We start from the raw sequence: 72,089 nt of genomic DNA, 5'->3' as shown, positions 1-72,089 counted from the left end.
AATAAATAAGAAGACAAGTATTTTCCTTGGGAAAAATAAAAAGTAAAAAGGAAATATAATCAAATACACTACAGTGCTCAGTTTATGAATAATCTTCCATAAGAATACTTTGTAAACACCACCAGTATGATATAAACAAAATATTTAACAATGGTATTAGAACAATGAGAGAGGGGAAGCAGAAAGGATGGCAATTCTAAGAGACATCAATTCACATGTACTTTAACAGGAATTCAAGAGGTAACTTTTAAAGTACATGGATCAAAATAAAGCAGTGTAAGTACATTATTTTAAAAGAGCTTGCCTTTGGGAGGGATTATCAGGGTAATAGGGAGAAGAGGGTTAGAAAACAACTGGGTTTTGTTATAATCCTAATGTTCATATGATTTGTTAAATATAGTACTTATGTTAGTCTTTTTAAATTAAAGCTAGTTTTAATGCAACTTGATCTGAAATTTATGTAACCATTTAGATAGGAGCAAGATGGCTGATGGGTAGGAGACTTAAATTTCGTCTGGTCCCAGGAATTCAGCTAGATAGGGATCAAACCATTCTGAACACATACAAACTCAACAGGAGATCAAAGAAAAGAATAGTAGCAACTCTCTGAACAGAAAAGCGACCACTTTTTGGAAGGTAGGACGTATGGAGAAGTGATTCCGAAGCGATATTTGGGAAGATAGACCAAGCGGGGAGGGAGCCTCCATCAGCAGCTACTGGCAAGTGTAGAGCAGTGGAGCCCCGAATCGGAACTTTTAGAAGTCTTCTCTGCTGAGGGACATCATTCCAGTGGCTAAGTGGGGGGTGGAACCCTCGCTGGGACAGTGTGGTCTCAGGACCCTCAGGGTCACAGAAATACCAGGGGTGCCTGAGTGCAGCAGAGCTCCCAGGTATGGGAATGGGGATGCCGGCTGCAGAGAAGGGGCTGAGGAGTGGGCTCTCAGCTTGGGGTGCCATAAACCATGACCTGTGGCACAGTCAGGCCACTGCTCCTCCAGTAGGACCCAACAAGCTGCAGATCCGGGGGACTCCCGTTCCTCCCCAGGGAGGAGCAGTGCGGGAACACACCACAGGAATCTGCTGGGTTTGGAGACTCCAAACGGGGTCGTGTGCCAGAGATAGAAACACTCAGTCACAGGCTGGGTGAGCATGGAGTGAAGCTGGAGACCAGGAAGAGGGGAGTGATTGACTGCTTTTCTCAGGGGGCTCACTGAGGAGTGGGGCCCTGAGTTCTTGGCTCCTCTGGGGGCAGAGATTGGGAGGCCACCATTTTCATTCTCTTCCTCCAAAGCTGTACGGAAAGCTTGCAGGGAACAAAAGATATAGAAAGCAAACTCAAGCAGATCACTTAGCCTGCCCTGGCAAGGATGGGGCAATTCCGCCTCGGGGAAAGACATTTGAGAACAATTGTAACAGGCCCCTCCCCCAGAAGATCAGTAAAAACAGCCAGCCAAGACCAAGTTTACCAATCAGTGAGAATGGCAGAACACCAGCACTAGGGGAATATAGCACACAGAATTCATGGTTTTTTTCCCCATGATTCTTTAGTCTTTCAAAGTTAATTTTTAAAATTTTTTTTGAATTTTTCTTTTTCCCTTTTTCAACCAACATCTTATCAATTTTTTAAAAAAATTCTTTTTTATTTTTCATTTTTAGAGTTATATTCTATCCCCTCAGAGTAGTTAACCTTATTTTTGGTAAATATATATATATATATATATAAGTTGTTCTCTCCTTAAATTTTTGGGATACAGTTTCTTCTAACAGACCAAAATATACCCTAAATCTCTAATGTATGGCTCTGTTCTAGTCTCCTGCCTGATCACATTATCTCCTTTTTTTTTTAATTCCTGTTCTTTCTTTTTTAAACCAACTTCTTATCAATTCCTTTTATAAAATCTTTTATAATTTTCAGCTTTATAGTCATAATCCATCTCTTCATCAAATTTACTTTTATTTTTATACATATATAAGTTTTTCTTTCTTTAAAATTTTGGGAGGCAGATTCTTCTAACAGACCAAAATACACCCAAAATCTAGTGTGTGACACTGATCTATGCACCAGCCTGATCATATTTGATCATATTCTATTTTTTTATCTTTTTCTTTTCCTTTTTCTTTTCTTTTTTCTTTCTTTCCCCTTCTTTTCCCCCGGTTTCAGGTCTCTTCTGATTTGTTTAGTGTATATTTTTCTGGGGTTGTTATTACTCTGTTAGCATTTTGAACCCTAATTCATCTATTCTTCTCTGGACAAAATGACAAGAGGGAAAAAAATCACCTCAAAAAAAAAAAAAAAGAACAAGATTCAGTACCGACTGCCAGGGACCTAATCAATATGGACATTCATAAGATTTCGGAACTAGAGTTCAGAATGACAATTTTAAAGATACTACCTGGTCTTGCGAAAAGGATGGAAAATATTAGAGAATCCTCCCTGGAGAAATTAAAGAACTAAAATCTAACCAGGTCAAAATCAAAAAGGCTATTAATGAAGTGCAATAAAAAATGGAGGCTCAAACTGCTAGGATAAATGAGGCAGAAGAGAGAATTAGTGATATAGAAGACCAAACGATGGAAAATAAAGATCTGAGAAAAAGAGAGATTAAAACTTACTGGGTCATTGGGGAGGAATTCAAGAGATAAGTGATACCATTAGACGAAACAATATTAGAATAATTGGGATCCCAGCAGAAGAAAAAAGAGAGAGAGGGGAAGAAGGTTTATTGGAGCAAATTATAGCAGAGAACTTCCCTAATTTGGGAATGGAAACAGGCATCAAAATCCAGGAGGCACAGAGAATCCCTCTCAAAATGAATAAAAATAGGTTAACTCCCCAACATCTACTAGTAAAACTTATGAGTCTCAGAGACAAAGAGAAAATCCTGAAAGCAGCTCAGGACAAGAGATCTGTAAACAACAATGGTAGAAACATTAGATTGGCAACAGCCTATCCACAGAGACCTGGCAGGCTAGAAAGAACAGGCATGATATATTCAGAGCACTAAATCAGAAAAATATGCAGCCAAGAATACTATATCCAAGTAGGCTATCATTGAAAATAAGAGAGATAAAAACCTTCCAGGACAAACAAAAACTAAAGGAATTTGCAAACACGAACCAGCCCTACAAGAAATATTGAAAGGGGTCCTCTAAGCAAAGAGAGAGCCTAAAAGTAACATAGACCAGAAAGGAACAGAGACAGTATAGAGTAACAGTCACCTTACAGGCAATACAATGGCACTAAATTCATATCTTTCAAAAGATACTCTGAATGTAAATGGGCTAAATTCCCCAGTCCAAAGACACAGGCTAACAGATTGGAAAAAAAACAAGACCCATTGATATGCTATCTGTAAGAGATTCATTTTAGACCCAAAGACACCTCCAGATTGAAAATGAGGGGGTGGAAAACAATTTACCATGCTAATGGACACCAAAAGAAAGCTGGGGTGGCAATCCTTACATCAGACAAATTAGATTTTAAGCCAAAGACTATAATAAGAGATGAGGAAGAACACTATATCATACTTAAAGGGTCTATCCAACAAGAAGATCTAACAATTGTAAATATGCCTCTACATGGGAGCAGCCAATTATATAAGCCAATTAATAACAAAATCAAAGTAGGGGACTTTAACACCCCTCTTACTGAAATTGACAGATCATCTAAGCAAAAGAGTAACAAGGAAATAAAGGCTTTAAATGACACACAAGACCAGATGGACTTCACAGATGTATTCAGAACATTCCATCCCCAAACAAAAGAATACACGTTCTTCTCTATAGCACATGGAACATTCTCCAGAATAGATCACATCCTGGGTCACAAATCAGGTCTCAACTGGTTCCAAAAGATTGGGATCATTCCCTGCATATTTTCTGACCACAAAGCTTTGAAACTAGAACTCAATCACAAGATGAAAGTTGGAAAGAACTCAAATACATCGAGGCTAAATAGCATCCTACTAAAGAATGAATGGGTCAACCAGGAAATTAAAGAATTAAAAATTGATGGAAACAAATGAAAACACAACTGTTCAAAATCTTTGGGATGCATCAAAAGCAGTCCTAAGAGCAAAGTATACAGCAATACAAGACTTTCTCAAGAAACAACTTAACCCTGCACCTAAAGGAGCTGGAGAAAGAACAGCAAGAAAGCCTAAACCCAGCAGAGAAGAGAAATAATAAAGATCAGAGCAGAAATCAATGAAATAGAAACCAAAAGAAGGGTAGAACAGATCAATGAAACTAGGAGCTGGTTCTTTGGAAGAATTAACAAGATTGATAAACCCCTGGCCAGACTTATCAAAAAGAAAAGACAAAGGACCCAAATCAACAAAATCATGAATGAAAGAGGAGAGATCACAACCAACACCAAAGAAATACAAACAATTATAAGAACATATTATGAGCAACTCTATGCCAGCAAATTAGATAATCTGGAAGAAATGGATGCATTCCTAGACATGTATCAACTACCAAAACTGAACCAAGAAGAAATAGAAAACCTGAACAGACGTATAACCACTAAGGAAATTGAAGCAGTAATAATCTCCCAACAAACAAGAGCCCAGGGCCAGATGGCTTCCCAGGGGAATTCTACCAAACATTTAAAGAAGAATTAATACTGATGCTTCTGAAACTGTTCCAAAAAATAGAAATGGAAGGAAAACTTCCAAACTCGTTTTATGAGGCCACCATTACCTTGATCCCAAAACCAGACAAAGACCACATCAAAAAGGAGAATGACAGACCAATATCCTTGATGAACATGGATGCAAAAATTCTCACCAAAATACTAGCCAATAGGATCCAACAGTACATTAAAAGGATTATTCACCACGACCAAGTGGGATTTATCCCTGGGCTGCAAGGTTGGTTCAACATCCACAAATCAATCAATGTGATACAATACATCAATAAAAGAAAGAACAAGAGCCATATGATCCTCTCAATAGATGCAGAAAAAGCATTTGACAAAGTACAGCATTCTTTCTTGATCAAAACTCTTCAGAGTATAGGGATAGAGGGTACATACCTCAATATCATAAAAGCTATCTATGAAAAACTCACAGTGAATATCTTTCTCAATGGGGAAAAACTGACAGATTTCCCCTTAAAGTCAGGAACGCAGCAGGGATGTCCACTATCACCACTGCTATTTAACATAGTATTAGAAGTCCTAGCCACAGCAATCAGACAACAAAAAGAAATCAAAGGCACCCACATCAGCAAAGAAGTAGTCAAACTCTCACTCTTTGTAGATGATATGATACTTTATGTGGAAAACCCAAAAGACTGTGCACCAAAACTGCTAGAACTCATACAGGAATTCAGTCAAGTAGCAGGATATAAAATCAATGCACAGAAATCAGTGGCATTCCTATACGCCAACAAGACAGAAGAAAGAGAAATTAAGAAGTCAATCCCATTTACAATTGCACCCAAAACCATAAGATACCTAGGAATAAATGTAACCAAAGAGGCAAAGAATCTGTACTCAGAAAAGTATAAAATACTCATGAAAGAAAATGAGGAAGACACAAAGAAATGGAAAAACGTTCCATGCTCATGGATTAGAAGAACAAATATTGTGACGATGTCAGTTCTATCTAGAGCAATCTACATATTCAATGCAATTCCCATCAAAATACCATCCACTTTTTTCAAAGAAATCAAACAAATAATCCTAAAATTTGTATGGAATCAGAAAAGACCCCGAATAGCCAGAGAAGTGTTGAGAAAGAAAAGCAAAACTGGCAGCATCACAATTCCGGACTTCCAGGTCTATTACAAAGCTGACAGCTTTGTCATCATCAAGACAGTATGGTACTGGCACAAAAACAGACCCCTAGATCAATGGAACAGAATAGAGAGCCCAGAAATGGACCTTTAACTCTATGGTCAACTAATTTTCGACAAAGTAGGACAGTATGTCCAATGGAATAAAGACAGACTCTTCAACAAATGGTGTTGGGAAAATTGGACAACCACATGCAGAAAAATGAAACCGGACCATTTCCTTACACCACATATAAGAATAGACTTAACGTGGTTGAAAGACCTAAATGAGAGACAAAAGTCCTTCAAAATCCTAAAGGAGAACACAAGCAGGAAGCTCTTTTACCTCAGCCACAGCAACTTCTTCCTAGAAGCATCGCCAAAGGCAAGGAAGCAAGGGCAAAAATGAACTATTGGGACTTCATCAAGATTAAAAGCTTTTGCACAGCAAAAGAAACAGTTAACAAAACCAAAAGACAACCGACACAATGGGAGAAGATATTTGCAAATGACATATCAGATAAAGGGCTAGTATCCAAAATCTATAAAGAACTTATCAAACTCAACACCCAAAGAACAAATGATCTAATCAAGAAATGGGCAGAAAACATGAACAGACATTTTTCCAAAGACAATCAAATGGCTAACAGACACACGAAAAAGTGCTCAACATCGCTTGGAATCAGGCAAATCCAAATCAAAACCTCAATGAGATAACACCTCACACAAGTCAGAATGGCTAAAATTAACAAGTCTGTAAATGAGAGATAATGGTGGGGATGCTGAGAAAGGGGAACCCTCTTACACTGTTGGTGGGAATGCAAGCTGTTGCAGCCACTCCGGAAAACAGTATGGAGGTTCCTCAAAAAGTTGAAAATAGAGCTACCATATGATCAAGCAATTGCACTACTGGGTATTTACCCCAAAGATACAAATGTAGGTATCCTAAGGGGTATGTGCCCCCCGATGTTTATAGCAGCAATGTCCACAATAGCCAAACTATGGAAAGAGCCAATGTGTTCATTGACAGACGAATGGATAAAGAAGAAGTGGTATATATATACAATGGAATATTTTGCAGCCATCAAAAGGAATGGAAATCTTGCCATTTGCAATGACATGGACAGACAAGGAGGGTATTATGTGAGTGAAAGAAGTCAATCAGAGAAAGAGAAGTATCATATGATCTCAGTGACATGAGGAATTCTTAATCTCAGGAAACAATCTGAGGGTTGCTGGAGTGGTGGGGGGTGGGAGGTATGGGGTGCCCAGGTGATAGACATTGGGGAGGGTATGTGCTATGGTCAGCACTGTATACTGTGTAAGACTGTTGAATGGCAGACCTGTACCTCTGAAACAAATACATGTTAAAAAAAAAAAAGAAGATAGTAGGAAGGGAAAAATGAAGGTTGGAAATTGGAGGGGGAGATGAACCATGAGAGACTATGGACTCTGAGAAACAAACTGAGGGTTCTAGAGGGAGGGCTGTGGGGGATGTGTTAGACTGGTGATGGGTATTAAAAAGGGCATGTACTGAATGGAGCACTGGTTGGTATATGGAAACAATGAATCATGGAACACTACATCAAAAACTAATAATGTAATGTATGGTGATTAATATTACATAATAAAATTTTTTAAAAAAGTAAAAAAAGTGAAATTCATGTAACCATTTAAATTATAAATTATTTTTTAAAGTTATAAAATTTATATATAACAGAATTTGCTAAAGTTATATTTGTAGTAATGAATTCAATAAATTCAAATGTTCTCATCAAAATTGAAAAATATTGAGGTTTGAAATATTTAATATTCTGTATTTTACTTTCCATTTCATATTTATATAATATAAATTTATTAGTTAAAAAAATCCAGCTCCATGTAAGTGCTATCAAACTCTGCAGTTTTTTTCAAATGTGTTATACAAATATTATCTTTTTTTTCTATATGACATGATGTGAACATATTTGGGAAACACAGTTCTAAACCATCCCTCCTTCCAATTCTTATGATCATAAAATGAAAAAAAAAAGGAGTTAAATTATTTGCCACAGTTAATAAATGGTATTTTCCTAGTTCTTTCCTCTCCTTCTGAAAGGTTACATGAAACTTGAAGGATATGAAACCTGAGATGTTGCTTTTGTGACCTGGCCTGGAAGTTTAATTATTTCTTCAATCATCAACTTCTTTCTGTATGACTGGCATATATTTTTACAGTTCTCCTTACTTCACTATTAATAGAAGCAAATGAAACATATCTATCTTCAAGAGCTTGAGTTAACAGTCAAGTTATTTAACAGCTAGTACATTGTGGACATAATCCAATTTGAATGGCTGCCTGGTTGATGAATATTAAATGATTAAATTATTTAAGAGATTAAAATAGTACAAGTAGTGCACATAGCCTAGACCAAGGCATATTATATGCACTCAATCAGTGCTAATTTTATTTCTCTTTCTTGGAGAAAATTGTGTTTTAATCTTTAAGCTATCACCTTATAAAAATATTACAGATAAAACTTATTCATAAGTCTGAGTATTCTTGCATAAGAATGTGAATTTCCTGTTCAAAAATGAATTCTTCTAAAAGGCTTAGTCTCTCTGAACAAGTCATAGTTTTCTGAGCTACTGAATCAGCAAAAAGAAAGAGCACATTCAGTAGCATTAATGCAGTGTTTGATGTGTCTTATCACTGTTGAGTGAAGAGGCAGGAAATTACAGACCCAGATAAAATGATGGGGTGTTTGGAATTTTATCAAATCCTCTTATTCACTTTAGTGATGGCTGTAATCTTAGTTCACTGTCATTGCGCTCATCAGTTGTACATTCTTAACTGAATGCTGAATCTGTACTTCTATCATTCTATATTTACAGAGAAAGATAAATGACTCAGTCACTTTCTTTGGTTCTATACCTGGTTCCAGTTCAACTATCTCAACACCTCTCCCAATTCTCCCTCATTAAAGTTCCACCCCAGTATCATATCAAATCATCCCCAACACAACCACTTTCTTCTTCACCTTCACTCTGGATTGTCCCACCACTATTACTCCATTATCAACACATTATTGCATTTGTCCTCTACCATTCAGCTTTTACCATCACCATATTGTGCCATAAAATAAACACATGGCTAATGTAATGCAGGCCTGAGCTAATAGGAAGCCTGCTCCCAGACTATATTTATGAAAAGCAATAATGAAATGTTGACATCCTACCCAGATATGTTCCCCCTATCATCCACTAAATGACATCCACTTTTGGTTCTCTGCGACCTCTTTTTTTTTTTTTTAAGATTTTATTTATTTATTTGAGGGAGAAAAGAAAGCATAAGTGTGGGGCTGTCGGGCAGAGGGAAAGGGAGAAATAGACTCCCTGCTGAGCAGGGAACCTGATGTGGGGCTGAATCCCAGGACCCTGAGATTATGAGTTGAGCTGAAGGCAGACACTTAACTGACTGAGCTACCCAGGTGCCCCTCTATGCCACCTTTCTTATGTTAAGATACCTTGTATCTTAACTTTGTCAAGGTCCCTGATTTAATTTCTGATCCTTTCCTGCTTCCAAACTTGATTTTAATTTTACCATTTCCTTCCCTGATGACAGCCTTTGGTAATTCAGGATAATCTTTGTCATCATTGTTGTCATAATTATCTTCATTATCTATTGTTTGCATAACAATTTTAGTTTTCAAAGTGATTTCATCTAAGTCACATTTTCTGGCCCCTGGTTATGCATTCATACACGGACTTTCCTCTCCCTACCCAGTTCATTAAATTCTGTACTTTCTTCAATTTGGATACCTTTTCCATGAAACCATCTGTTTCAGGAAATGTTCCAATAAGAAACAGATGGCCCATTTGAAATTGGATTAAGAAGAGTTTATTTAAAAAGAGGTTATATACAGAAGTTGAATGTTGAAGAAATGCAAAGGTACTGTAGGACAAAAGATTTATCAACTCCAGGACTAAAGGGATAAGTGGAACATGTTGGTACCAATATCCAGCAAGAGTCATGTAGAGTCATGTGTTTAGATAAATGCAACTTGAAGGCAGAAAAACTTGGAGTAGACAACAATATGAGAAGAGATGAGAGTGGGTCTTGAGAGCCAAATACAAGATGTTTGGTACTCTAGTCTTATTTCAATAAGGGATATCTACACATTCTTTTCTCTTTCTCTTAGATAATGTGACTATTGATTTGACAATTCAGACCTGTTTGTGGTAATGAGATGAAATTCATTTATTTACACTTCCTGGGTTTTGTATCTTCCCTTACATTCCTGATAACCATGTAAAGGGTGTCAAAATATATCCTCCATGTCACTTTCTCCATAAAGACTTTCTCAAAAGCTTTCACCTAATTTGATCTCTTCTTCTTGAGACCAACTTGCAGTCTCACCATTCTTTCATGTTACATTCATATTGTCATAATTATAATAACTTTTGGGTTATTATTTCTCCTCTGACTGTAACATCTTCAGCAAGTCATTAAAAATATTTTGAAATCAGAAAGATATGAATTAGAACCCAGTCTCTTCCATTCATTATCTACCAGATCTTGAAAAAATTATTTCACTGATCTTTATTTTTCTCTACTGTTAAATTTAGGTTTCTCTGAGGATTAAATGAAAAAAAATATAGTGTGGCTAAATACTCCCTGATACAGGATAATTATATATTCATCGGACTTTACTCATGTTTATATTATTCAAAGATAATGTCATTATGATGACAGTAGGCACTGCATACGTGTCTCCCCTGCCCCCCCCAAAATACCCAAAACCAAATTTGTGAAGTGAAAGTGCTTTGATCTCAGTGCTTCCAAAATTAAGAAAGTTCTCTTACTTTCTACAGTAATCATAATTCCTTATCATTTTTCTCTTCTCAGGGCACTATCATTTTCTCACTTATCTTCAATTAAAAATATAAAATTAACTTGGGCTTGGCAATCTGATTTGTTGAATACCTATGGAGTTAAAGTTATGCTGAAATTTACTTTCATGCTGTCCCTCAACTCTGTCCTATTTATTCCTCATTTTATCAGAATCATTCCACACAACAATGTTATTTTCATTTTCTCATGAATAGCAGAAAAAAAAAGCAAAAATGAAAAAAAAGGTAGGTGACCACAGAGGAAATTGGAGATGGATTAAAAGTTATTTTCTGTTTCATTTATTAATATTATTCATCACTGGAATGCAGATCATCTCAAATTGTCAAATTCAATTTATTTTGTAGCTATGTCTTCATGTTATAACATAAGTGCTTTCCTAGTTTTTTCTAGTGAATTCCATAGCCCTGAAACTAAACATTTCTAGAATGAAAATGTAGATATTTTTTAAATATCAGCAAAATTGACAAGTGTGACTTTTGAATGCCAAAATATGTGACCTTTCCTAATAAAAAATAGCAATCTTTGATATTGTGTAGAATTCTTTATAATTTATATAACATTTCTAGGTCCATGCATTATTTGATATCCCCAGCGGTACTGGAAGTTTGGTGATATTATCCATATTTTTCAGAAAATAAAACTAAGTTTGAGAGAATTTTAACAACTTGTTTAATTTGTAAATGAGAGGCAGAATTGAAAACCTGGTATTTTGACAGTCATTTCCGCTACAACTTGCTACTAAAACATATCCAGAGATATTTGCAAAAATTAAAATTTTATTTTCCTTTTTGTTCCATGAAAGTAATTAAATGGATTATATTTTTAAATTGCCTTTCCTTGAAGGATATAAGCAGATAAGTCTTGCTATTCTAAAATATTAGAGACTTGGAAGGGTGATAAACTTGTGTACAAGCTTAAGTAACCATAAATATTTCATAAGGAAAAATAGTACAGTATTTACAAGCAATTCCTTTAGAAACATTTAGAACTCTATTTAAATGCTAGTTTATAATCACTGGCTTTGTGACCTGGCAGAGGTAATAACTTTTCTGAATATCAGTTTCTTCACTAATAAATATAGATGATAATTACTTAAAGGGGTTGTTTGGGAGATCAGATAAAATTTTACATGTAAACCATCTAATCTACGAAATCTACTATCTGGCATATAAGTGCTCAGTATAATGTAACTGTTATTAAGTATATCATTGTTCTAAACCAGATGAATGTACATGTCTTTATGTATATCCATACTTTTTTTCTGGACTGAAGTCTTTTATTCTTTCATAAACTGCATTGCAATACACTAATCCCATTTGCCTTATTAAATACAGGTTTAAAAACATTTTTTGGATGGAAATGTTTTTATTATTTTTTTAATTTTTCAGATAAATTTGACATTATAATTTATAAATTTAAGATGCAAAATCTGTTACTTTGATGTATAAATGTTTAATATGATTATGCATTTAATATGGTTGCCATTGAAGCAATATTTATCCCATTACATCATTATATTACAGTATTATTGACTATATTCATAATACTGTGTATTAGATCTCTATGGTTTTTACTACTCATTTCAAGTTTGTACTCTTAAACATTATCAATATTATCCCCATCCCTGGTAACCACCATTTTACTCTCTGTTTTTTTACAGATTTGACTTTTTTAGATTCCACATGTAAGTGATATCATAGTACTTCTCTGTACGACTTATCTTGCTTACCATTATGTGCACAAGGTCTGTCCATGTTGTCACAAATGGCAGGCTATCTTCTTTTCTTGTGGCTGAATAACATTCCATTGTGTATATATACCACATCTTTCTTATCCATTAATCTGTTGAAGGGCATTTGGGTTGCTTCTTGGCTACTGTGACTAATGCTGTGACAAACATTGGTGTGTATATATCTTGTTGGTATCCTGTTTTCATTTCCTTTGCATATATTCTAGAAGTAGAATTGCTGGGCTGTGTGGTAGATCTATTTGTAATTTTTAAAGAACCCTCCATATTGTTTTCCACAGTGGTTGAACTAATTTACATTTCTATCAACAGTGTAGAAGAGTTTTCTTTTTACCACATTCTCCCCAGTACCTCTTGTCTCTTGTCTTCTTGGTAGCAGCCATTCTAACAGTTATGAGGTGATATTCCATTGTTGTTTTGATTTGCATTTCTCTAATGATTAGTGATGTTAAGCATCTTTTCATGTGCCTGTTGGCTATTTTGATGGCCTCTTTGGAAAATATCTATTTAATTCATCTGCACGTTTTTTAGTTGTATTATTTTTTGTTATGAAGCTTTATTAGTTCTTTATGTATTTTAGATATTAACCTCTTCTCCAACATATGGATTACAAACATTTTCTCCCATTCTGTATGTGGCTATTTCATTTTGTTGATTGTTTCTTTTGCTGTGCAGAAGGCTTCAAGTTTGATATAGTCTTTTTTGTTAATTTTTTATTGATTTTTGCTTTTCTTGTTTGTACTTTTGATATCATGTCCAAAAAAATCATTGCTAAGACCAATATCAACAAGTTTCTATCTGTTTTCTTCCAGGAATTTTATGGCCAAGGTCCTATGCTTAAATCTTTGATCCATTTTAAGTTAATTTGTGTGAGTGGTATGAGATATATGTCCACTTTCATTATTTTGCATTTTTTTTCCAGTTTTCCCAGCACATTTTGTTGAAGAGACTATCTCTACCCCACTGGGTGTTCTCCACTCCCTTGATGAATATTATTTGACTGTAAATGTTAGGATTTAAATATGGGCTCTCTGTTTTGTTTCATTGGCTTATGTCTATATTTTTCCTTCCCCATACCGTACCGCTTTTATAACTGTATAGTTTGAAATCAAGAAGTGTTATACCTCCAATTTTGTTCTTTTTTTCTTAGGATGTTTTTGGCTATTTGTTCTTTTTTGTGTGTGTGGTTCTACACATAATTTTGGATTGTTTCTTCTATATCCGTGAAGAAGACCTTTCATATTTTGATGGGGACTGCATTGAATTTGTAGATGGCCTTGGATAGTATGGCCATTTTAACAATACATATTCTTCCAGTCCATGAACACAGGATATCTTTCCATTTGTTCATGTCTTCTTTGATTTCTTTTAGCAAAGTCTTGTAATTTTCATTGTATAGATCTTTCACTTCCTGGTGATATTTATTCCTAAGTATTTTATTATTTTTGATACTGCTGAGAATGGGATCATTTTCTTCATTTCTTTTTCCAATGTTTTATTTTTAGGGTAAACGAATGTCACTGCTTTCTTTAAGTTGATTTTGTACCTGCCACCTTACTGAAATAATTGATTCATTCCAGTAGTGTTTTTTTTTTAATTGGCGTTTTGGGATTTTCTATATGTAACATCATATCATCAGCAAAGAGTGAGAGTTTCATTTCTTCCTTACTGATTTGGATACTTTTATTTTTTTCTTGTCTAATTGCTCTAGCTAGGACTTCTAGTACTATATTGAATAAGAGTGGTGAGAGTGGGCAACCTTGTCTCGTACCTGATCTCAGAGGAAATCCTTTCAATTTTTCACTATTGATCATAGTGTTAGCAGTGTGTTTCTCGTGGCCTTTATTATTTTGAGGTTCATTCCTTCTATAGCCAATCTGTTGTGGGTTTTTATCATGAAAGGATGTTGCCTTTTTTTCATATATTTTTTCTGCAACTATTGAGATGATCATGTGATTTTTATCTTTCATCTTATTGATGTGATGAATTTTATTTATTGATTTGCAATATGTTGAACCATCCTCGATTCCCATTTGGTCATATAATCCTTTTAATGCCTTCTTGAATTAGGTTTGCTAATATTTCATTGAGAATTTTTGCGTCTATATTTATCAGGGATATTTGTCTCTAGTTTTCTTGTGATATCTTTATCTTATTTTGGAATCAAGGTAATGGTGGCTTCATAAAATGAGTTTGAAAGTATTTATTCTTCCTTGATGTTTTAGAAGAGTTTGGGAAGGATTGGTATTGATTCTTTAAATGTTTGCTAGAATTCATCAGTGACACTGTCCAGCCCTGGAGTTTCCTGTGTTGGGAGTTTTTGTTTGCTTGTTTGTTTGTTGTTTGTTTGTTTGTTTGTTTGTTTTATTATTGCCTCAATCCCTTGAGTCATTATTGGTCCATTCAGATTTTCTATTTCTTCCTGATCCAGTTTGGTATGTTGTACGATTGTAGAAATGTATCCATATCTTCTAGGTTATGTAATTTTTTGGCATATAATTATTCATAGTAGACTCATAATTCTCTGTATTTCTGTAGTATCAGCTGTAATGTCTCCTCTTTCATTTCTAATTTTATTTGAGTCTTACCTCTTTCCTAGTCTAGCTAAGGTATGTCAATTCTTATTTTTTGAAGAATCAGCTTTTAGTTTTGTTGATCTTTTGTGTTGTTTTGCTTGTCTCTATTTTGTTTATTTCCACTTTGTTATTATTTCTTTCTTTCTGCTGATTTTGGGCATAATTTGTTCCATTTCTTTTTTTTTTTTTAGTTCTTTGAGGTGTAAAGTTAGGTTCTTCATTTATCTTTCTAATTTCTTAATATATGTGTAAAAACTTCCTCTCAAAACTGCTTTTGCTACATCCCACATAATTTAATATGTTGTATTTTCATTTTTATTTTATTTATTTATTTATTTTTTAAAGAGTTTATTTATTTATTTGAGAGAGAGAGAGAGAGAGAGAGCACGCACATGAGAGGGGGGAAGGTCAGAGGGAGAAGCAGACTCCCCACGGAGCAGGGAGCCCGATGCGGGACTCGATCCCGGGACTCCAGGATCATGACCTGAGCTGAAGGCAGTGGCTTAATCAACTGAGCCACCCAGTCGCCCTTCATTTTTATTTTTGTTTATGATATTTTTATTTCCCTTTTGATTTCTTGATTCATTGGTTGTTTAGAAATTGTTTAGTTTCCACATATTTGAAGATCTACCTAATTTCCTCTTGTAGATTTCTAATTGCATGCTATTGTAGTCAGAGATGATAGTTGGTATGATTTCAGTTTTCTTAAATCCACTAAGATTAGCTTTGTGGCCTATCATATAATCTATTCTGGAGAATGTTCTATGTGCACTTAAGAAGAATGTGTATTCTGCTCCTGTTGGATATAATGTTGTAGATATGTCTGTTATGTCCATTTGTTCTTAAGTGTGGTTCACTTCCAATATTTTCTTATTTTCTGTCTGGATGATCTATCTAATGCTGATAGTGGGATATTGAAGTCCCTGCTATTATTATATTTTTGCTTATTTCTCCCTAAGTTTTGTTAGTATTTGCTTAAATATTTTGGTGTTTGAATGTTGCGAGCATATATATTTATGATGGTTGTATCTTTTTGGTATATTAACCCCTTTATTGTTATATAATGACCTTCTTTTTTGTAAAATGACCTTCTTTGTCTCTTGTTAGCATTTTGGCTTGACATCTAATTAGTCTTATAAAAAGACACTTGCTTTCTTTTGGTTATCATTTACTTGGAGTATCACCTTAGTGTCACCTTCAATTCCTTCCCTGAGAGCCTATGTTTGTCTTTATAGCTGAATCAAGTCAGCTGAAGGCTGCATATAATTTGGTCTCTTTTTTTTTAAACCATTCAGCCACTATCTGCCTTTTGATTAGTGAGATCAATCCTTTTACATTTAGGGTGATCATTGATATACGAGGACTTACTACTGACATTTTATCTTTTGTTTCCTGGTGTGTTTTTTTTTTTTTATATCTCCAATATTTCTTTTCTCCTTGTGTCTATCCACCTTGTTAACCTGATTGTTTTCCATGATGATTTGTGAAAGAAAATTTTTCCCATTCCAGCTCCCTTAGCCATACTTTTATCTAAGGAGTAGAAAAAAAACATACTCAATAAGGTTCAAGAGTTCATGAGAAAAGATTGGGAACGCTGCAACCAGGAAAGTGGGTGGTGAGGCAGGAGGGAAGAAAGCTATAGCACAGAGAAGCTCTTGTAAAAGTTATGTCCCCAAGACAAAGATCTACTAAAAAACTAAGGTTTAATCAAAGCATTGTAGAATGCTTGTTCCCCTCCCCCAACAAGATACTGTACCACCACAGCAACAGGACTTCAGTATAATAACTGTGGATATGGCTGGGAGAGTTGTAGACTACCTCTGAGAAGAAATATTTAGGGAAGCCCAGTATTAAGAGAGGAGACAAAAAAAAAAAAACAACAACAACAAACAAACAAGGAATTAGAGGAATTTGATAACTCTTTTATCTACAGAAATATTCTCATGCCTCATTCCTAGGCAGATTACAATCATTTCTCACACTGGAGACCTATTGACCTCAGATTTTCTTATATCTTTATTTTAACTAAAATTCAGAAGGCATGCAAGTAGGCAAGAAAAGACAAATACAGTCTTCAGGTAAACTAGAAAAAGAAGATCAATTGAAGTCTAAAGCAAAGCAAACAAAGAAAAATAAAAATTATAGTAGAAATTAATACAATTGAATACAAAACAAAATAAAAAACAGTGGAGAAAATCAAAAGCAAAACTGATTCTTAAAGAGATCAATAAAATTGATAAAATCCTAGTCAGGTTAACCAATAAGTAAAGATAGAAGATATAAAATACCAACATAACAAATGAAGGAGAGGATATTTCTACTAACCCCAAGGACGTTCACAGGATAATAAATGAGCAACTCTATGGTATCAACTTTCATTTTTAAATAAAACGTATCAAATCCTTGAAAGACAAATTACTAAAAAGTTATGTGAGGAAATATAGATAAACTGAATTACTCTAAATCTATTAAAGGAAATGAATAAAAACCTGACACTTTATAAAAAAGAAGACTATAGTTCCAGACGTTTTCATCAGTGAATTCTACCAAATATTTAAATAATAAATGATGGAAAATTTCCACAATATCTTGAAGAAAATAGAAGCAGAGGGATAAGTTAACAACTTAGGTAAGCTGAGTAGTTCTTTAATACCAAAACCAGATAAAGAGATTACAAGGATTATACAGACCAATATCTTTTGTGAACAGAGTACTCCTTGACAAAATATTAGAAAATTAAATAAAGGGATATATAAAAAGATTATGCATCATGATGAAGTGGTGTTCATTCCATGAATGTAAGACTAAACATTAAGTTCATCAATATAATTTATTCTATTAACATATTAAATAAGAAAAACTACATGACTCTATCAATAGATCTAAAAAAATAAGCATTCAAGGAAACTAAAGACCCATTCATAATAAAAAGTCCAAAAAATAGAACAAGAAGGGAACTTTCATAACCAAATGAAGGGTATATGTAGAAAGCATAAATCTAACATCATACATAAGGGTGAGAAACTACTTTCCCAGTACAACTGGTTAAAAAAGAAGAAAAGGAAAAAAAAGAAAAAAGCAATGAAGTACTCTAATCATTTCTATTCAGCACCTTGTTGGAAATTCAAACTTCTACAAAAAGATAAAACAAAACAAAACAAAACAAAAAAAGAAGGAAAGAAAGTACACTCTGATGAAAAAAATCACAAAGGGAAACAGCAAGAGAGGAAAAAATGAACAAAGGAATTACAAAAAACAGAAAGCAACTAACAAAATGACAGTAGTAAGCCCTTACCTATCAACAATTGATTTTAAATATGAATGGATTAAATTTACTAATGGTTGTGGTAGATCCAATGACATGCTGCCTACAGGAGACTCACTTTATTTTTTATTTTTATTTTTTTTATTTTCACATACTTTCTTTTTTTATTGTTTTTAATTTTAATTCCAGTATATTTAACATACAGTGTTATTTTAGTTTGAGTTATAATCTACTCAACAATTCTATACCTTATTCAGTCTTCATTATGATAAGTGTTTCTTTAATCCTCATTGCCTATTTCACTTATTCCTCTACCCACTACCCTTTTGGTAATCATCAGTTTGTTCTTTATAGATAAGAATCTATGGAGGTACTGTAGTGTATATCCGAAACTATCCATTTTGGTCCATTCTAAATTTCGGAGACCTACTTCCTCCCAATTGACACATTTAACTCTTATATAAGAGGGTACCTTAGATCTTCATGGAGATGACAACTGGATACTGAAATTCTAATTCTGGTCACCTCAGCTGTATCTATCACTCAGTGTCACCACATTGCTTTCTGGCAGCAGTACCATCAGGAAGATGGCCTCTGCCACAGCAATTGTGTTCCAAATCTCATTCAAGTATATCTAACTGGAGGAACCTAATTCACAAATGAAAACTTCATGGCAAAGAAAGTTTGGGAACTATAAATATTACATTTTCTATCTATCCAACCAATAGTACAGACAGGAGGTTGAAAGATCAAGAAGCTGTGATACAATATGTGGGAAACATCCTTCTGGGAATCTTTTGCTTTTTATTCTATCTGGAACCTTAGCAATATCCAGCTAGGGCCAAATTTTATGTTAGTATCTTACCTGGATTTTCCTATAGCACAGATATTGCATATTTAAAACTTACCCTGGTGGGCTTATAGCTGTTATTATGTGTTTTCAGAGATTTCATCAATCCCCTAGAAATGAGTCAGAGAGAGTTGCCTTGGTTTCTTCATGCCCCAGTGGATAGATATATATATTTTTTTCCTAGCTCAGACTCACTAATGGTACAGCCCACTGATGGGACAGACTTTTTGCAATCATCACAGATTTGAATCAGTTTTTGGAAGCCCAAAGCTTTATCTCCTTCTTCATATGGGCACTATATTTCAAGCCCCAGAATTGCTATACCAGCAGCTTATGGAATGTGTAGTATTCATCTTGATGCTTGCAAATTGATTTTAATTTTCCTATTTGTTTCCAGTACCTTTGTTTGTTTCTTTCTTTCTTAAGCTCAGATAAGCATTTAAATAAAATTTGTTGTTTTTTTTCCAGAAAAAAAAGGTGAGATTCTGTTTCTTTATGTATCTCTTTCTCTCTCTTTTTTAATCACTTTGCTCATTTGTATTGTTTCTTAAATTCCACATATGAGTGAAGTCACATGGTATCTGTCTTTCTCTGACTAATGTATTTTGCCTAGCATTATATTCTCTAAGCTCCATCCATGTCATTGCAAATGACAAGATTTCATTTTTTTTACTGCTGAGTAATATTCCAGTGTGTGTGTGTGTGTGTGTGTGTGTGTGTGTGTGTGTGTGTGTACTTTTTTAGCCGTTCCTCTAGCAGTGGACTGTAGAGCTGCTTCCAAAATTTGGCTGTTGTAAATAATGCTACAATAAATATAGGGGTGCTTGTTTCCTTTTAAATTAGTGTTTTTGCATTTTTGGGGTAAATATCCAGTAGTGTGATTACTGGATCATGGGGTAGTTCTATTTTTAGCTTGTTGAGGAACTCCATACCATCTTCCATAGTGTCTGCACCAGTTTCGTTCCCACAAACAGTGTACAAGTGTTCTTTTTTCTCCACATCCTCACCAAAACCTGTTTTTCCTTGTGTTGTTGATTTTAGCCATTCTTACAGGTGTGATGTTGATATCTCACTGTAGTTTGATTTGCATTTTCCTGATGATAACTGATGTTGAGCATCTTTTAATGTGTCTGTCAGCCATCTGAATATCTTTTTTGGAGAAATGTCTGGTCATGTCTTCTGTCTATTTGTTTCATTGTATTATTTGTTTTTTGAGTGTTGAGTTGTATAAGTTCTTTATATATTTTGGATACTAACCCTTTACTGGATATGTCCTTTGTAAACATTCCCTTCCATTCCATAGGCTGCCTTTTAGTTGTGTTGATTGTTTTCTTCACTGTGCAGAAGCTTTTTATTTTGATGTAGTCACAATAGTTTATTTTTTCTTTTATTTCCTTTGCCTGAGGAGACATATCTAGAAAAATGCTGATATGGCTGATGTCATATGCCTATGCTCTCTTCTACAATTTTTATGGTTTCAGGTCTTACATGTAAGTCTTTAATCCATTTTTAGTTTATTTTTGTGTATGGTGTAAGAAAGTGGTCGAATTTCTTTTGCATGTAGCTGTCTGGTTTTCTAGCACCATTTGTTGAAGAGACTTTTTTCTCATTTGATATTTTTTCCTGTTGTGTCAAATATTAATTGACCATAAAATTGTGGATTTCTTTCCAGGCTTTATATTCTGCTCCATTGACCTATATGTCTGTTTTTATGCCAGTACCATACTGTTTTGATTACTACAGCTTTGTAATATAACTTGAAGTCCGGAATTGTGATACCTCCAATTTTTGTTTCTTCAAGATTTTTTTTTTTTTGCTATTCAGGGTCTTTTATGGTCCCATACAAATTTTAGGATTGTTTATTCTAGTTCTGTGAAAAGCACTGTCGGTATTTTGATAGGAATTACATTAAATGTGTAGATTGCTTTGGGTAATATAGACATTTTAACAATATTTGTTCTTCCAACTCATGAGCATGGAATGTCCTTCCATTTCTTTGTGTTGTTTTCAGTTTCTTTCATCAATGTTTTATAGTTTTCAGAATACAAATCTGACCTTTCACCACGTTGGTTAAGTTTATTCCTAGGTATTTTATTATTTTTGGTGCAATTGTAAATGAGATTGTTTTCTTAAATTGTTTTTCTGCTGCTTCATTATAGGGGTATAGAAATGCAACAGATTTCTGTTCATTGAATTTCTATACATCAGATTTTGAATTCTGTGAATTTACTAAACTCATTTATCATTTCTAGTAGTTTTTTGAGGAGTCTTTAGGTTTTTCTATAGTGTCATGTAATTTACAAATAGGAGTTTTACTTCTTCCTTGTCAATTTGGATACCTTTTATTCCTTTTTCTTTCTGACTGTTGTGGCTAAGACTTCCAGTACTATGTTGAATAAAAGTGGTGAGAATGGACATTCTTGTCTTACTCCTGATCTTAGGGGGAAAGCTCTCAGTTTTTCTCTGCTCAGTATGATGTTCACTGTTGGTCCAAAACAGTTTTGGGTCACCTGGTTGGCTCAGGTGGTTGAGTATCTGAATCTTAATTTTGGCTCAGGTCAGGATCTCAGGATCCTGGGATCCATCCCGTGTTGAGTTCCGTGCTCAGTGGGGAATCTGCTTGAAGATTTCTCTTCCTCTTCTTATGTTCCTCCCCATTGTGTGCTCACTCACTCTTTCCTCACATAAATAAATAAAATTTTTTTAAAGAGTTTTACTTATTTCTTTCCAGTCTGTATTTACTGCATTCCTTTTTCTTGCTAGGAGCTCCAGTGCAGTGTTGAACAAAGGCTTGAGAGTGAATATCCTAATATCCTTGCTTTCTCCTTAATCTTGGCAGGAAGCAGTCTTTCCCCATTAAGTATGATGTAAGATGTAGGATATTTGCAGATGTTCTTTATCAGGTTGAGGAACCTTGTTCTTCCAATGAGAGAAGGATCACAGAAAATGACAGTGTGCTGTACCTGTGCCCCTTGAGGGAAACTTTATCAGTTTTCAGGCTCCATTGTCAGTCTTTTGTAGTGAGCGTTTCGTGGACACTTATGACTAGGAAATATTGAGAGGATGCAGACTACCATTCCGTCTGAGGCTCCAGAGATTCTGAACTGTCACACTAGCCCAAAATTGCCCTTTAAGAATTTGTTTAAATTTAAATTTTCTTCTTAATTATTTTATGGCTGCAACCTTTCCCTCTCATGTTCTACCAGGTCTGGTTTCTCCTCAAGGAGGCTTGTTGGATTAGAATTCAGTTCACCTGGTTGTTTTGTAATCTTAAATCTCTGATGACCTAAAAAGGCAATGATTTTATAGTTGGCTTTTTATAATTGCTACTTAGGGAGTAATATTATTTGACAGTTGACTATACCCTAACTGGAAGAACTGGCATCCATTATTTATGCTTCAAATATTTTGAGCTCTTACCATGTACCAAGTTCTATGCTAAGTGGGATTTTGTTGTCCAAATAGAATTAACTGTCCACTTAGAGTAAGAAGACTGAGGCCTGATTACAGCTCTACATCTTACTTGCTGTGTATTGCATCTTAGCTACTTATAGAGCTATCTGTGCTTCCATTTTCTTTTCTTTAAAACAATGGTTACTTTGTTGTGAGTATCAAATGAGTTGTGAAAATATAAAATAGTTTGTTAAACATCTTTTAATTTGGAAATATGATAAAATTATATTTGTTAAGCTATCTTTTAATGTAATTTTAGGCCCCACAAAATGGCCAGAGTGTCCCATTATCACAACCCTACCAATAATAACAACCATAAAAAAGGTATTAAAGGTACTGAAGAATTATAAATTATTTTGAAACATGTCCAGTTGGTAACAAGCTTCACATTTTGGATTTCTATGGACATTTTCAGAAACAGTGAAACTGGAATGAAATTGCCCTGTCATTGTGCATTATTTATACATTGGGTACAAATAGAAAAAGAACCCACGTATGAAACAAAGATAATGGAATTTTCCTCCTGACACAAATCTTCTCAAAAAAATCAAAATGAGTAGTATAAAGATTTATTGAGCTAAATTGTTAGATTAGAAACATTATTTAAAAATAAGAGGAGACATTTTATTACAAAACTCATATTTTTATAGGTAAGAAATCAAAAGCCCAGAGAGGTTAAGTGATATGCTCAAGGTTACACAGAGAAATGACTGCATGATGGAGATCCCTCCACAAGTCTCCTAACTCCCAGTCCAGTGATCTTACATTGTAGTTCTGTAATAAGGCATGCTTCATTGCTTTATTATTTTAAATAAATATTTATTTTTAGAACTGTTTTAGATTACTGAAAAATTTCAAAAGGTAGTAGATTGAGGATATGCTATGCTCAGTTTCCCTCATTATTAACATCTTATATCAGTCTGACATATTTGTTAAAATTAAGTAACCAGTATTGATGCATTATTATTAACTGAAGTCCATAGTTTATTAAGATTTACTTAAGTTTTACCTAATATCCTTTTTCTGTTTCATGATCCTATCCAAGTTACCACATTACATTACATTTAGTTAGGTCTACTCTTAGTTATGACAGTTTGTCAAACTTTTCTTGTCTTTGATGACCTTGACAGTTTTGAGTTCAGATAGTTTTGCAGAATATCCTTCAATTGAGATTTTTTTAAAAGATTTTATTTATTTAGTTGAGAGGGAGAGAGAGTAAGCACAAACAACATGGGGAAGGTCAAAGAGAGAGGGAGAAACAGGCTCCCCCCCCTGAGCAGGGAGTCCAACACAGGGCTCAATCCCAGGACCCCAGGATCATGACCCTAGCTGAAGGCAGATGCTTAACCAACTGAGCCACCCAGGCACCCCAGTTTTTTTTATTATCTTAGTCTTGTATAATTTCCTCATGGGCTTGGAACCCACTGGATAGACTTAGGCTTGCCAAATTAAAATATTTGTTTCCAGTTAATAATTTTTCCTTTCAATTTAAATAATTTGTTACTTCAAAGTTCATCTGCCTGTAAGTCTTAACTTAAATCTTTTATATGACTTTGTCTCCTAACTAAAGTATAAGTCTTTCAAATTGTCCTCATCTTCTCTTTCTCTTTCTCAAGTTTGCTTTAGTAGATAAGCAAATTACTTTAGTAGATAAGCAAAATGTTGTGTCTCTGCAACAGTGAAGAAGGGTTCCTTAGATTTACCTGGTAGAGAAATATCTACCTGGTAGAGGATGAAAGTAAAAAAGAAGAAATGCATAAAAGAAAGGGCTAAAAATAGGAAGAGTATTTTTAATAATAAAGACATACCTATTTAATTTGCAGAAGGTCATTAACACAATATCTTGCTGTTGAATTGTGATGATGGAAATCACCAAGGAGAATGTACAGCAAGTTGATGCCATGAAATGATCAAAACTATATAAAAGACACAAATGTTATTATTAATGGAAAATATTTCTAAAATATTTTTTTTTAGTGTGAAAAAACAATGAGAATTTTGGTCTCACTTTTACCATGTAAAGAGCTTGGAAGCCAACACTCAATTCTGGGATCAAGCCCCACATCAGCCTCCTTGCTTAGCAGGAAGCCTGCTTCTCCCTCTCCCTTTGCCTGCTTCTCCCTTTCTGCCTGCCACTCCCCATGCTTGTGCTCTGTGTGTGTGTGTGTCTATCAAATAAATAAATAAAATCTTAAAAAATAAGAATCTATTAAACTAGAGAGTAAATAAATATTCTATCTTATAAGTTAAATATTATCTATGTATATGTATCTTTGTCTCAAAAATTTTGCCTTTTTTAGGATATTTCTACCTCTTTTATATATTATATGGTCATATTTCTAATTCTAAGGCAATGTTTATTAATAGAAAAGCTGAACTAGCTTTCTAGGGAAGTAAATAAATAGCTCTGGTAGCTTTTAAACTGATTTAATTATATTGAGCACCAGAAAGATCCACAGTATCCCTGAGAGAATGTGATCATATAAGCAATTTATCACCAGATGCTTTGTGTTTAAAGTGTTATTCTTTGCTAAATGCAAATAGTTCCTTTATTCATGGAAGAACCATGATTTTTAAAAGTAGCCCCTTCCTGGTTGCTTGTTACTTGAAACTTTTTCCTATGTGGACAGTAGGTGTCTTGGTGCGCAATGAGGAGTTAAAACCTAGGTTTCTGTACCATAATTTTTTGTAGCTATGAAAGCCCAGTAAGTAAAATGGATTTTGCCTATAAAGCCTAAAAGACTTGAATCAAAAAAAAAAAAAAGATAATATCATTAGGTAGGTTTTACTTAAGGAAAAGAATACTGAGCCGGAATTTGTAGTACTATGTTATAAAATAAGTTCTCATAGAATATGTGATGTGACCAGGAGCAGGCCACATGTTTTCTTGGCTTCATGTTCTCCACTTTATAGATTTGAACTATAAAAAAGTTTATAATCATCAAGAGATTTTGCTTAAAATATTAAAAATCTCAGGAAAACATTGCTCCTTTCTAACAAGAAAATGGCAAATGGTTATATTTTTTACACTCTAACAGAGGCCTGAGGTATCAAGGTAATCTAATGAGATACATCCAAAGAGTTGTAAACCCTCAAGTATAAAGTGGTGCACATGAACTGATTCCTCTTTGATGGAACAGTGGGAGAATGTGGTAGCCAACATAGAAATGGTTAAGAAAAAGATAGTTATTCCTTATGTTCATAAAGGATAGCATGGAGGACATTAGGAGAAGGAAGGGAAAAATGAAGGGGGAGAAATCAGAGGGAGAGATGAACTATTAGAGACTATGGACTCTGAGAAACAAACTGAGGGTTTTAAAGGGGAGGGGGTTGGGGGATGGGTTAGCCCAGTGATGGGTATTAAGGAGGGCATGTACTGCATGGAGAACTGGGTGTTATACAAAAACAATGAATCGTGGATCACTACATCAAAAACTAATGATGTATGGTGACTAACATAACATAATAAAATAAAATTTAAAAAGTAAAAAATAAATAAAAATAAATAAAAAATAAAGCAGTACCAAAAAAAAAAAAAGGAAGAAAAAGATAACTAATATTTCAGCAAATTTTTAAAGACCAAGTGTGGTTGGTATGACAAGTTGGAATTCTTTGAATCCTTAAACACAATAGAAATCTATACCACCCTGCCATCAGAAAGATTGGGGAAGATCTTGACTCAAGAGACCCCTTCTTTGTTGCAAGCATGGCAGTCTTTCTAAAGTTTGAGAGTCAAACAAGAAAATCAATAGAAACTTGCCTATAGTCAGGGTATCGCATATACATAATTTATTGATCATTGTATCTGGAGAACCATCAGAAAAATAGTCTTATCTGGACCCTGTACTGAGTAGAAGACAGAGGTGTTTGCTTCTAGAGGAGGAGCAGAATAACCACCTGCTCCCTGAAACCTCCACTGAGCATGAGTCAGGGATCATGAGCTACTGGATGCTGAGACTGCCCTACCCCTGAGGTAAAGACACATAGAACCTACCGAAATATAAGACTAAATCATGAAATTAAGAGCCCTACTCCAAATCTCTACTTAAGACTTTACAAGTCTACTTAAGACTTGCACCAAGTCCTAGGCCAAGGATGACTCCCAGTGAGGAAGGTGTATCAATACTGAAAATTCCCTTGTGTGGGACAGATAGGCAGGGTCTGTTGAGATCTGATGATAAATAAAGTGGAACTGAGAGAAAATCTGCAGGCCTTATGCTAAGTAGTTTATCACTGGAGTAATTTGAAGCACTAAATATAAGGAAAACAGTATCAAGGATCAAACTTGGGTTAAATATAAAATAAATCGACTCAACTCTCATTCCTCATGGCCTGACAGGACAAAAGAGTGGTGGCAACATGTTAATTTCAAGATTTAAATACTAATTGCCACAGTCTTTTACTCATGGCTGGCATCATTTATAAAGAAAGAAAGAAGGAGAGAAAGAAAGAAGAAAGAAAAAGAGATAAAGAAAAAGAAAAGAAAGGAAAATCCACACACAGAAAAAGCTAGAAAATATGATCCAGTATAAAAAAACAAAATAATTGAGAGACTTCCAGGGAAAATGATGGAGTGGGAGGACACTAGATACACTTTGTCCCACAAATACAACTGGATAATACTCGCATCAGTGTATATAACTCAGAAAAATGACCCAAAGACTGGCAGAATAAACTTTACAACTAAATGTAGAGAAGAGGCTACATCAAAGAGGGTAGTAAAGGCATAGATGTGGTCAGGAACTAAATGGACTCATGGGACTCTTTGTCAAGTTGTAGTTTGAAAGGTGCTTGAGGCATATGGAATGGAGAGTCATTTACTAATCTCAGAGCATGTCCTAGAAGCGCAGAAATTGCTAGGGAAGTCCTCTAAGAAAAAAAGGAACTTACAGGTGCCATTTCCCACCTTCACCTTCCCAGCCTAAACATGCAGCTACCTGCGGGAATCAGTACCTACACTACCTATGTTGCTAGCACTGCCACCCATCCCCCTCCATTCCTTAGGGTGATTCCACTAATCCACATTTCTGGACAGCCTGCCTCAGCCCAGGCACTGCATGGCCCCTTCTTCATAGGAATTATTGTGTGCAAAATGCTAGTACCACGACCCCACCACAATACCCACCCTGCAGCTGCTTCCTTGGGACCTGACAGGCCTTGTCAGTACCTAGGCTGGAGGGCCCCTCCCACAGAGGACTAGAAGACACAAAGCTTGCTAGCACTTCAGCCCTACTGTATTGCCCTGGCACTGTGCTTCAGCAGATCTACCCTCTTCAATATGCTCTTGGCCAGAGCCCAAACAAGGTGGTGCCACAGGCCTGACAGTGTGCAAACAGCCCCCATAATGGCAGCACCTTGCTAAATTGACTCCTTCCCTGGAGAAAGGGAAAGATAACCACAAACACCAGTCAGAAAAAGGCCCTTAGCTGTGGGCTGGGATCAGACAACTGGTTTGACTGCAGGCCCCACCTAACAATGAAAGCTTTTCCCAAAAGATAACACAGGGAAAATGCCCTGCTGTTTGGTGCTACTGCAGCTCTGCCAAATGCCCTGCCTGACTCAACTCAAGCCCAAAGTGGCCCACTAATACCATAGGGATCAAACACTGCCCACAACAGGTAAACAGAGCCATTGCAGATGACTGAAGGAAAAAGCAGCTCAGCAACAAAAGAAGGGCACACACGTCACACATAAGAGACACCCCTGAAGCACCAGGTTCTGGTGAACAAGGGTCCATGCACAGCAGGGCACTACAGTACCTCTTCTTCATAAGGTCGTTACTTTTAAGTGTGAGATATAGATATAAGGAGATATAGATGTTTTTCCTAACATAGAGAAACAGATACAGAGAGTTAGACAAAATGAGGAGACAGAAGAATATGTCCCGAATGAAAGAACAGCAGAAAACAGGACAGCAAGAGACCTAAGTGAAATGGATATAAGTAACATACCCTAAAGAGAATTTAAAGTAATGATCATAAAGATACTAACTGAATTTGAGAAAAACTGGAGGACATCAGTGAGACAGTTAACAGTAAGATAAAAAAGAACCAATTTAAGATGAAGAACACAAAAACTTAAGTTAAAAAAAAATTAGATGGAATAAATAAACTAGACAAAGGAGAATGAATCAGTGGTCTGGAGGACAGTGTAATGGAAAATAATCAAGCAGAGTAGTTGAGAGAAAAAATATGCAAAATGAGATTAAATTTAGGGAACTCAGCCAAACCATCAAGTGTAATAGCATTCACATTATAGGGATCCCAGAAGGAGAAGAGAAAGAAATGGAGGCAGAAAATTTATTTGAAGAAATAACAGCCTAAAAATTTCCTAATATGGGGATTAGGATATCCAGATATCCAGGTCAGGAGGCACAGAGATTCACCAATAAAATCAACCCAAGGAGGTCCCACCAAGACACATAGTAATTAAAATGGCAAAAAAAAAAAAAAAAAAAAAAAGAGAGAGACAAAGAGAATTTTAAAAGCAGCAAGAGAAAAGAAGGCAGTTACATATGAGGGAAACTCCATAAGGCTATCAGTTGAGTTTTCAACAGAAACTGTGCAGGCCAGAGAGAGTGGCATATTTAAAGTGCTGAAAGGAAAAGAATCTACAGCCAAGAATACTCTATCCAGTAAGGCTATCATTCAGAATAGAAGGAGAGATAGGATTTCCCAGACAAATAAATGTTAAAGGAATTCATGACCACTAAGCCCACCCTATAAGAAATGTTAAAAGGGACTCTTTGAATGGAAAGGAAAGACCATAAGCAAGAATAAGGAAAGTAGGAAGTACAGGAGCAGTAAAAGAAGTGTACCTGTAAAATCAAAGGGCTCACAAAATAAAAGGATGTAAAGTATGGCACTGTAGACTTAAAGCCTAGGGAGAAGAGGAGTAAAGAATGGGTTCAAACTTAAGTGACCATCAACCTAACATAGATTGCTATATACAGAAGATGTTATATGCAAACCTAATGGTAACCACCAATCAAAAACCAATAATAGATATTGCAAAAAATAAAGAGAAAGGAATCCAAGTATATCACTAAAGAAAGCCAAATAAGTATATAAAAAGAGAGCACAAGAAGTAAGAAACAGAGAAAAACTACAAAAACAACTATGAAACAAGTAACAAAAATGGCAATAAATATGATGCAGAAGAAGCATTTGACAAAGTACAACATCTGTTCATGATGAAAACCCTCAGCAAAGTAAGTTTAGAGGGAACATACCTTAACACAATAAAGGCCATATAAGAAAAACCCACAGCTAACATCATCCTCAATAGGAAAAAACTGAGAGCTTTTTGTCTGTGGTCAGGAAAAAGACAAGTACGTTCACTCTCACCACTGTTATTTAACATAGTAATAGAATTCCTAGCCACAGCAATCAGGTAATGAAAAGAAATAAAATGCAGCCAAAATGGCAAGGAAGAAATAAAACTTTCACTATTTGCAGATGATATGCTACTTTATATGGAAAACCAGGAAGACTCCACCAAAATAACTGGTAAAAAAATTTCAGTAAAGTTGTAGGATACAAAATTAGTGTACAGAAATTGGTTGCACTTCTATACACCAATAATGAAGCAACAGAAAGAGAAATTAAGGTATCCCATTTGTAGTTACACCGAAAACAATAAGATACCTAGGAATAAACCTCACCAATGAGGTGAAAAGACTTATAGTCTGAAAATTATAAAACACAGATGAAAGAAATGGAAGAACATTCAATACTCATGGATTGGAAGGACAAATATTGTTAAAATATCTTGCCTACCCAAATCAATCTATACATTTATGTAATTCTTATCCAAATACCAACGACATTTTTCACAGAACTAGACCATGCAATCTTAAAATTTATATGGAATAACAGAAGACTACAAATAGCAAAAACAAAAATTGAAAAAGAAAAGCAAAGCTGGAGGCATCACAATTCCACATTCAAGTTATATTACAAAGCTGTAATTATCAAAATAGTATGGCCCTGGCACAAAAATAGACATATAGGTCAATGAAATAGAATAGAAAACCTAGAAATAAACCCAACACTATATGGTCAACTAATCTTCGACAAACCAGGAAAGAATACCTAATAGCAAAAAGAATGTCTCTTCAACAAATGGTGTTGGAAAAACTGGGCAGCCACATGAAAATAATGAAACTAGACCACTTTCTTAAACCAAACAAAAATAAATTCAAAATGGATGAAAGACCTAATGTGAGACATGAAACTATAAAAATCCTAGAGAGAACAGAGACAGTAACCTCTTTGACATCAGTCATAGCAACTTTGTTCTAGATATGTCTCTTGAGGCAAGGGAAGTAAAAACAAAAATAAACTATTGGGACTACATTAAAATAAAAATCTTCTGCACAGCAAATGAAACAGTCCACAAAACTAAAAGACAATCTATGGAATGGGAGAAGATATATGCATATGAAATATCTGATAAAGGCCGAGTATTCCAAACATATAAAGAACTTTTAAAACTCAACACTCAAAAAGCAAATAACCCAATTAAAAAATAGGCAGACAACATGAATAGACATCTCTCCAAAGAGGACATCCAGATGGCTCAACATCACTCAACAGGGAAATGCAAATCAAAACTATAATATTACCTCACACCTGTCAGAATGTCTAAAATCAACAAGAAAAAACAGGTATTGGCAAGGATGTGGAGAAAGGCAAACACTCTTGCACTGTTGATGGGAATGCAAACTGGTACAACCATGGTGAAAAACAGTAAGGAGTGTCCTCAAAAAGTTACAAATAGAACGACAGCACTAACCAGAAATTGCCCTTCTAGGTATTTACCAAGTAATACAAAAGACACTAATTCAAAGAGATACATGCCCGCTGATATTTATAACAGCATCAACAACAATAGCCAAACTGTGAATAAAGCCCACATGTCCATTGACTGATGAATGGATAAAGAAGTGGTATACATATACAATGGAATATTATTCAGCCATTGAAAGGAATGGAATCTTACCATATGCAAGGACATAGATGGAGTTAGAGAGTATTATGCTAAGTACAATAGGTCAGTCAGAAAAGAAAAATCCCATTTGGTTTCACTCATATGTGGAATTTAAGAAACAAAACAAATGAGCAAAGGGAAAAAAAGAGAGAGAGAGAGTCAAACCATGAAACAGACTCAATTAGAGAACAAACTGATGATTACTGGAGGGGAGGTTGGTGGGGGGATGTGTTAAATAGGTGATGGGGTTTAAGGATTGCATTTGTTGTGATGAGCACTGGGTGTTGTATGGGAGTGTTGAATCACTATATTGTACAGCTGAAACTAATATTACACTGTATGTTAAGTAAATGGAATTTGAATACAAAATAAAAAAATACTTCTAATGTAAATGGACTAAATGCTCCAATCAAAAGACATAAAGAGATGGAAAGAATAAAAACACAAGACCCATCTAAATTCTGCCTATAAAAGAGTCATTTGAGACCCAAAGACCCATGCAGATTGAAAGCGAAGGAATGGTGAAGGATTTTTCATGCAAATGGGTATGAAAAGAAATCCAGGGTAGCAATACTTTTATTGGACAAGAGGACTTTAAAACAAAGACTGTAACAAGAGACAAAGAAGAACACTATATAATCATTAAGAGAACCATCCAAGAGGAAGATATAACACTGTAAATATTTATGCACACAGGATGGGTGCAGCCATATACATGAAGCAGTTAATAACAAACATAAAGGAAGTAATCAATAGTAATACAATAATAGTAGGGGACTTTAATACTTCCACTTGTGTCATTGGAAAGATCATCCATCCACACAGAAAATCAACAAGGAAAGAGTGGGTTTGAATGACACATTGGAGCAGAAGGATTTAACAGATATAGTCAGAACATTGTATCCCAAAACAGCAGAATACACATTCTTTTCAAGTGCACATGGAACATTCTCCAGAATAGATCACATATTAGGCCACAAAACAAGTCTCAACAAATTCAAAATGATTGAAGTCATTCCATACATCTCTTCTGACCATAATGCTATGAAACTACAAATCAACCACAAGAAAAAAATCTGGAAAGAGCACAAATACATGGAAGTTAAACAACATGCTACTAATCAATGAGTGGGTCAACCAAAAAAAATCAAAGAGGAAATTAAAAAATACATGGAGACAAATGAAAATAAAAACATAATGTTCCAAAATCTTTGGGATGCAGCAAAAGTGGTTCTGTGAAGGAAGTCTGTAGCAATATGGGCCTACCTCAAGAAACAAGAAAAGTCTCAAATAAACAACCTAACATTATTCCTAAAGCAGCTAGAAAAAGAAAAAAACAAAACCCAAACCAGCAGAAGGAAGGAAATGATAAAGATTAGAGCAAAAAAATAAAGAAAATAGAAACTCAAAAAATCAATAGAACAGGTCAATGAAAGCAAGAGCTGGCTCTTTGATAAGATCAACAAAATTGGTAAACCTAATGCTAGACCAGCAGGGGGAAAAAAGAAAGGACTCAAATAAGCAAAAGCAGAAATGAAAGAGGAGAAAAAACAATTGACACCACAGAAATATAAAGGATTATGAGAGACTATTATGAAAAAGTATATGCCAACAAACTGGACAACCTAGAAAAAATGGATAAATTTCTAGAAACATGTAACCTCCCAAAATGGAATAAGGAAGAAATAGAGAATTTGAACAGATTACAACAATAAAATTGAATTATTAATCAAAAATCAAGAAACTCCCAATGAACAAAAATCCAGGACCAGATGGCTTCACAGGCAATTTCTACCAAACATTTAAAAGAGAGTTAATACCTATCCTTCCCAAACTATTCCAAAAACTAGAATAGGAAAGAAAACTTCCAAACTCATTTTATGATGTCAGCATTGCCCTGATACCCAAAGTAGATGAAGACACCAAAAAAAAGAGAGAACTATGTTCTCTGAAGAACACAGATGCAAAATTTCTCACAAAAATATTAGCAAACCAAATCCAACAATACATTTAAAAAAATCATTCACCACAACCAAGTGGGATTTATTTCTGAGATGAAACGTGGTTTAAAATTTGCAGATCAATCAATGTGATATATCACATCAACAAGAATAAAGATAAAAACCATATGATCCTTTCAACAGATGCAGAAAAACATTTAAGAAAGTACAACATATATTCATGATAAAAACCCTCAACAAAGTAGGTCTACAGGAAACATACCTCAACATAAAAAAGGCCTTATATGAAAAACCCATAGCCAACATCATACTCAATGTGGAAAAACTGAGAGCTTTTCCCCTAAGGTCAGGAACAAGACAAAGATGTCAACTCTCACCACTTTTATAGTACTGAAAATTTTACTTACAGCAATCAAAGAAGAAAAAGGAATAAAAGACATGAAAAATGGTAAGGAAAAATTTAAACTTTCACTATTTGCAGATGATATGATACTATATATAAAAAACCATAAAGACTCTATCAAAAAAACTGCTAGAACCAGTAAGTGAATTCGGTAAGTTTACAGGATACAAAAATCAATGCACAGAATTGTATTTCTATACACCACTAATGGGAAATTGAGAAAGTAACTCTATTAATAAGTGCACTAAAAAATAATGAAATATCTGGGAATAAACTTAAAGAGGTGGAAGACCTGTACTCTGAAAACTATAAAACGCTGATGAAAGAAATTGAAGACAACACAAACAAATGGAAAGACATTCCATGCTCATGGATTGGAAGAACAAACATTGTTAAACTGTCTATACTACCCAAAGCAATCTATAGACTTAATGCAATCCCTATCAAAATATGAGCAGCATTTTTATAGAACTAGAAAAAATAATCTTAATATTTATTTGGAGCCACAAATAACCCTGAAGAGCCAAAACAATCTTGAAAAAACACAAAAACAAAAACAAAGCTGGAGGTATCACAATTCTCAACTTCAAGTTATACTGCAAAGGTATAGTAATCAAAACAGTATGGTACTGGCAGACAAATAGACACATAGATTAATGGAACAGGCGACCCAGAAACACACCCATGATTATATGATCAATAATGTTTGACAAAAGAGGCAAGAATATACAATGGCAAAAAGACAGTACCTTCAACAAATAGTGTTGGGAAAACTGTACAGCTACATGCAAAAGAATGAAACTAGACCACTTTCTTATACCATACACAAAAATAAACCCAAAATGGATTAAAGACCTAAGTGTGAGACCTGAAACCATAAAAATTCTTGAAGAGAACACAGGCAGTAATTTCTCTGGCATCAGCCATAGCAACATTTTTCTAGGTATGTCTTGTGAGGCAAGGAAAATAAAAGCAAAAATAAATTACATCAAAATAAAAAGTTTCTCCACAGCAAAGGAAACAGTCAACAAAATTAAAAGATAGTCTACTGAATGGGAGAAAATATTTGCCAATGGCATATCCCATAAAGGGTTAGTATTCAAAATATATAAAGATCTTATACAACTCAACACCCAAAAAACAAATAATCCAATTTAAAAATGGGCAGAAGACATGAACAGACATTTCTCCAAAAAGACATCCAAAAGGCCAATAGACACATGAAAAAAAGTTGAACACTACTCATCATCAGGGAAATGCAGATCAAAACTGTGAGATATCACCATATACCTGTCAGAATGACCAAAAGCAACAACAAAAGAAATAACCAGTGTTGGTGAGGTAGTGGAGAAAAAGGAATCCTCACTCTCTGTTGGTGGGAATGCAAACTGGTATAGCCACTGTGGAAGACAATATGGAGATTTCTGAAAAAATTAAATACAGAATTACCCTATGATCCAGTAATTGTACTATTAGGTATTTATCCAAAGAATACAAAAAAACACTAATTTGAAAGGACATAAACACCCCTATGTTTATGGCAGCATTATTTACAATAGCCAAATTATGGAAAGCTGCCCAAGTGTCCACTGATAGATGAATGCCTAAAGAAGTGCCATGTGTGTGTGTGTGTGTGTGTGTGTGTGTACACACACAATGGAATATTATTCAGCCATAACAAAAAATAAAATCTTGCCATTTACAACAACATGGGTGGATTAGAGAAATAATGCTAAGTGAAATAACTCAAAGAAAGACAAATACCATATGATTTCACTCATATGTGGAATTCAAGAAATAATACAAATGAACAAATAAAAAAATAGAAGAGAGAGAGACCAAGAAACAGACTCTTAACTATAGAGAACAAAGAGATGGTTAACAGAGTGGAGGTGGGGGGATGGGTGAAACAGGGGATGGGGATTAAAGAGTATACTTATAATTTTCACTGAGTAATGTTGAATCACTATATTATACATCTGAAGCTAATATAACAATGTATGGTAACTATACTGGAATTAAATTAAAAATAAAGTTTTTAAATATGCAAAATAAAAAGAAAATTGTCAATAGAAATAGTGCCAGGAAAGAAAATGAATTTTTAGTTTAACAAATCCACGAAGATATCATTAGGCTTTACAGGTTAATTCCATGAAGCATGTGACGAGAATACAGTGCCAACTGACAAGAGAGTACTCCTCAGCTCATTTTATTGAGTCATTCATCCTGGTGCCAAAACAAACAAAGGCACTACAATACAAGGAAATTACAAACCATTACCTTTTGTGAGTATATAATATTAGCAAATAAGATTTAGCGATATATAAAAAGGATGAACCCTGTGATCGAGTAGGTTTACTGCAGAAATTCAAGGCTGGTTTGTATATGAAAGAAAATATATTTTATTTACCACATTAAGAGGTAAAAGAGGAAAACACATATAATTTTAAAATTTGCAGAGAAATCATTTGTCAAGAAACAATACAAATTAATGATATAAACTTTAAGTAAATATGAATGAAAAAAGCTTCCTTAATCTGATGAATATTGTCTGCGAGAAAATCTAAAACTGATACAGACTATCATGAAACAGTGAATGTTTTCTTCCTACAATTGTGAACAAAATCAAGGGTGCCTGGGTGGCTCAGTTGGTTAAGCGACTGCCTTTGGCTCAGGTCATGATCCTAGAGTCCCAGGATTGAGTCCTGCATGGGGCTCCCTGCTCAGCGGGGAGTCTGCTTCTCCCTCTGACCCTCCTCCCATTCTTTCTCTCAAATAAATAAATAAAATCTTTTTAAAAAAATGTGAATAAAATCAAAACAAGATTTAAATAAATTAGAAGTTGTGCAATAGATCTTTGATCAGAATATTCAGTGTGATGAAAGGACATATTTCATTAAATTCATCTATAGATTTAGTGCAACTACAATAAAACCTCAACAAGTATTTTGAAGAAATTTATAAGCTCCCTTGAAAATTTCTTTGCCGAGGCAAAGAACCTAAACTAAAATGATCTTGAAATTGAAAAACTGAAATGTTTATAAGAGTAACACTAACTGACATCAAGACTTATTTTAAAACTACAGTAATAAAGCCTTTGCAATATAGGTGAAAGCATAGAAAAAAATCAGTACAACAGAATAAAGAGTCCACAGTTAATCCACACAAATATGGTCAGAGTTTTTGACAAGATTTCCAAAGAAATTCAAAGGGCAAAGATAAATATCTTCAAAAAATTATGGTAGAAAAACTGGCTATCTGTATGGAGAAAAAGAAACTTCACCCCTAACTAGCCATTCATGTCATCAGTATGAAATGGATCACAGACCTAAATATAAAAAATAAAACAATAAATTTTCTAGAAGCAAATTTAGGAGGATGTGTCACTAAGTTGGGGTACACAAAGATTTCTTAGAAAGGGCAAAAGTTACATTGTTGATAAAAGAAAAATGAATAATTGGATGTCTTAATATTTTTTAAAAAATTCTAATGTGTAAGTGTTCATAATTTGCCATTTCTCACTCATCTTGTCTAACTAAACATTAGCCAGACTTTCTGCTCCCCACAGGCACCTGAACTCTGTTTGCTTGAGGTTGAGAAAACATTAAAAAAAGAGCATAGCACCACATCAATTTATCACAAGAATTAGATGCTCACAGCAGGACACACTCCTGGTCAGGTCCTACTATACATTTTTCCTCATTGGCCTCACTTCCCCTCACTTACTGCTTACTCATCTCTATGAAAGAAAAGGCTTTTTCTGTTTGATTTTGACATCCTTGCAGATTTCTGAGATCAAAGTGTTTTTCCTATTGTAATAGTCTTCTGAATAAAGTTTATCTTTCTCTAAATGTGGATTTGTATATATATGTTTTTATTTAAATTCCAGTTAGTTCACTTACAGTGGAGTATTGGTTTCAGGTGTACAATTTAGTGATTCAACACCTGGTGCTCATCACAAGTGCACTCCTTAATCCCCATCACCTATTTAACCTATCCCTCCACCCACTTCCCCTCTGATAACTATCAATTTGTTTTCTATAGTTAAGAGTCTGTTTCTTGGTTTTCCTCTCTTTTTTCCCTATGTCCATTTATTTTGTTTCTTAAAGTCCACATAGATCCAGTGATTGCATTACTAGATATTTACCCAGAGAATACAAAAATGTTAAGTCAAAGGGATACATGCACCCCAATGTTTATAGCAGTAATATCTACAGTAGCCAAACTATGAAAACAGCCTTTGACTGATAAGTGGCTAAAGAAGAAGTAGCATATATATGCAACGGAATATTACTCAGCCATAAAAAAAGAATCTGAAACAAATAACACATTATATGTTAAAAAAAAGAAGAAGAAGATAGCAGGAAGGGAAAAATGATGGGGGGGAAATTGGAGGGGGAGAAGAACCATGAGAGACTATGGACTCTGAGAAACAAACTGAAGGTTCTAGAGGGGAGGGGTGTGGGGGGATGGGTTAGCCAGTGATGGCTATTAAAGAGGGCATGTACTGCATGGAGCACTGGGTGTTATACGCAAACAATGAATTATGGAACACTACATCAAAAACTAATGATGTAATGTATGTATGATTAACATAACAATAAAAAATAAAAAAGTGTAAAAAAATGAAATCTTGCCATTTGCAGTGACACAGATGGAGCTAGAGAGTGGTGTGCTAAGCAAGAGAAGTCAGTCAGAGACTAATACCATATGTGGATTTATTTTTATTTGATACTACTTTCATTTGTTATAGAAATGAAAGATAATCCAGATCCTGGGAAGAAGTTTTACAAACATGTACATGATAAAGAACTTGAATCCACAAAATTTACAGAATTATACCTCAATAATAAAAATATGAATCATCTAATAAACATGAGCAAAAATTTTAAAACACATACTGCACAAAAAGGTTAATGACAAGCACATGAAAATATTATCAACATTATTAGATATAAGGAAAATGCTAATAAAAATTAAAAGTTATACCCATATACATTCATTAGAGCAGCTAAGATGAAGTAGAAGGACTTAACCAAATGTTGGAGCAAATTTGTAGCGATTGGACCTTTTATACATTGCTAGTGGAATTTTGAAAATGGTCTGTTCTTTTATTGCTGCTGTAACAAATTACTACACACTTAGTGGCTTAAAATAACACAAATGTATTATCTTGAAGTTTTACAGGTCAGAAGTCTGATGTCTGTAGCAGGACTGTGTTAGTTTCTGGAGGACCAACATGAGAATCTATTCCATGTTTTTTTTTAGGTTGTTGGAGTAATTCCGTCTCTTGTGGTTTATGACTGAGGTCATCATTTCCTTACTGGTTATGAGCTGAGACTTATACTTCTAGAAGCTGCTCACATTCTTTGGTTTGTGCACTCCTTCTTCCATCTCCAAATCTGATAAAAGCAGGTCAAGTTTTTCTCAGGCTTCTAATCTCTCTTTCCACTCTTTCCATTGTCATGTTTCCAGCCCACTCTCTGCCTTCCTCTTCCACTTTTAAGAATGAATGATTATCATGGAACACTACATCAAAAACTAATGATGTAATGTATGGTGATTAACATAACATAATAAAAAAAGTTTCAAAAGAAAAAAAAAAGAATGAATGATCATGTTGGGACCACCTGCATAATACTGAATAATCTCCCCATTTCAATATACTTAATCTAATCACATTGGTAAAATCATATTTGCCTACAAGGTACTTATTCACAAGTTCCAAGGAGTAGGTTTTAGATATCTTTAGGTGGACTTTATTCTGCCTTCCACAGAAGGTACAAGCACTTTGGAAAACTAATTGCTATTTTCTTAAAAATTTAAATATATATATGCTTTATTACCCAGAAATTCTGCTTCCAAGTATATAGTCAAAGAAAGAAAAGCATGTGTCTACAAGAAAACTTATGCAAAATGTACACAAAACTTTATTCATACTAGCCCTAACATTGAAAGATCTCAAATGTCCATTAACATGAAAATGGAGGAAAAAATGGTAGATGTTGGATATCCATTCATAAAAAGGAAAGACATTTGATAAATAACAAAACATGGATATACCTTTAAACTATTGTATTGAGTGAAATAGGACACAACATATACATGCTATATTTTCCATTAATATGATATTGAAGAAAAGGCAAAATTAGCCTATGGTGAAGGAAATCGTCTTTGGTTTTCGAGAAGGAGGATTGTCTAGGAAGAGGCATGAGAAATATTATGTGTCTTCATATCATTCATCAAACCTGATTAAATGATTCACTTAAGATCTGAGCTTTCAGTATATCTCAAATATGCTTCAAAATATAAGATCTTTCAAGCTCTAAGATGTTCTGATTCTACAAAAGATAAATTTTTATTTTACTTGTCTTTGAAAAATGAAATTTAGGGGCACCCGTGTGGCTCAGATGGTTAAGCATTTGCCTTTGGCTCAGTCATTGATCCCAGGGTCCTGGGATAGAGCCCACATTGGACTCCTGGCTCAGCAGAGAGCTTGTTTTTCCTTCTCCCTCTGCCTCTCCCCCTGCTTATGCTCTCTCTCTCTGTATCTCTCTGTCTCAAATGAATAAATAAAATCTTAAAAAAAAAAGAAATTGAGATTTTAAAAATGAAATATTTCTAAATTATTTTAGATGTTTAGAAAGTATTATCTTTTTAAGCAGGATTACCAGAAAAATTTTAATTTCATATCCAGACACAATAAACAATATTTTTTTTAGCTTTTTTTCTTTAGTTCCATCCTTTTAGGAGCCAAGGTAATAACTACTGAATGTCTGAGGGACAAAAATACTCATTTAAAATGGGAGATTTACTATCAAAAACAGTTCAGATCAAGAAGTTAGATTTTATTTTACAGATGAAAATTCACCAACAACTTTCAATATTGCTAGCCAATCTCAACATTGATATGATTCAGAGAGATGTTTTTGATTTCAATGTTATTTCTTGTAATCTTGTTCCAAAGCTGTTAAAAACAATACAGCAGGTGGTGGTGACCAATTGGGGAACAGAGGAAAGTTAGGAGTAAGTATACAGCTTTCTTTTTGCAAACATTTTCCATGGTGGAATATGACTTACAGAAAGACAGTTCACAGTTTAGAAAACTTCTCCACATGGATAACACATTGGGAGATGGCAAAAAGAGAGTAAGTCTTCTCTGAGGCATAATGAGTTTAGGCAGCAATTTCCTCAAACAAAACTAATTAATTGCGTGGAAGACCTCTTATTCACTGCAACCAAGTACAGTATTTGGCCCATTAGTTGAAAAAATTGGATAGATGAGGAATTATACATAACACAGACATTTTAAATTAAAATATATAAATGCACATTTATTCATACATCTTTTTCTATAAGGCCAAGGTCTTTTCATTGAATATGGGTCATATAATTGGAGTCTGGTCTGTTTTCTTCTGTAGATCTTATTTAGTTTAATTTTAATTCTTTAAAATGATGCTACAATATAAAATAATTCTAAATGCAGAAATTTCAACATTTTTAATATTGTCACAACTTATTCCCTAGCATTTTTAGTTGCTTAATTTCATTTAGTCTCTTCAAATCATTTATTTGTATAGAACACATTTTTTATTTCTTCACTAATATTTTAATGTATTACTCAGTAGTGAATAAAAGTGGTAGGAGTAGAGGCACCTGGGTGGCTCGGTTGGTTGGGTGTCTGACTCTTAATTTCGGCTCAGGTTATGATCTCAAGGTCCTGGGATTGAGCCCTGCATGGGGCTCAGCTTTGCGCTCAGTGGGGAGTCTTCTTGAATATTTATCTCCTATTCCCTCTGCCCCTCCCCCTGCTCATGCGTGCGCACATGCTCTCTCTCTTTCTCTCTCAAATAAATAAACAAATCTTTTTAAAAAGTGGCAAGAGTGGGGCTGGAAACAAATTCAACTCCTTATTCTTACCTGAAGCTGCTTATTTGACTCACCTCGTAGAAGAAGTATGGGGGTGTCCTGGAGAGTAAAATGTTAGTTACATATATTCAGTGGTAACTGGGTATTTGTTAAAATGTTTTGCAGAGAAAATGGTTATTTTGATGAATTTGTTAAAGGAGGATGATGAAGAGAACCTCTTTGGAAGTAATAATTGGCATAGTGCTACAAGTCTAGACTGTCATTATCTGTAAACTCTACTTCCTTTCCTGACACATTATGTGATATTTAATGGTGCCCCTGTCCTTTCAGGAACCCAACCAGAAACATAAAAAACACACGTGACTTTTATATTTTGTCATTTCTGATAGTCATGTTTATCAGTTAGAATTGATAGCCTCGCTGGGTGATGGACATTGGGGAGGATATGTGCTATGGTGAATGCTGTGAATTGTGTAAGACTGATGAATCACAGACCTGTACCCCTAAAACAAATAATACATTATATGTTAATAATAAAAAATTAAGCAACAAAAAATAAAATGAAATAAAGAATTGATAGCCTCTACATGCTTATCTAAACTAGTTTCCGACCAGTATTCTTCCTACAAAATAACAAAAGCACACATACACAAACATGCGCACAGTGCATGGTTCATGGACTATTTCTTCATTATTATTGTTAAAAGACAGAATAACTCACAAGTCAGAACTACATTAGAAGGTAAACTAAATTGCTCTAAACATCTTGGAATTCATGGCCATTTAAGAAAATTCACACACACACATTTTTAGTACCTTCTGCAGATTAGCATATTATATTTGGAGTCATGGGAATTAACTGCTTATGCTGTAGATTCTATCCCCATTACCACCTGAATGGACAATACTAAAAACTGAATAGTCATCAAGAGAGGATCTCAGACATTTAAATAGCAAAGCTGCTTTTTTTAAGCCCTTAGGTGGACACCTCAACCCTAGCATTATGCCTCTCCAAACACATCCTCTCATTTATACGTTGACACTCGTATCTGAGTAAAAATTGGCCCCTGCTATTCACACTTGCCCTTTGAAGAAAGATCTAACCCTTACCTCAAAAGCTTGCTTGAAATAGGACACCATTCCAGTAGTTGGGATGTTCGATACATTTGTCCCTGATAGGGATGAATAGATGTGCACCTTCCCCACAAAAAATACTCAGAAAAGGAACATCCTCAAGCCCTAATGTGACAGGAAGGTGTTGCCTTTCATGAAGCAGTTATATCTGATTTAGCATTAGATTTGGTAATATAGTAATAGGAAAGCAGTAACTAGAGAAATTTGCCAATAGTGGGAAATGCTTGGAGAAAGAACAGAGACAAGGAATTAGTAGCAGCTGGTAATAGAAAATAATGACATTATAATTCAAGTCCAGGATTTAAAGTTACAGTAACTTTTAACATTCCTTGCATCTCTCTCCCATTAAAATGATAGTGAATAACTCCAATGGTGGAGGTAGGGGAAGAAAATATTTTAACAACACTGGAGGCTATTAACTCCTTATCAGACATATGGTTTGCAAACATTTTTCCCCATTCTGAAGATTGTCTCTTTATTCTATTGATTGAACGACAGCTCACTAGCAATATATATATTTAAAAATGGACAAAGGAAGGGGATTAAGAGTACACTTACCATGATGAGCACTGCATAATGTACAAAATTATTGAATCATTATGTTGTACACCTGAAACTAACATAATTGACTGGAATTAAAATTTTAAAATAATATGTAAAATTTAAAAAATGAGAAAATTACTTGAATAGATAATTCTCTAAAGGACATCTATATATACAATATAGAAATGGACAACAGGTATATGATAAAAGTTGCTCAATATCATTAATCATCAAAGAAATGCAAATCAAAATGACTGTGAGATATAATTTCAAACCTGCTATGATAGCTATTAAATAAATAAATTAAATAAATAAACAAACCAAACAAACAAAGGATAAAATTTCTGGAGAGGATGTGGGGAAATTTATCTCTTTTTACACTGTTGGTAAAAATGTAAAATAATACAGCAACTATGGAAAACATCATGGAGTTTCCTCAAAAAAATTAAAAACAGAATTAGCATATCATTCAACAGTCCCACTTCTGGGTATATATCCAAAATAATTGAAATCAGAATCTCAAAGAAAGATTTGCATTCCTATTTCATTGCACGGTTATTCACAATTAGCAAGATATGGAAACAATCCAAGTGTTCATCAATTAGATGAATGAATAAAGATGTGTGGTATATACATGCATTTGAATATTATTTGGTCTTTTTAAAAGAAGTATATTCTGTTATTTGTGATAACTTGGATAAACCTAAATGACCTTTTAGAAAATGAAATAAACCTGTCATAGAAGAATAAATACTGAATGAGTACTCCTAAATGTCAAATTCATAAGACCAGAGAGTAGAATGGTGGTTGCCAGGAAGTGGTGGGTAGGGGGAAAATGAATTGTTGTTCATTGGGTATAAAGTTCCTGTTGTGCTAAATGAACAAGGTCTAGAGATATACTATATAATATAGTCCCTTTAATAATAATAATAATAATACTTCTGAAGCCCCTGTACTTCAGAATTTAAGAGTGTAAACATCATGTTGTATTCTTATCATAAATAAACAAACAAATAAATAAATAAATAAATGTCAAATTGTAATATAGCACTTTCTAGTGAATTTTGGAAGAAAAATGTAGTTTCTCAAAAATTCTATGTAACTAAAATTCTTTCATATGTAACAACAACAGATACTTTCATATATGTAAAGTTTCAAAAACTGTGTCACTGATATACACTTGTGGGGAAAAAAACACATTGAATATTTAAGCTTAATAAAATATAGATCAAAATTAATAAAAATATGGCTATATCTCTATGAAAGAATATCAGATTATGAACATGTTAAACATAAAGCACTAAATTGAAAACCAGTACTGTAAATAATTACCATAAAATTTAATATAAATATAATAACATAAAATACAAATAGATGTTAATAAGAAAGAACATTCCATCCACAAGAATTAATTTTTTAAGGGCAAATGGGTTAGACTTCGATCAAGAAAATAAAAAAGGATTATTGGTCTTTATATCTATCTTAGAAAATAAGTCAAATATTATTTTGAAAAGTATAAAACCCACTAGTAGAATTAAAAAGGAATAATTAACTTTCGTATCAATTTTTAAAGCAAGCCTATGGACTGTACATGCAAATGATGAGAAGTAAAAGCAACAAAAAAGAAATATAAAAAACAAAACTGAGAACATAAAACAAAGTGACAGAATAAGGCAACACATAACAGTAATAACAGTATAAGAAATTGCTTTAAACTATTCTGATATTAGGAAGGAAATATTCTCAGGAACAATGACAAAACTAAAACAAATTTTAAAACATCTAATGAAAATGACATGGAAAGACTTCAAGTAAAAAAGTTTATCGTGCATGGACAAACAGAAAGGAATTATGCATGGAAATGCAAATAGCAAACTAAGAAGAATTTAAGGCAAAGAGTATTAGCTAAAATGAAGAGGATTGTTCTAATTCTAACATTAGCATTCAATGGTGAAAACCAAATGGTATTAGATCCTTGTACATTAAGTTATGTAATATCAAAATATACAAAGTAAAAGTTAAATAATTCAAATTTATAATAGGAAATTACACAGATATTAAAAATATACATATAATATTGTGTAAATAAATTAAATATTTGAATTAATATGACCCAATCAAAGCTTTTACACTCTATTGTAAATACCTATGTGATATTTGAGGGAAAAATTATCACTACTTGGCCAAAAGACCCAGAAATTTTAAAATGTGAAAATAATTTTGACCTTATTCTCTGACTGTAGAAAACAGGAACTATTACCAATGTTTATACTGAAATACTCCAACATTAAAATTTAAAAACAAAATAGAAAATAAATATAAAGAGGATAGTGTTAAAAATGAATATAATATTGCAGAAGATTATACTGATAATCTAATAAATTAAAGGTTTGTATTTTTATGGAGAAATAATTTAAAGTTATAAATTAAGTATAAGACCTCAAATGATTTTCTTTAACAAACAAAGAAGTCTTAGGGAAAGTACAAAGAATTAGGTAATGCACATAAAGGCAATATATATATATATATACATATATATATATATTTTAATCAAAAGGAAAATAGTATGAAATGTTATAAAAATCTGAAAATTTATTCTAAAAATAATATATGCACCAAAACAGCACAAACAAAAACAGAAGAATGCAGTGCCTTTGTTCCCTTTTACCCCAGCATCAAATTATTTGCCTTCTTATGCAGAGGGGCTCCTGGTAACCATAGGCAAATGCATACTGTATGTGTACATAAAATGAGACTTTGTTGGGCCCTTGGTAAAAAAAGTAGTTCAGGGTTTTTAATACTGAAAGCCAAGCAAGTGATAGAATATTAACATAATAGCAGCAAATGATGAAATTAAACTGTACTTAAAGAAAAAATCAGTGAAATCCTAAAGGTAATCCATCATCAGTCTTGCATGACTTTGCCAGGCATTGTGATTCTCCAAGAAAAGAAAGAGTTGAATTAAGCACATTAAATCTCACTGACCCTGTGGGAAAGAACACAAAGAGCCTTGAGAGTAATGATCAGGGGAACTGTAGCAGGACCCTGACAACTTTGCTGTTCCAATACCATAAATGCATGACCCCAGACACCAAGCCAGCCACCACTTTCTGAAAGATTCCAGTCCTAATGGCACTCCTATCACCTGACCTCATCAACAAGGAGCCAACAAAGAAAAACTGTACCCATTGAAAGGCATACACCGTGAAGAAGGAAGAAGAGTGGATTGATTAGAAGGTATGTTCAGTGTAATAGACCCCTGAGTTGAGATAAAAGTTACATTTTTAAAAAGATAAACAGTTGTTAATATACATATAAAATAGTCACTGTATCTCCAGACACTAATCTTAATTTACTCTAATTACTTGAAGAGAAGTTATTGTATAAAATGTTGAACAACATGGAGAACTGATGAAAGCCATCCAACTTGTTATATGAAGTTGTGTTAAGTGACTTAAAAATCCAAGAAAGTACCAAAAATTCTCAAATAATTATTGAATGTATTCCAGCTCTAGGTTGAAAGATTAATAGATAAAAAGAAAAACTTATCCCATCAAAAATGAATGGTAAATATGAGGCTCTTTATTAACATAATGACTCATATTAATACATCAAAAATAAACTATGGGATGCCACTACTATTATTACTTTAATCCCTAGCAGCAGAAATCCTTTTAGGGATAAGGCCACTATCATTCAAAGGTGTTGAAAGCTGGAAGGTGATTCTTCTGGTGTGTACAAGGACATTGATGTTAAGTCTTCTAAGGAAGGGAGAATCCACATTTGATCATAGACTTTTATTTGTGCAGTCTCTAGGACCAATTAGGGAAGGGGAGAATAAGAAATAAATGGGAACAGAATTTAAGGAAAGTGCCAACAAAAAGTAAGAAATGGTAGAAAAGCTGTTTTCTCCCTGTGACCTTACCATTCTTTAATTACAATTTGTGAGTGAAATTTCTGATGGAAATAAGCAAAGGTGGTAAGTTTTGCATCTGTTATCACAGATCTAAATTAAGACACTGTGGAAAAAGCTGAAGCGAGGAGGGAGCTAGAAGCATAGAGAAGTTAAACTTGAAAGCACAGATTTGCATCAGTGGCCCAGTTTTAACCACATGTCCTCAAGTCGGGGGAACCTACCTGATATCTGTGTTTCATATAGACCACAATTTTATCATTTCTACAGCGGTAAAGAAAGGCACCAAACTGAATTCAATTAAAAGTTTTGATACCATTTCAGTCAGGGTTTTTCAGACAAATAGAACCAGGTTTTCACTGGGGTGGAGAGGTGCTCTCCTGGCAAAGAAGACTCATTAAAAATCAGGGGATCAGTACCTCAGATACATTAGGGTGTTTCCACATGTCCTCATTCTAACTTGCAGGTCCTATTGCTTCCGAAACAATGCTTTCACTTTAACAGTAGACACCCGGCAAGGCTGGGAGTTCAACTTGCTTTGTAATTCAGCTAGTCACAGGATGAGAACCTTAGTTTGATTTTTAACAATCTTAGTTCTTTGGCTATAGGACATAGAATCTCCTTCAAGACACACATAGAAGCTTTCAGGGAACTTATGCATTGCTTGAGGAAATTCAAATTCCTGAACTTATACTTTATTTGTTCCACTTTATCCAGCAACTTTGGGAACAACTCACCAATATCATTATATTCAACATTTCAACAAAATGTCCAAAAGTATCATATATAATCACTGGGTTCCTTGCTTCTTATAAAAAATTGATTAAGAGTGTCCAATGGTGATATTTACATACTTGTATAGACAGATTGCTCCATGGGCTATCAGGGCTCCCTTTACTACTGGAAAAATAATGATTAATGTCTTTAAATCTAATCAGATTTGAGAGTCAGTTCCAGAAACCTCAGAACCAATTCAGAAAACTCATATTATAGAAAAATATGTAAAACCTATAAAACAACTCTTGGTTTTAAGTCTATATTAGTGTTTTCCAGAAAAACAGAGTCAATAGGCTCATAGTAATACATAGTTAATATTACCCTTTATTATTAAGCTCACAGCTGAGCTATTATAGTAATCCCAAGTTCCTCCACTCCACTGTGTCGTCCTCCCCCTAAAAAAAGTATATTTAATATTACTTCACAGAGAAATTTACTTAGAAAAAAACATATCACTCCTTTTTGATTAGGAAAAGTTATTTTACCATTTTTTCACATTGCATTTACTCTACCTTTTACTAGAGATAGAGATAACTAAGTGAAAAAATTTTTAAATGTCTCATTTTATTATTTTCTTCAACTTTGGCAAATTTTTCACACCTAGAACAATTTGAAAGAAAAGTTAATTTTTTTGCCTTTACTTAGATTTACCAATTAATATAATTCCACACTTGCCATGTGTTTTCTCTTCCTTTCCCCTCCCTTCCTCCCTACCTCTTCCTCCCTCTCTCTCCCACTTTCCCCTCTGAATTAATGGGAGTTTCTAATTTCATAATACTTCATCACTAAATACTTCACAAATAGTTGTGTATTTTCTAACAATAATGACATTTTCCTACATAGCTCCAATAATGTAAGACCTCAGAAAATTAAGTTTATATTTTGTAAATGCAACCTATTTTCAAAACCTTTTTTACCAGTTTTCCCAAAGATACCTTCTATAGACTTTTTTTTTACACTGTAGAATCTTATCAATGTTTACCCATTGTATTTGGTTATTATGTCTCTAAATTCTATTAAACTTAACTTTTTAAAGGGGTAATGTTAGTTATCTTGGATTATGTTCCACATTCTAGATTTGTCAGATGTTTATTCCTGAATCGATTTCAGAATAAATATTTTGGCAGGAATGTTGCATAGGTGATTGTGCTCTTATTACCTTTGCCAGGAGACACTACTGAATAATATTGTACCTATGGTGTGAGACGAACTCTGTAATATGGATTAGCATTTTTCTTTCTAAACACCACATTTTACAGTGTCACATTTTATGTCATATCCTTCCAAGATTCTTCCATACTTAGCTTTTACACCTGAGAAAGCATATCTTTTAGAGTAGGAGTCTGTAGCATTTTATGACTGTGACCTGGAAAGAACCTCTGCTTTCCTAATTATGTTTTTACTAAAATCTAACTGTGTTTAAATGTCACTTTGAACAGGGAAGTCAAATTCATGCACATTTTAAAATAATAAGCATGTTATCTTACAGTCCTTTTCTCTTTTTTAATCAGGATGACCAAATATAAATTTATAATTTTTTTCTAAAATATCCAGTCCCATCTACAATATCCATGACTTTAGGAATACTTTTTTTTACTCAAATAATTTCTTATACATTTGTTGTCTGTGTTGTTAACAGTGTTGAAAACTGCAGAATATTTACAACCCAGCAGGACAGACAAAACCTGGTTAACAGGATTTAGAGCAAAATTATTAAATTATAATAAGTTTACTCTACAATAATGTACAGGTCTAATATTTTCTTACCTAATATCTCTTATAAAATTATAGTTATTCTCCCGTTGTCAAGTTATTATCAAACTGAACATCTATTTTCCATTTCAAAATTAAAAACTATACACTAGTATAAGCACCTAAAAGATAATGTTTTAGATAACTGTGGAGTGTAATAACTATAGCAAGTGTGGTAAATAATAATGGTTCATAATGTGTGCCTGCTTTATGACTTAACAGGTATTTGAGCTTAAATCAACTTCTTTTTCTTTTTCCATCTCTGCCTTGAGTTAAATTCTTTGTTTCACATAAACTAAAGAATTCTGATCGACTTCTGATGGAGACCACTGCAATCTCTCTTTTCTACATCTCTTTACAAATTACGTGAATACAAATCCTGGGTATTGGATGTTTTAAAGCCCAAAGTTCATTTATCTAAGTATCATTTTATCTGCTTCTTATAATGAGTGTTTCCTAAGGTTTTTTGTTTTTAGAAAATATTTTCTACTTGAGAAAAATTTTACAAACCACTGTTAAAAAAACAACAACAATAGAAAGCCATTAAGTGAATTATTTCTAACTGGGGAAGCATAGGATTTGCATTGTAAAAAGATACTTAAATGATTGGGTATGTATATATCAGATGCATCTGTAATTTCCTCTAGGTGTGGACCTCATTTTAGAAGTTATAACAATAACCAAGGAAGAGACATTAAGGTTCCCAATTATGCAAAAATAGTAGAGTTGTAGAAGAAAGTGTAGTTGAAATAGATGGTAAAGAGGCAGATTGCGTTTTGTTGGTCAGTAACCAGATATGTGGAACATAAGAGATAGAAAGGAATCTAGAGTGACTCTCAGATTTCTATCTTGAAATATATATATATTGCCTTTACATAAGACTGAGAATTAAATAGCAGTTCATATAGTCAGGGAAGGATAGGGAGCTACATTTTGAGAATTGTGAGTTTGTGGTGTTAAGGTAACACTCAATTGGACATTCCTAGTATGTGATTTAATGTGTAAGTCTGGATCTAAGGGGAGAAGTCTGGTCTAAAGATATAAATTTTAAAGCCACAGTGTGTATCAGATTGCTCAAGGTAAGCATAAAATGAGAAAATGGAAAAAGATATGCTGGGAAAATACCAACATTTATAAGAATGTTAAGGGAACATGATTGCCATCAAAACTTTCTCCTCTGGTTCTTGTGTTCATTTGGTACAACTTTGTATGACTCGTGTTTAGTTGTACCAACTATTGGATTCCTTCTCTAGGCCAGTCCTTCTTGGTCAAGTTTTCCCATAGTCTTGCAGCAATATTTAACCTATTTGTTTTCTAACAACACTTGTTCCTATTTAGATAATCCATGTATAAAGAAATACTTAAAATTCAGAGTGCCTGAGTCAGATAGTGCTGAGATAGAAAGACAGAGGAAGGGAGACAAATAGATAACTATCAAAGACAAAATTTATTCAAGGCGTGGGAAAGAAAAAAATGGAAAATGAGCATATAGTATGGACTAGAGACAAACTAATGCTTAGTAAGGACCCTAAGCTGAGTTACCATCTCCTATATTCCATTGATAGAATTCAGTTGTACACCCATACCTAACCGTAAAAGACACATAGTCTGACATTAAACTCAGGGATAAAAAGGTTGTTTTTACAGTTATCTCATCGTTGCAAGACTCAACAAGACTAGAAAACAGAGAAACAACAAGATATTGTGTGCTACACACATAATATGTATATAAATAAGGTAAAAATGATATTTTTCCCAAAGACCTTGAAATTTTATTTAAAGGATCAAATTAGACTTTGATTTGACTATAACAACAGTTATGCATAGGTGAATGTGATATAAGGCATAAAAATGCTAAAGATTAGAAGAGTAGGCAGTTAGTATGAATTTTTATCGACTGGATAAAATTTTGGAAAGGCAGGTGTCTTCAGTTAGGCCTCATACATAGCTGGTATTTCAACATGTAGAACAGACAAGGATCAATACACACTAACTTCTCATGTACCCTCCTTCCAGTCCCAATGTTATCTTCCAGCTAGCTAATTCCATCTGTTTATATAAGTATTGTCTATGGACACCAAGTTAATTGGATAGCTTTCCTTTCCCTTTATCTTCTTGAAGTTGGGAGAGAGGAGAGTATCATAAATCTCCACCAGTTCTGGTGCTGTGCTGGCTGTTCAGCTCCAAGTAGGCAGTTTATGAGTTGTGATGATTTATAGTTTTAATCTTTTCTACAAATGAGTGTGGAGGCTATGCAACAGGCCCCTATATACAAAGAAAACAGATAAATAAGTGAATAGATAGACGGATAGATAGAAAGACAAATAGATAAGCATAATAACCTTGAGATTAAGATACAATTTTACAAAATCAACTAAGATTGAATAAATATATATTTTTATGTTTTCTTCTGGAGTTGTTAGCAGACTGTTATTTGCTCTATCTACAAATGTTTATGGGTGAGTAATTGGAAATATGTGGGGCTATTTTATCATATCCACAGTAGTAATGCATTAGAGTATACCCATTATCTTACCGTCCATGACATTAATTCCTAATTATCTGACATGCTTTGAAGAAAGGCTTCTGTCTCAGCACATTTTCTAAAAAGTACAACATAAGTATAGAATATTAGAAATGGAAAACACATTATTTTTTTCTTTTTATTGACATATAATATTGTATAAATGTAAGGTGAAGAGATGTGAATTTGATGCATTTATATATTGTAATATGATTGCCATTGTAGCAAAATTAGCACCTCTGTCACATTATATAATTTTCCTTTTAGTGGTTGGAACAATTAAGTCATAGATGTTGTTTAGGGGTACAAAGTTGGAACAAGTAGTAAATAATCCATAGAGATTTAACACACAGTTTAATGAATATAGACAATAATATTGTATGTTAGTCATCAAACTTGCCAGGAAGATACTCTCAAGCAAGTCTAACCCAAGATTGTTCAAATATTTTTGGCCTGTATTCTTGTAATAGTTGTTGGCAGATATAGGAGTGTAACCCAAGACTAAATTTTTCATTCTTTCACCAATAAAATGTACTGTCTGTGTTAACACATACTATGTTAAGATTCAATGTTAAAATAATTAGCCAATTTAAAGATAAATCTTTGTTCTACCTAAATCATATCTTTAAAAAAAAAGTGTCCAAAATATATTTTAGACTATTTTTGAAAGACTCACAGTGAACATCATGCATGTTCATTAGTTTATTGTGATAAACCCCATCACTGAAGTAATTGGAGATATTTGCTTTATACATTGTGATGCTTTACAAACTTTGCAACTACATTTTCTTACTTTCTGTGTGGTTGCCATCTTTATTTTCTGTTGCTATTAGAATAATTACTCCAATCCAAAACTCTTACAACAGAACACTCATTTAATCCATTAGGTACATAGGGAAGTATTATAATCCAGTTTGTCATGTCACCTTTAAAAATAAAACAGTTGTTTTACTAGCAGAATGAGTTTTTGAGGAAAAGCTGAGAAATTGCATTTTGAGACAAGCAAACTATGCCAACCCATAGGCAAATCTGAAAAGAGAAAGGGAAGGTCAGCTTTTATTTGGTTTTAGGAGGAAAATGGGAGGGGTTGTTTTGAACAAAAGTTCACTGGAGAAGAGCAAGAATTTGAGGTTATAGAGGTTTCTCTTGTTTAATGTGTTATTGCTGGGCCAGGGAGAGATCTTCCTTCTTTTACTCAAAAGCCCGAGAAAAATTCCTATGTGAAAGTGTCCTCCCTTGTTAAGATGGAATTATCTTCCTTCTTTCTGCTGATATGCACTCTGTGTGAGAGTTCCCCTTATTTAGGGCTTCCTGACTCCATTGTATGTATGTATGTATTCATTCATTCTTCCCACTTTTTTCCTGTTGGTTTTATTTTTTAATAATTTTATTTGGGTGTAGTTGATACATAATGAAATAGGTTTCCTTTATTCATTTTCACAGTTACAATAAGATCTAGTAAGTAAGCATCGAATGCAGTTTGAGAAGAGTGTTTAAAAGTATGGCATGGACTTCATGGTACACTTTTTTATTTAACGTGTCAGTTATTAATTCTGTACTGCATAGGTGAAATTGTAAGGTTCTTGGCTTTAAAGTCAATAAATGATGTTGAAAATTTTTGTCATCACTACAGAACTGTCAGAATTTCCATCATCATCATCACCACCACCACCACAGTTACTCTTCATTAATAAGTCCCTAGGTGAATTTACATCTAGAGTTTAAACCTGACTCTACCTCTTATCTGCATAACCTTGATGAGTTACAAAGTCACGCCCTCAATCCTAAAACGGGAATAACAATAGAATTTACCGAGTTTTTATAAGGCTTAAATTTTTGAAATTGTAATGAAAGTATGCATCATGATTCCTAACACATAGTAAGATAGTGATTGTTGTAGTAGTTGTTATAGTGGTGGCAAAAATAGTGATAGAGGAGTATTAGTAAAGGAATAAGATGGTAGTAGTAATGGTGGTGCATTGGTACTAATACCTCATGTTTCCCTAATACCATCCTTTTAGAAATGATGGACAATGGGCCCTAAATTTAATAGAATTGGTTTTAAATTGTTTCTCAACAGCAAAATGGGAATAACAAGAATGCTCTGAGAATAAAATAAAATCTCATAGGGTTTTTTTATGAAAACTAAATAAACTAATACATGCAAACAATAAATGTCAATTATTATTTTCTATGATATTATGATGTTTTTGTTGTATTACATCAGTGAGCTGGAAAATGATGTTGCTAAGACTTAAAAATCTGTCTGTAACCAAAAATTGTACTTTAAACCAACACTATATTGTCTCCCAAATCAACATGTGCTTATGATAGGTAGCAATTAGCATGCTGATTAATGAAGTTGAATTAATTTCTCCATTTCCAAAACGAGAGGATCCTATAGTCTGTTCTAAAAGTGAATTTGTTTCCTAACCTAGGAAATAGTTGACTGTCCTTTGTAAGGCATATTTAATATATAACCTGGGCTGCTCTTCAGAGATGACCTCAAAAGACTGTTCCCTCTATATGTCACATTTTTTGATGTTTTTCAACATCCACTAGGGTTTTCTTCTGTCTGCTCCTCCAAACCTTTGAGTAGTTTTTAAGGGCCTAATTCCCTGTGTCACATCCCTTTCTTCTTCAAATAGTGGCTTCTGATATAACTTCCTGTCTCTTCCCTCTTTTTGATATAGTTATTTCTGGATTCCACCACTGAACTTATTTTGGCATTGTATGGGGTCAATAACAGATTTATAAATATCCTTCTATTGTCTTAAAGTTCAGTAATGACCTCGCTCAGATATCAGATCACAGTAGCCCATCCACATAACCATTTTTTAAAAAATATTTTATTTATTTATTCATGAGAGACAGAGAGAGAGAGAGAGGCAGAGGGACTACTGAGCAGGGAGCCCTATACAGGACTCGATCCCAGAACCTTTAGATGATAACCTGAGCTGAAGGCAGACACTTAACCATCTGAGCCACCCAGGTGCCCCCATCACCATTTGAATATGATGTGTTTAAGTATGTATTTTCTTTGTTTCTTTATTTCTCCTTCGTAAATTTCATCAAGCTTTTTGCATCTGGAAGTTGATGCCCTTCTTGAAATTCAGGAAATTTGGGGCCTTTCTCTTTTCTATTTTTTTTTCTTCTTTATTGTTTTTCTTTTTTCCTTCTGGAACTCTAATTATATGTATGTTAATTAGCTTGATTTCCTGCTCAGGGTTTCTGAGACTCTGTTAGTTGTTTCTTTAGTTTTTTCTCTGTGTTCTACAGATTTATTAATTACTATGGATCTATCTTTAAGTATCCCAACTCTCTTCTGTCTTCTACATTCTATTAACCCTTATCCAATGATTTGTTTTTTAGTGGTTGTATCTTCCAGTTCTAGATTTTCAATTTATCTCTTCATAGTTTGTGTTTTTGTGTTGATATTTCCTATCACTTAATCCACTATGCTTAGTTTTTCTTTAAGATTATGAACATATTTATAATATCTTTTTAAAAATCCTTATATATTATTGTAATATTTGGGTTATCTTGGGTTTGATTACTGTTGATTACTATTACTATCACTTTTTTTCTTAAGTATATACATTTTCCTGTTTTTCACATATCTAGTGATTTTGATGGGAATAGAGATAGTATGAATGATATTTTGCAGAAGATCTGGATTCTCTCATAGTTTCTACAGAGATTTTCTATTTGAATGAGCAATTAACATGGCCACAGTCAACTCTGAACTCTGTCTTCCTTGCAGAAGGCAGCATCTAAAATATCTTTTTCTCAGATTCCAGATGGTGCCTTCTTGCTAGGGCATTTGAGATCAGGTCTGAATATGTATGGCAAAGTGACCAGCAAAGTAGTTAGGTAAATTTTACACCCAAATATTGGAGCTTACCTCTTTCCAGGAGTACCCTTCCCCTTATGTCATTAATTAATTAATTATGTGGCCATTCTACCACCTCTGCAGTCTGTTATCTGACATCTCAAGACAGGAAAATGGTGGTTTTCTGCCCCCAAATATTGAGGACTATAAAGTGCTATTGGTCAATAGATTGCAAAATCAAAAATCATGCATGCTGTACTTTGTCTTTCAAGGCAGACTGTCTTACACTTTCCACCAGATTTTGGTAATATTCCCATGACAACATATGGTTATTTTTTTAAGATCATGTTTATGCTTTTATAATTGTTATTTGCAAGAGGGTTAACCTCTTTAAGTTACTCCAGAATTACCGAGATGAAGAACTAAGATTCTCATTCTTTTTAAATTAGAAATAGTTATAATAAATACTATACTAGTTTTTTGTGAGGATAAAGAGATAACTTATATAATTCTTTTTGTGTATATTTTGACACACTTAGTACCCAAAATATTATATATTTATTGTGAATATTAAGTTTCTGTTGTTTTGGTACTAGAGATTTTTAGGCATTTCCCATGATTGTGCATTTTGTATGGAAAAAAAATGTTCCTTGTCTTTTATGTCTTACTTTTTAAGGAGAGAGAAAGTATGTAAACAACAAGCTATAATCTAGTTTAATAGTGGACACAAAGTAATGCACAGACAATGGATGGAATGACCACATTTTTGAGACAGGGAATATTTTGCAATCTTTAAAAAGTAAGAGTTTTCAGGAATAAAAAGGAGTTTATTGTATCTTTAGTAGGAATATCATTCAGATCATACTAAAAAATAGCAAGAGCTATATGGCATAGCAGACTTGTAATACACAGAAGGAAATGTTAAAACAGAGTTACAGAACTTATCAGCTTTTTTGATTTGTCATCTAACAAACCTGAGCTATTCTTCACCTGAAAAATATCAACACTTGTAGGATCTAAGGACATTTCTGATTAAATAACATTCCTGAGTCCATGAAAAATGTTCCCACTCCTTTGAAAAGTCTAAATCTTTTTACAAATATATGATGACCATAATTTCTTAAAATTAAAAAAAAATCTGCACATTTGAAGATAAATTTACCTAGAAGCATTAATATTCAAATATTAAAAAGTTTATTATCATTTTTATAAATTACAGAGCTTTTTCAAATCTAAGATGATTTTGATAATTGCACTATCCTCTTGAAATCCAACAATAAACAATAGTAAATATATAAGATTGAAAAGTTGTCTTCAGTTTGAATAAACAAATATACTTTCACACCCAAACTTAATAAATAACAAAGTTTAACACAGTATGAATTAAGATGTAAAAGTGTTTTTTCTATTTAAATTTTAAAAAAGACTTTCAGTAACATCATATAATTAATGTGATTAGGAATGACAACATGTGTTTTATCTTTTATTGGTATTAAGTAGAGTTACATAATATTTAGAGACTCTAACTCTTGTCATAAAATGTTTTCTCCCTATATAAGTATATATTTTTAAATTATTTTCAGATTAATTATAAATATGATATTAACCATTGGCTTGATTATTTAGGTCTGCAAAGAAACAAAGAAACAGAGAACAGGTTCTTATGAAAGTGGGCAGTGATTTTCTGCAACATATCATTCATAGTATCTGTATCCCCAGTTTAGTAAAATAACGTTTTTAGTTTTTAGATTGCAATCAGCATTTGGGTAATTTACTGTTGGGTTTTCCATTTTCTTGCATGCCTAGAAAGAAGTCAGTTGTTTTCGAAAGATGGCCTTTCAGGAACCATCACCACCTTCTTTGTTTACTTTACAATGTTTTTCTTTTGACTATCACATCTCAGGAAATTTTACTTCTAACCTCATGAAACCTATAAATGAATCCATGAATATTGGCTGAAAAACATCCATTTTGGTCAGGGAGTTGCATAGGAAATCTAAGCAGTACCATTTGATTCATTTCATACAAATTTTAGTTTTAGAATTATATAGATATTTAATATGTTGTGATTTTCATTTTGTTCATTTGTTCATTTCATTCAGTTTGTAAAAGGTTTAAAAATTTTGGACTCACTCTACATTCTCCATGTGTCTTTTAATATGTGGATCTTACTCTTTTTTCCTTAGGTTTGAATAATTCTTTAACTGTGACTCTGACTCCTTACTACATTCCTTTTTTTCCATTATTTCTATGCAAGAGTCTTTCTTCAAATTTTAAACTATACACTGGATGTTCAAGTTGAACTAGTATGTGCTGGTCTCTAGAGTGTTCAGGCAGACTGATATATGGAATACCTGAAAATGAAGGAAAATATTACCATGGTATTTTTTCCCTGTTCATTGGGTACCAAGAGCTTTGTCTGTGATCAGAAACTGGCTAGAATTTGGTTGGCAGGCCAAAATTGTATTAGGAGGATTTTAACCTAGGGCAAGTCATTAATTTTCTTACAAATTTGTAGAACACACAACATCTGTAAGAAAATAGGCACTATTATCCACATTGGACAGGAAGAGCTAGTTAGTTGACAGGTCCTACAGTACAGCACTACTATACTTTCAAATCTCTTTGTTTTGAATAGAGAACAGGTTCTTATGAAAGTGGTCAGTGATGGAGCTAGAAATTCCACTGTATCAAAACACAGTGTTTAAATGATGCCTCGAAGAACATACTGAAAGAGAAAGAGTTATATAGAAATAACATTCCCAGCAAAGTGTAAAACAGAGAATGAATTTATAATCCCAATCTAGAGCTTCATTAAAAATGTTTTTAAAAATTAGAGGATAAAGAGCAAAAGACATCTGTCAAAAATGATGAATTGAGGGTCTTAAAAATGAAAGTGTAAGAAAAGAAACTTGTCAGATATCAAGTGAAATTTGTACATTTCTTTAGAGCATCCTCACAAAGAACATGCCTACTATTCCTGCATTCATGTGGTATGGAAATAATAGAGATTTCTTGCAAGCAGATTTTAGAAGCGAACCATGTATTCCTTCCAATTTGGGGAAAGAATTCTTGGTGATTTGCTTCGAAGATATGAAATTTCAGGTTTGGACTACTGCCTGCTAAAAAGCACCCTGGGCAGCTTCTAATTCTTCCTCAGTTACTTCCATTCCTTGTTTTACATAATCCTCCTAACACCCAACTGAGAAATCCATGTTCTAAATGAAGAGTTCTGTCAGGTCATTCACTACACAGAAACCATCAAGGATCTTATTAATGCATTCAGAGTCCTGCATATTAAGCCAGTTTCTTCTCTGAGCACAAGTCCAGAATTTACTTCCTCTTGAGTCAACTTATCAGTAGACAATTTTACTCAACTATCTCATTGGTACTTCATTCGCAGTATTTTCCAATCAGAATTCATGGTCTCTATTCTACAAACCTTCTTGCATTTGACATTCTTTTTTTTGTCTTCCCAACGTTCATTTCCTCTGTATCACATACCCTACACCCCCCACTAAAGATTTGGCCATTCAATCCATGCAGTACTACTTATAATTGGTCTTCAGTCAGAGAAATGTGTTCAAAGGACAGGCATATGACCAAAGCTGATTGAGTCAGGAGCCAGGAGAGGAAAATTCTTGCTGAATCATTGAAAGAGATACATTTGAAATTAAGGGGCCAGCAGCCATCTTCTTCTTCTTTTTTTTTTTTTAGGTTGATATAGAATATGTCTTTATTTTACCTGTTTTGAAATTTAGAAAATTTTTTAATTTTTATTGTGTTATGTTAATCACCATACATTACATCGTTAGTTTTTGATGTAGTGTTCCATGATTCATTGTTTGCGTATAACACCCAGCGCCCCATGCAGTGCATGCCCTCTTCAATACCCATCACCAGGCTAACCCATCCCTCCACCCCTTCCCCTCTAGAACCCTCAGTTTGTTTCTCAAAGTCCATCGTCTCTCATGGTTCGTCTCCCCCTCCAGTTTCCCCCCTTTCATTTTTCCCTTCCTACTATCTTTTTTTTTTAACATATAATGTATTATTTGTTTCAGAGGTACAGGTCTGTGATTCATCAGTCTTACACAATTCACAGCACAGGAGCCATAGTCTTAATCACATTTTTAAGAATTGTAATCAGTAGGAGCTAATAAAGCAGATATCAAGATGAGGTGATAATGTCTGAATCCCAAGTTCCAGTCTCTGGAGTATCTTGAGTTACCATTCTTCCCATGGCTTTTCCTCTTGTTTTGTGGAAAGACTTAAGCACATTTCCAATGCATTATCGTGTTTATTTTTGTAAGCTAATTTGATGGGGGATTTCTGTCATGTGCAACTAAATATTCTAATTGATTCTTCTATATTGCCTTGTTCTGTGGTATGATCACTGCCCAGGCTTCTAAAATAGCAATTTGGAGAGAGTAATTTGGCTCCCATTCATTCACCTTTGTTAAAGTTAGTGAAACAGTGACTGTAAACTACTCTTTTAACATCTTAATAACTCTAAATTCTCTCAGCTTTTCTTCCTCTTCACTGCTACTACCACACTGAAGCCATTTACATCAGTCTCCTGGATGACTCAGCCATCTCTTTACCTCCTGCATTCTGCTTCCAGTTTAGTCTCCTGGAAGAATACAGAGAATTAAAATGCAAATCTGATCTTGGATTCCCTTTGTTCAATGACTTTTAATGGTCACAAATTTATGCTGAACTCATAATTTTAAGTTTTCCATTTTATATCACCCTGGATGTCCCAAAGCTCTTCAAATAGAAAATGTTTCCAAATTAATTCATTTTTCCCCACTTCTGCCTTCTCACTTTCCGACTTTGGCTAATAGCTTAATTTCCTAATTTGAAGCAGTTAACGTCATTAGGCTCTTCCTTTTCTTTCACTTTTTTTCTAAAAATTACAAAAGTCAAGCAGTGCTACTCCAACAGTGCCGCTTGAGGCAACCTCTGTGTTATTTCCAATTAAAGCCTATATCAACTTTATCTGGACAACTGCAAAGGCTTCTTCACTGGTCACAGTTTTAACAGTTTCCTTCCACTCAGTTCTTATACAAAACCAGACAGGTAACATATAATATGATAATATGATTCCATAACTCCCTTACTCAGTAATCTTCTGTGATTCTCCTCTGCCTACAAGCTGAAATCTCAAACCTTAGCATGGACTTTTAAAATCTGATGCTAGCTTTCTGGTCAAAAACTCTGACATTTCCCCATTCATACTTTATACAAGCATTCCTATTTATTATAGTTTCCTGTCCATATTATCTTTACCTAGAAAATTCTTTCATGTTTATCTTTAAACTCTGACATAACTTTCAGTTTCAAGACTTTTGAGAATATTCCCTGATGTCCTAGATATATTTGACTACACCTTCATCTGAGTTCCTACTGACTTTGTCCATACAAATAGGTACCATCTGCTTTGTATATCTGACTTTCACAGGAATAATAAGATCCTTGAGGCAGCAACCTGGTCTTTTATCAATGCATACCCAGTGCTCAGCCTATGTGGAATGCAAACTAAATCCTCAGTAAATATTCACATATTGAAATAATATTCCTAGGCTTTGACTTTTCCAATGGGTTGATGCTGCTCATCAAACAGGAATGAAAGAAAGAATTCAGGGCAGAAGTTCTGGTCAATTCTCTGATATAAATTTTACTTTGATTGAAGCATCTCCTCTGTTTTTTCTCTCTCAGAAACATCAGTAAGGTCTTACTGGAAGCTTAAACAGTGCAGTCCAAGTTAGGAAGAGGAGGCTTATCTTCAAAAGGGCTATTAAAAGTCATAGATGATAATAGTACTTTTAGCTATTGTTCCTGTCAACTTATGTATCAATTACATATCAAGAATTATACAGGTGTGCATGGGTAGCTCCGTGGGTTAGTACGACTCTTGATTTCAGGGTAGTAGGATCAAGCCCTGAGTCCAGCTCCACACTCAGTGGGGAGTCTGCTTGAGATTCTCTCCTTCTCCCCTTCCCCACTGGCCCCTCCCACACTCATGGTCTGTCTGTCTGTCTCTCTCTCTTGATCTCTCTCACTTTTCTTCCACTCTCTCAAATAAATGAATAAATCTTAAAAAAACAATTATACAGATATTTTTGCAAATGTTTTCACTAATCCATATAGTAAGCCAGAAAAACAGGTTTTGTTTCAATTTTTAAAAATAAAAAAGTTGAGTCTCATGGCATGTGCAGCCTGTGCACAATTACACAGTAAACGGTGATACTGGACAGCAACAAAAGGAAACCACAACCTAGTGAATGGGAAAAAATATTTGCAAATCATATATCTGATAGAGAATTCATACTGAAAACATACAAAAGACTCATACAACTCAATAGCAGAAAAACAACCTCCAAAATCGAAATAACCCAGTTACAAAATGAGCAGAAGATCTGAATAGACATTTTTTCAAGGAACATATTCAGTTGGTGAATAGTAGGCCATGAAAAGACGCTCAACATCTCTAATCAACAGGGAAATGCAAATTAAAACCACAATGAGATACTACTCACACCTATTATAATGGCTTTTATCAAAAAGGCAAGAAATAACAAGTGTTGGCAGAGATGTGGAGAAAAGGGAGCACTCGTGCACTGTTAGTGGGAATATAAATTAGGGCAGCCACTATGGAAAACAGTAGGGAGTTTCCTAAGAAAAACAAAAAAACAGAAAACAAAAAAACAACAATAAAAATCGAAGTAAAATATGATCTAGCAATTCTACTGCGTATTTATCCAAAGAAGACAAAAATACTAATTTGAAAGTATACCTTCATATACATTGCAGCATTATTTTCAAAATCCAAAATATGGAAACAACCTAAGTGTCTATGGATAAAGATGTGGTGTCTATATACAATGAAATACCATTTAGCATAAAAATGATGAAATCTTGTTATTTGCAACAACACAGAGAGAATTATTCTAAGTGAAACATCAGACAGAGGAAGAAAAATACCATGAGATCTCACTTATATAAGAAATTAAAACAAACAACAACAAAAACCAGGCTCATAGAGAACAGACAACAGATTGGTGGTTGCCAGAGGTGGGTGGGGGGATGGGTGGAGGTGGGATAAATGGATGAAAGGAGTCAAAAGGTAAAAAACTTCCAATTGTAAAATAATTAAGTCATAGAGATGTAATCTACACCACAGTGACTATAGTTAATAATACTGTATTGTCTATTTAAAAATTGCTAAGAGAGTAGATATTGAAAGTCCTCATCATAAAAAAATTATAATTATGTGTGGTGATATTTGTTAACTAGACTTACTGTGGTGATCATTTCACAATATACACAAATACCAAGTCATGTACATCTGAAACTAATATAATGTTATATGTCAACTATGCCTCAATTAAGAAAGAGAAAAAAAAGGAGGATACTAGGGCACAAAGTCAGATTATCTCAATTCATAATCCATGTTGTTTTTCTATTTATTATATACAAAATTGCAGTCATTACTCTACATTGCGTTTTGTTAAGAAATCCAGGGAAATTAATATTACAGACTTGGTGGTAGAGGCTGATGGAAAGTTAAGAGTAAAAATGTTATCAAGGTGTTTGTTGCTTATGCAGACCACTAAATAACAAATATTTGAGTAATTTTCATATTAAAAATATCAGCAAGATAGTATTTTTTAACAAGATTATTCTTTCAATATTTTTTCTTACCTGATTTTTCTTTATTCTGTATGTAATCTATTCACAGCTTCTCTTTTCATTCACATATCGCTCAACACTTATTGAAAAGCCTTTGGATTCAAAATACTTTTTTAAAAATTGCTTGTTATGAAACAATTTAAAATCATTTCTTGTCAGCCAAATGGGCAATACAATCTTCCTCTCTTTGAGAGAATGGATTTATATATACAAAATAATCTCCAAGAATATAATCAAGGAGAAGAATCACTTCGAAAATGCTTCATGCTGTATTCATCAAAGCATAGGCCAGAGATATTTTCAGTTGATTTTAGGACCACTGAATTAATGCCAGTTTCATTGGATTGGAATATTTGAAAGCTGAAAGATGTTATCAACTATGCAAGCTGAGGGAGTTGCTGTAAAGTGCTTTGGCCTTGTTTAGAAGAAAACTCTGCCTGTGTAACATAAGGAAAGTTACTCAGTATATTTGTGGCTAAGTTTCTTCTTGGGTAATATGAAAGGATTATACCTGATTAGCTATCTCCTAGTTTCCCTTATCCATGGCAGAGTTAGAGAAGAGTATGCATCCACAGTCATATCTATACAAATTAACAGAAGTAATGGAATATTTAAGATATAAAACCAGATCTTGATATAATTTCTTCTTTTCTACTTTCATGTAGAGATAAACATTTTTCCATTTTTAAAAAAATCAAGTTTAAAATTAGTGAATGAAGCATGCTCACTTTCCTGTTGTCATAATACCATTTTTCTTACCACATTGTGATATTTAAAATATTAACACTAACAACTATCATTTTTGAGCACTTAGCAAGCACAAGGCATTGTGCTATTCATGTTACAGAGTCTCATTAAGTCATTTATGAGATTAACCATTCAAAATATTTATCAGTCATGTATTACATGTTGGGCATGATATCTGTATGATCCTCATTTGACAGGTGACATAAAGGAAAATTAAAGAACTTGCCATACGTCACACAGCATGCATAACCTAAAAATGGTACTTTCAGATTCCAGCAATTCTGGCCAATTAGAGCAGATATAAAATTCATAAAAAATGCTGAAAAGACATCTGTAATCTGAACAGGTAAAGCAATCTTTTAATTCTTCATTTGTAATCTGAACAGGTAAAGCAATCTTTTAATTCTTCATGAAATATTTTGGAAACACGTTTACAGCTCTGGCTTAGAAGTTGGAAGTACAGCTCAGATATTTGTGGATGAGTAAAATTTTAATACATCTAATAACTTCCACTTGTCACACTCCATCTGATTCTACAGAAATGATGCATTAATCCATTCCCATGTGGTCTCTAAGGCTACCATTTTTTTCCTTCAAAAATATTTATTGAAGGGCTACTATGTGCCATGTGCAACCTTTATTTATTTATTTATTTTTATTATGTTATGTTAACCACCATACATTACATCATTAGTTTTTGATGTAGTGTTCCATGATTCATTATTTGCGTATAACACCCAGTGCTCCATGCAGAATGTGTCCTCTTTAATACCCATCACCAGGCTAACCCATCCTCCCACCCCCCCTCCCCTCTAGAACCGTGTTTGTTTTTCAGAGTCCATCGTCTCTCATGGTTCATCTCCCCCTCTGATTTCCCCCCCTTCACTCTTCCCCTCCTGCTATCTTCTCCTTCTTCTTCTTTTTAACATATAAAGTATTATTTGTTTCAGAAGTACAGATCTGTGATTCAACAGTCTTACACAATTCACAGTGCTCACCATAGCACATACCCTACCCAATGTCTATCACGCAGCCACCCCATCCCTCCCACCCCCCACCACTCCAGCAACCCTCAGTTTGTTTCCTCAGATTAAGAATTCCTCATATCAGAGGTACAGATCTGTGTTAGCCTGGTGATGGGTATTAAAGAGGGCACGTTCTGCGTAGAGCACTGGGTGTTATGCACAAACAATGATTCATGGAACACTACATCAAAAACTAATGATGTAAAGTATGGTGATTCACATAACAATAAAAAAATTAAAGAAAAATAAGAATGCCTCATATCAGTGAGGTCATATAATACATGTCTTTCTCTGATTGACTTATTTTGCTCAGCATAACACTCTCCAGTTCCATCCATGTTGTTGCAAATGGCAAGATTTCATTCCTTTTGATGACTACATAATATTCCATTGTATATATATACCACTTCTTCTTTATCCATTCATCTGTCAATGGACATCTTGGCTCTTTCCACAGTTTGGTTATTGTGGACATTGCTGTTATAAACATCGGGGTGCACATACCCTCTCGGATCCCTATATTTGTATCTTTGGGGTAAATACCCAGTAGTGCAATTGCTGGATCATATGGTAGCACTAACTTCAATTTTTGGAGGAACCTCCATACTGTTTTCCAGAGTGGTTGCACCAGCTTGCATTCCCACCAACAGTGTAGGAGGGTTCCCCTTTCTCCGCATCCCCGCCAACATCTGTCGTTTCCGACCTGTTAATTTTAGCCATTCTGACTGGTGTGAGGTGCTATCTCATTGAGGTTTTGGTTTCGATTTCCCTGATGCTGAGCAATGTTGAGCACTTTTTCATTGTCTGTTGGCCATTTGGATGTCTCCTTTGGAAAAATGTCCATTCGTGTCCTCTGCCTACTTCTTGATTGGATCATTTGTTCTTTGGGTGTTTAGTTTGATAAGTTCTTTATACATTTTGGATACTAACCCTTCATCTGATATGTTATTTGCAAATATCTTCTCCCATTCTGTTGGTTGTCTTTTGGTTTTGTTGGCTGTTTCTTTTGCTGTGCAAAAGCTTTTTATCTTAATGAGGTCCCAATAGTTCATTTTTGCCCTTGCTTCCCTTGCCTTTGGTGATGTTTCTAGGAAGAAGTTGCTGTGGCTGGGGTCGAAGAGGTTGCTGCCTGTGTTCTCCTTTAGGATTTGGATGGACTCCTGTCTCACGGTTAGGTCTTTCAATCATTTTGAGTCTATTTTTGTGTGTGGTGTAAGGAAATGGTCCAGTTTCATTCTTCTGCATGTGGCTGTCCAATTTTCCCAACACCATTTGTTGAAGAGACTGTCTTTTTTCCATTGGACATTCTTTCCTGCTTTGTTGAAGATGAGTTGACCATAGAGCTGAGGGTCCATTTCAGGGATCTCTATTCTGTTCCATTGATCTATGTGTCTGTTTTTGTGCCAGTACCATACTGTCTTGATGACGACAGCTTTGTAATAGAGCTGGAAGTCCAGAATTGTGATGCTCCCAGCTTTGCTTTTCTTTCTCAACATTCCTCTGGCTCTTCGGGGTCTCTTCTGGTTCCATACAAATTTTAGGATTATTTGTCCAATTCTTTGAAAAAAGTGGATGGTATTTTGATGGGGATTTCATTGAATGTGTAGATTGCTCTAGGTAGCATTGACATCCTCACAATATTTGTTCTTCCAATGCATGAGCATGGAATGTTTTTCCATTTCTTTGTGTCTTCTTCAATTTCTTTCATGAGTATTTTATAGTTTTCTGAGTACAGATTTTTGCTTCTTTGGTTACACTTATTCCTAGGTATCTTATGGTTTTGGGTGCAATTGTAAATGGGATCGACTCCTTAATTTCTCTCTTCTGTCTTGTTGGTGTATAGGAATGCCACTGATTTTTGTTCATTGATTTTATATCCTGCCACTTTACTGAATTCCTGTATGAGTTCTAGCAGTTTTGGGGTAGAGTCTTTTGGGTTTTCCACATACAGTATCATATCATCTGCAAAGAGTGAGAGTTTGACTTCTTCTTTGCTGATTCGGATGCCTTTGATTTCTTTTTGTTGTCTGATTGCTGTGGCTAAGACTTCTAATACTATGTTGAATAGCAGTGGTGATAGTGGACATTCCTGCTGTGTTCCTGACCTTAGGGGGAAAGCTCTCAGTTTTTCCCCATTGAGAATGATATTCGCTGTGGGTTTTTCATTGATGGCTTTTGTGATACTGAAATATGTACCCTCTATCCCTATACTCTGAAGAGTTTTGATCAAGAAAGGATGCTGTACTTTGTCAAATGATTTTTCTGCATCTATGGAGAGGATCATATGGTTCTTGTTCTTTTTTATATTAATGTATTGTATCATACTGATTGATTTGTGGATGTTGACCCAACCTTTAGCCCAGGGATAAATCCCACTTGGTCGTGGTGAATACTCCTTTGACTGTTGGATCCTATTGGCTAATATTTTGGTGAGAATATTTGCATCCATGTTCATCAAGGATATTGGTGTGTAATTCTCCTTTGTGATGGGGTCTTTGTCTGGTTTTGGGATCAAGGTAGTGGTGGCCTCATAAAATGAGTTTGGAAGTTTTCCTTCCATTTCTATTTTTTTGGAACAGTTTCAGAGGCATAGGTATTAATTCTTCTTTAAATGTTTGGTAGAATTCCCCCGGGAAGCCATCTGGCCCTGGGCTTTGGTTTATTGGGAGATTTTTGATGACTGCTTCAATTTCCTTAGTGGTTATAGGTCTGTTCAGGTTTTCTATTTCTTCCTGGTTCAGTTTTGGTAGTTGATACATCTCTAGGAATGTATCCATTTCTTTCAGATTATCTAATTTGCTGCATATATTTGCTCATAATGTTTTCTTATAATTGTTTGTATTTCTTTGGTGTAGGTTGTGATCTTTCTTCCTTCTCTCATGATTTTGTTTATTTGGGTCATTTCTCTTTTCTTTTTGGTAAGTCTCACCAGAGGTTTATCAATCCGGTTAATTCTTTCAAAGAACCAGCTCCTAGTTTCATTGATCTGTTCTACTGGTATTTTGATTTCTATTTCATTGATTTCTGCTCTGATCTTTATTATTTCTCTTCTCCTGTTGGGTTTAGGCTTTTAAGGCTACCATTTTTAATAGACTGGTCTATAATTGCTTTTCTAACTTCATGGCTTGCTCCTTCTGTAGACAATATTCCTTGACTCCTTTGCCTATTCTTGGTTCAAGAAGCCTTTCAAGATCAATGCTATCTTTCCTCCTAACCCATAAAGCCTGTCTTTATCAAGCTCATTTTTTTTTTCATGCCTATGCCTTCAGAGTTTGAACCATAGACCCAAGCTCAGTTTCTGGGGCAAGGAGCTCCTTGCTGGACTTTTTGCATCTTCATGCTTCTGATGGAAGTCTAGGCATGTGAAAAGGACCCCTTAGTCTTAGGATTGTGCTTCAGTAGTTTCAAAAAGTAATGAAACATTTTCTCAAAAAAAAATGAAGAATTTAAATACTGGAAGAATTGACTCAACATTATATTTTTGGGCCAGGACAATTTCTTTCTACAAAGGGGTCTATAATCTTTTGAAATATGTTTCACTAGTCTTTCTTTTGAAGGGTAGATTGACTCTCAAAGGTGACTAGAAGACTTCTGATCACTGAATGCATTGATCTTTTTTAGTTCTCATCTTTCTCTCTTAGCAGCAACTGGCTCAGCCAGCATCTGCAGGGATGATCATGGGCTTTGGAAAAAAAATACTGAGTTGATTTTTTTAAATGATTTTATTTATTTATTTGACAGAGAGAGAGACAGTGACAGAGGGAACACAAGCAGGGGGAGTGGGAGAGGGAGAAGTAGGTTTCCTACTGAGCGGCGAGCAATGACTGAGCCACCCAGGTGCCCCCTGAGTTGATTCTTATTTAAGGTACTTGCAAACTGTATACTTGATCATGTTACTAAACTCTCTAAGACTTATTTTCTAGTAGAAAAAAAGGTAATAATAACTATCTTGTTATATGTGTTGAGAATTAAATATATGTTAGATATATTACCCACGACAGGATTGTGCAGGGTAACATTTCTCAATATACTTTGATCTGTTAATAAGTTAAACACTATGCTTTACTTTTATTCAAATATCTGTTATACTGGTCTGACCATTATAGTGGTTCATACACACAGTAAGTAAAAGAGATTTGTTTCTTCTTTTATAAAATTCTCTTATAATCTGGATTCATCCATTAAGGTTGGCTGCTCAAGAAGTATTCAATAAACTCATCATTTGTAGAGCACAAACTGGATATTAATGAAGCTCTTTCTCTTTTGGGAAAAGTATAGTTTTAATTTTAATATGGGGGAAACTTTGCTGATATGGTTATTTTGGGCACTATGTGGAAACTTTAAGATGAAATGCAACTCAATCTGGTAAAAAAAGCACAGTTCTTTAAAAGTACCTCAGATAAATTGTGTCCACCTAAATTGCTAAACCAGAAACACTTGCTAAGTACAGCTCCAAGTGTTATTGCATAATCTGTTTTCTTAGTTCTAATGGATGTTAGTTTCTTTCCATGGTTATTCTCCTAATACCAATCCCTAATTCAACTCTTTAAGGCTTTGGTTTATACTTCCTGAATATATATTATTCCTTATTGTCACAGAAACCATATTTGGTCTTCAGCTACTGACACTACGTGGTCACTAAATGCTTGATGTCACTCAGAATTTGTATCTTTCAATACAACATTAACTACTTAAGCTTTATTTTGAGCTTCTTCAGGACTACGAGTGAGTGATATGGTCTAAGTTTGGTCATATACACATTCAGTCAAATCCACAAGTATTTATTGCCTAATATTGTTCATATAGTGTCCTGGTCACTGAAGAATAAGTTCAGAGACTAGAAAATATGAAGAATATATTCATGTTGAATACAAGAAAAGTAAGGAAAGAAAGTGCAGCACTTCATTACCTGAGATGTTGAAGGGTTCATTTCTGGAAGATGAGTTGGAATATCCAGATAAATATGTGAGAAGAGTGATCTCAAATGTCCAGGAACAAATGAGTGAATGAAGCATTCTGATGAAGGGAAAGCTTGTAAAAAATAAGGCTGGAACCATAAAGAGGGACCAAATAAAATCTTGATATGGAAGACAATGTGAATCCTTTCAACATTAAAATTAATGTTTCCTTAGAAGAAATGTTAGCAATCATGCAAAATTTGATAAAGATGCATGCAGTTTTGTATTTAAAAGTACCTCTTAGATAAATTGTAGGACTTTTATCACAAACCCTTTTTAAAATGAGCATTGCTATCTGACATATACATTGACTGACTAGCTTTGTTGTTGTCAACAAAAAAACTTTCCTCTCCCTGGTGAAAAGAACCATACAAACTTTATGCACCCATCTTACCTAGTGCATATATTTATTTAATATATTTAATATGTCACTGGATTGTGGGACACTTGGGTGGCTCTGTCAGTTGAGTGTCTAACTCTTGGTTTTGGCTCAGGTCATGATCTCAGGTAGTGAGATCAAGCCCCACCTTCGGCTCCAGGCTCAGCACTGAGTCTGCTTGAGATTTTTTCCCTCTCCCTCTTCCTTTGCCCTTTCCCTGACTTGCACACACATGCTACACTCTCTCTCTTAAATAAATAAATAAAATCTTTTAAAGAAAATATGCCACTGAATTGTAATAGTCTCTTCCCTGTTTTGTAGTATGAATGTCTCCTGAGTAATCACTTTTAACTCTATAGTTCCAACTCTCATCTGTGTGCAAATGACTGTCAAAACTAAAACTTGACATGACTCCTCTTTCTCTATGCCTGCTAGATATGATTGCTTAGATATCCCAGGAAGTCTTTATGATCCACATGATTAAAACTGAACTAATGGAATGTCTTCTGGAAATATGATGTTACAAATATTTTAAAGATATCTCCTAATTTAGTTTAATTGGATCCTAGGTTAATGACAAAAAAAGCATCCTCTAAATTCATTTCTGTGTCTTCAAGAAAATGAGAAAAAAACAAGTATTCACTCCAAAAGGAATCTTAATAAAATTAGAGCATTGAGTGATATATGATATAATCATAATAAGAATTGCAATCATTGACCTGATCTACAATGGATATAGAATGCACACACGCATTGCTCATGTAATTAGGGAAATCTCCTACAAAACAGTAAAATGGTCTCTGTATGTAGGATTGGCTGCCAACTAAAAATAAAGAACTTGATGCAGATCTGCAAATCAGACCTCTCAGGGCCCCACAGATGAACTTTTACCAACTATAACAAAACAAAACAATAATAATTACTATATCAAAGAAATAAATTACTATGAGTAGGAGTAAACAGAAACAACAATTTTGGATCCCCAAGGATTATAGGTATTGAAAGAGACACAATATATGAAAT

This window comes from Eumetopias jubatus, unplaced genomic scaffold (assembly GCF_037043125.1).
Source record: "Eumetopias jubatus isolate StellerSeaLion01/CBP00866 unplaced genomic scaffold, mEumJub1_p1.0 scaffold_13, whole genome shotgun sequence".
Lineage (NCBI taxonomy): Eukaryota > Metazoa > Chordata > Mammalia > Carnivora > Otariidae > Eumetopias > Eumetopias jubatus.
The sequence above is the reverse complement of the archived record's forward strand: the minus strand, read 5'-3'. Positions refer to the sequence as shown.